A 72,089-nucleotide genomic window follows, 5' to 3' on the forward strand; every position below is an offset into this window, starting at 1 on the left:
TCAACTGATAAAATAGTTTTTAAAATGTTGAAGATTTAATTTTTCCGAGTCATAAACAAAATTTATTTTGTATCATAGTTGTTTTTTTTTTTTTCCCCCTCTAGCTCTGAGCATAATCCTCAAATGGTTATGGTAGAGGTTCCAAGTGCCAGTATAGGAAGTGGCTCTTCATGACATTATTAGATGTGCTATTCAGTTAAAATAAAATTACTGCTAACATGCAAAATGTAGCTTAAGAAGTAACCAAAGTACAACCAAAGATGTGGGACCTTAAAAGCAAATATACATGTGCTCCATCAATAAGTCCTGTCCAACTCTTTTCGATGCTGTGGACTGCAGCAAGACAGGCTCCTCTGTCCATGGAAATTCCCAAGCAAGAATACTGGAGAGGGTTGCAGTTTCCTTCTGCAAGGGATATTCCTGACCCAGGGATCGAACCTACCTCTCCTTCATTGGCAGGTGGATTCTTTACAACTGAACTACCTCGGAAGCACAAGAAGAATTTATACAGGGAGTCAAAAGAGGCAGGGAAAGGCTTTTGGGTACACAGTAGCTAGACCATTAACAGAACAGGTTGAGGTTTTGTCAAGATAACTTGCCTGCTCTTCCCACTTCATACTTTATCCAGGCCATCACAGCAGTATTCTCTGTTAATTCCAGCATGCTGCATGCTAATTGCAAACTACACAGCCCTAAGTTCTCTAATTCTTGTCGTGATGATAGGACAAGCCTACACCATGTATTCAGATCAGTTCAGTTTGGTCTCTCAGTCTTGTCCGACTCTATGTGACCCCATGAATCACAGCATGCCAGGCCTCCTTGTCCATCACAAACTCCCGGAGTTTACTCAAACTCATGCCCATCGAGTTGGTGATGCTATCCAGCCATCTCATCCTCTGTCGTCCCCTTCTCCTCCTGCCCCCAATCCCTCCCAGCATCAGGGTCTTTTCCAATGAGTCAACTCTTCACATGAGGCAGCCAAAGTATTAGAGTTTCAGCTTCAGCATCAGTCCTTCCAATGAACACCCAGGACTGATCTCCTTTAGGATGGAATGGTTGTATCTCCTTGCAATCCAAGGGACTCTCAAGAGGCTTCTCCAACACCATAGTTCAAAAGCGTCAATTTTTTGGTGCTCAGCTTTCTTCACAGTTCAACTCATAACATGTATTCAGTTCAGTTCAGTTCAGTCCCTCACTCGTGTCCGACTCTTTGCGACCCCATGAATCGCAGCACGCCAGGCCTCCCTGTCCATCACCAACTCCTGGAGTTTACTCAAACTCATGCCCATTGAGTCGGTGATGCCATCCAGCCATCTCATTCTCTGTCGTCCCCTTCTCCCCCTGCCCCCAATCCCTCCCAGCATCAGGGTCTTTTCCAATGGGTCAACTCTTCCCATGAGGTTGACAAAGTATTGGAGTTTCAGCTTCAACATCAACACCATGTACTACCCCTCCCAAAAAAGTAAACTTAGAATTGATAAGCAGTCACTGGAAGAGATTCCTTTCTTATTAAAAAAAAAAAAAAAAGAAATCAACATTAATTCAGTAAGTCAGTTCAATTGCTCAGTCGTGTCCGACTCTGCAACACCATGAATCGCAGCACACCAGGCCTCCCTGTCCATCACCAACTCCCGGAGTTTACTCAAACTCATGCCCATCGAGTTGGTGATGCCATCCAGCCATCTCATCCTCTGTCGTCCCCTTTTCCTCCTGCCCCCAATCCCTCCCAGCATCAGGGTCTTTTCCAATGAGTCAACTCTTCACATGAGGTGGCCAAAGTATTGGAGTTTCAGCTTCAGCATCAGTCCTTCCAATGAACACCCAGGACTGATCTCCTTTAGGATGGACTGGTTGAATCTCCTTGCAGTCCAAGGGACTCTCAAGAGTCTTCTCCAACACCATAGTTCAAAAGCATCAATTTTTTGGCTCTCAGCTTTCTTCACAGTCCAACTCTCACACCCATACATGACCACTGGAAAAACCATAGCCTTGATTAGATGGACATTTGTTGACAAAGTAAAGTCTCTGCTTTTTAATATGCTATCTAGGTTAGTCATAATTTTTCTTCCAAGGAGTAAGTGTCTTTTAATTTCATGGCTGCAGTCACCATCTGCAGTGATTTGGGACCAGAAAAATAAAGTCGGCCACTGTTTACACTGTCTCCCCATCTATTTGTCATGAAGTGATGGGACCAGATCCCATGATCTTAGTTTTCTGAATGTTGAGCTTTAAGCCAACTTTTTCACTCTCTTTCACTTTCATCAAGAGGCTTTTTAGTTCCTCTTCACTTTCTGCCATAAAGGTGGTGTCATCTGAATATCTGAGGTTATTGATATTTCCCCTGGCATTATTGATTCCAGCTTGTGCTTCATCCAGCCCAGCGTTTCTCATGATGTACTCTGCATATAAGTTAAGTAAGTAGGGTGACAATATACAACCTTGATGTACTCCTTTTCCTATTTGGAACCAGTCTGCTGTTCCATGTCCAGTTCTAACTGTTGCTTCCTGAGCTGCATACAGGTTTCTCAAGAGGCAGATCAGGTGGTCTGGTATACCCATCTCTTTCAGAATTTTCCACAGTTTATTGTGATCCACACAGTCGAAGGCTTTGGCATAGTCAATAAAGCAGAACTATCACATCTTTAATTATCATTAATATCTGTGTAATAAACCACTGTAGGGCTGAAAAGCACTGATATTCTATCTGACAGTATTTTGAACCCTGCACTTTCATGTTGTTATTGGTGAACTTGGTAGTGTTAAGAAAGAGTCAACATGGTAATAGAAGAATTAGAAAATAGTAATTTAAAAACATCAGGGCATGAATGTACTATCACGTAATTTGCCTTTTTTGTTGCTTTTCGTTTATTCAACAAATATTTGTGAAGCAGCTATCATGTTCTTGGCCATATTTTAGAAGCTATTGAGAATGAGATAGACATAGCCATTGAATTTTTATTTGGTTAGGTACAGGCATGTGAACTTTAAACACAGACATAAATACCAACAAATAACAAATGATGATGAATACAATAAAAAAAAAAACCTTAAAATAATGAGATTCTTGAGAATAATTGAATGATCACATTAGATGGCCAGAGTAGATTTCTCTGGGAGCTATGTCAGTAATAGGTGACAGAGTAACAGCAGCGATAGCTAGTTACTGCCTTCTTCAGTGCTCAGTTGCAGGAAAGTGGTGATTTGAACTAGATTTAGATTAGTGCAAATGACAAAATAAAAATATTATTGCTATGTTTTGGAATAGTGCTGAGGGCATATATTTAACGAGGGAACTAAAGAAAGAGGGAAACCAGGTTACAATCCTAGATATTTGGCTTGAGCTTCTGAGTCTACAGTTTTAGATATAGAGCTGGGAAAGACTGTGAGAGAAGGATTTGAAGGAGGTAAATGAAAGTTTTCTTGAGGAAGGTGCATTAAAGCTTAAAAATCCTCTTATATATCTAGTGGAGAGGTCAGAGAGACAACTGGAGTGCAAAGGAAAGCTAAGAACTGGAGATGTAGATTTTAGAGTAGCCGGTATATCTTAATAGCTCTGCTTTCATTGACCCTCAAAACACTGTTCTACTCTTCCCCTCAGTTTTGGTTTTTACGGCCTGAAACTTCCTTGATTGTACATTTTTTTTTTTTTAACTTTGAATTCCAAAGACTTTCCTACCACTTACATCGGCTCTGTATCATTAACCTCAGGAAATTTACAGAACCTTTCCAATACTTAAGACTATAGTATAAAAAACGGTTTCATGCATGAATTAAACAAAAGAACATTTGTGCCTGAGTCATGGGGCTCTTTCCATTCTCTGGAAATTTGGTTCTTTATCTCTGAAGAATAAAATTTGGTAGTGTTTTCAATTAAAAAAAAAATCTTTGAAACTGGTTGAAAAAAAATTTCTCAAGTGGAAACTCAGGAAATAGAAGTAAAACAGATATGTTCTATTTAAAGGAAGCTAGAAAAAGTCAGACTTTTAAAAGTGAACTCTGTGCCACTCATTTGGTCCTCAGACCTGCTCACTTAGTGCTCTGCTTATGTGCCATGTGATCAGATCATTATCTAAGGCTCTCTGTGGGACTAACTTATGATTTTATTAAGTTATTGCCTTAGGATGGAAATATCTCCTACGGATTCAGCTGGGTCTGAATTAGTTTCTGCCTGTTGCCAATTCCAGAATCTGCAGGTGGTAACCTCCACATGTGGGAGCACCTGGATAGGCAGAGGTTAAAGACTGAGACAGAATCTGACATAAATGTTCTGTGTAGTACAGAGAAGTTTGTCTGTGATTTGAAACACATGGTGCATAATCCACAGAGTGCACAGACTGGAAAAACTTCACACTGATAATTGAGATTTCACAGTGTGACATTGTGCATCTCTTCTTTTACTTAGAATTACTGGCCAAGGTGCTAATCTACAGCAAGATTTTTTAAATAACTGAGAAATTAACCATTTATACTTCTTTTTTTAAACACTCAAACTTTTTTGAATTATACAAAATGGATAATAATGAATAAATGCATTATCTTCTCCAAGCTCATAAAGAGTACACATGGAATATGTTTTAACAGCATTTTCTTTATGAATCTCAAGTCATCACTATGAACAATAATATTTATGTTGTGCTCTGGATAGAGAAGATAAAGAGACTCTGTATATGTTAATGAGGTTTCAGAAGACTGACTAATTTGGCATATCATTGTTTCACCAACTGTATCAATTTCTGCTCACAGGTTTGAATTGTTGTTTATCTCCACTCTTGTTAACAGATGCCCTTAGGAATTATTCAGCTGTGTGTACGATTTTTCATCCCTGCCTTCAATACTTTTCTGAAGTAAAAAGACTATCCTTTCAAAGGCTATTGTAATCAAAGTGGTTATTGTTCTCCTCTCCCAATTCATTCCATAAAATTTATTGAGCTCCGACTCTATGCCAGGAACTGTTCTAGGCACTTGTCAGAGAAGAAAATAGAAATCATTGCCTTATATTCTAGCAGTGAAGAGAGACAAAAACAAACAAAAATAAAAAAGAACCCAAACAAAAAAACCCCAACCAGGTAAAATTACCTGCTTTTTTTTTTCTTTTTCTTTTTTAAATAGCACAGGTTCTTAAATCTTCAGTATTTACTTGTGTTATTTTTAAAAATGAAAAAAAATAATGAAGGATAATAGAGATTTGGAATACTGGATGTGAGAAATGCTGGAACAAAAGTGCAGACTGCAATACAAGATGGGCCTTATTAGCAAGGTGACTTCCAGCAATTATTTAAAGGAAGTGAGGGAATTAGTCATGCAGACATCTGGGAGAAGAGCCTTCTAGGCAGCAGGGAAATTAGCCAGCACCCTGTTTGGGGAGCATTCCTGGAACAGAACAGAGGCCACTGTGACTAGAATGAAGAGTGCTGAGGGAATAACAGGAGATGAGGTCAGAGAGAGGACAGAGAGCAGATAATACAAAACTACATGAGCCATTCTAAGAATTTAGGTTTAAGTTGTGATTGATTTTCCTATGGAGCATGCCATAAACTCCAAGCAGTATCTTTTTCCATCAGATATACCACTACTGCCAGAATTCCTGCCAAGTCATAGGACCCAAGTGGCAGGATTTCTTATACCAGGTCTAGACCTGCAGCAGAATTCATTCTTAGTGTGGAACTGTTGGCCTGAAGCAAATAGACTGCAGATATTTCCCCATCCAGTTTATTTGGAATTATCGGAGACTTGCAATTCAGAGTCTGTGACCATGTGAGCCATGTTCAAGTCCCTGCATAGCAAAAGAAGGAGAAGGTCTTCTTAGAGAGGAAAAGGAAGTTAGAAGGGTCATAATAAACAGGGTCCATGGCTTCTCATTGATTGAGTCCTTGAGTCCTAGGAAAGAAGAGGACTCTTTCTTCATCTGTTGGGCTCTTCTATTATCACATGGTGTGAGATTGTCCCCTTTTAGTCTCCCAGCTCTGTTTCATTGAGGTTTCTCTTTATTCACTTTTATGGAACAGCTTTTCCTGTCACTCAGCAAATGGCTAGGGAATTACCATCAAGCACGGATAGGTTGCTTTCAGACACCAAAGAAGCCTGTCAGGTATTGTGCTTCCTCCTTAAGTACTAGCCTCGTGAGATGCAATGATATAACCTTTAAGTTGGAGGTGATGTTACAGCATCCAGACGATTACTACATTTCCTCGTACTCCACTGATGCACCAGTCCCTAAACTTCACTGTGTTTATATCTCTTCCTCAGAAGTACATGCGTTTTACCAAGGCTTCTATTTATTTGCCATTTCCTTGTTTATTAGATCCAGTCAACATTCTACTATTGATAAAATGGATGTTGTAGCAATGTGATATTCTATAGAAAGTCCAGATGGCTTAGATCTCTTTGGAATATATTATGATAATTGGCAGAAGGGTTAAACTTAGCCTGGAGAAATTTGTAAATGTGTACTATATGTCATCCCATTTGATTGTGAATGCTTATGATTCTCCTTTAGAGGTAAAAATAAAAAGTATTTGCAAGATCAGTGACCCCATACTGTGTACCTGAGTCTTTATTCACTTTTTCTAGAAAATTCCAATATTCCATTCCATTTCATATCGCCATAGCAGCTCCAGTTGAGGTTGTTGTTGTTGTTTATTCACTTAAGTCGTGTCTGAATGTTTTGCGACATCATGGACTATAGCCTGCCAGGGCTCCTCAGTCCATGGGATTTCACAGGCAAGAATACTGGAGTGGGTTGCCGTTTCCTTCTCCAGGGCATCTTTCTGACCCAGGGATCGAGCCCAGGTCTCCTGCACTGGCAGGCGGATTGTCTACCACTGAGCCACCTGGGAAGCCTTCCATTCAGGTTACTGTATGGTAAAGCTTGTTCATTGGTGTCTGCCACTGTTTGCCTTCTTTTTATAGTTCAGGAATGAAATGGGGTACAATAGTTTGACTTTTTATTAGGTCAGATTTCTTTAAAATCTTAATTATTTACCCTTGACTTCTTTTTGTTATATTACTGTTTGATATATTGTTGTCTACCCATCTGTCTTGATCTATCCTCTCTTAATTGTCTCCACAGTTCTCTGAAGTTAAGATTTTGGGCTGCCTTCAAACATTTCCACTCTTTATTGTCGTTGTTCCTGTTTTACTTTGAAAGCTGTTACCACTTGATCTCTATCAGTGCAAGATTATATCATGGCATTGCTATCAGTGAGCCCAGTTCAATAGCATCTCCTTTAGAGATGCTACATCGTTTAAGGTGGGACATCTCTTTCAGCAAACTTCCAGTTTCCAAGCTCCAGTTTAGTGGCAACATATTAACTTCCATTTTCCCGAGGCCCCTGACAGAGAGTTAAAAACCGCATTGTGATAGAGTGCTCTTAAATTGATAAACTCTAGTTTTTAACTTTCTGTCCCTTTCCCCTAGATTCATCATTTTCAGAATTCATTTCATAAAATACTCAGCAAGCTGCTGCTTTTCTGAACATGCTGGCTGGATCCTCCACTCCTGTGCTCCTGGATATAACACTTTCACTACAGGAATCTCAGAACTCCTGGGGAAGTGCTGTGACTCAACCATGTGCTTATTTACTCAGTCATATCCAACTCTTTGCGACCCATGGACTGTAGCCCACTAGGCTCCTCTGTCCATGGGGATTCTCCAGCTAGAAGACTGAAGTGGGTTGCCATGCCTTCCTCCTGGGGATCTTCCCAACCCAAGGATCAAGCCCAGGTCTCCCACATTGCAGGAAGATTCTTTACCATCTGAGCTACCAGGGAAGCCCATGTATACTGGAGTGGGTAGCCTATCCCTTCTTCAGGAGATCTTCCTGACCCAGGAATCAAACTGGGGTCTCTTGCATTGCAGGCAGATTCTTTACCAGCTAAGCTACCAGGGAAGCTCAACCATAGTTCCTTGTCTAATGGCCAAGAAGGAAGGGAGGGGCATATGCTCAGGAGTGCATGTATTGTCTTGCAAAGAAGAGACAGCTGGATTGTTGTTAAGCAAGAGTTGGAAATTGGTTCACATCTGTAGATTTTCAAGTGCATTTCAAGAGCCAGATGTATTTATCCCAAGTCTCAGATTACCTTTGTTCCCAATTAGTGCTTTAATTGAGAATTAAAGCTTCCCTGAAACTCTGCCTCACCCACAATGACATTCTGTGCCTTGGCCTCAACTTCATCTGTCCCTCAGCTCCAAGGGAAGAGGATCTTTTATATACTGACAAGAAAATCCTCTAGGTTTTACACTTCACTTTAAATTGCTGATTATCCTAAGCTCTTCATTGTTTTCCTCCAGTGCATTCATTGTCCTGTATAATTAGTATTTTCTCTCACCTGTCAAATACCTGATCTATTGTATACACAACTGTGTTCTCTTTCACTAAGGTTGTTCTGTGTCTGTGAAATATGTTGATAAAACAATGGCTCCTCTGGAATTTGCCTGGAGCGGTCAGTCCTCCACCCCCAGGGACAGCTTACTCATGCCAGTTAGTCAGTTGGTGATTCAGCTCCAAAATCCTATTTTACAGCCTGCTTCTAAGACCACACTTAGGACCCGCTCTCTTCTGCCAAAAATCTCTCATTTTTCAACAGAATCAGAAATGGAGCTCTCACCCAGTTGCTTTATTGCGGAAGATGACGGACTGTAAGGAGTAAGGGAAGCAGGGCAGAGCAGAGGCGGAAGTTGGGATATTGTTACAAAGAGGCATTAGCTGATGCTACTAGTAATTCTGGAGCTAAGGTGGACACTCTGAGTTGTCCAAATTTTGACAACAGTGTTGGGCCATGGTGTCCCTGTGTTGAATATTCACTGATGTAAACTACTGTTGGAAATGGGGCATAGCCTTGCCACCTGAGCTTCCACCCATTTGCAGCAGGAAATGCCAGGAGAAGAACTCAGCTGTGTTCTCTAAGCAGCCAACATTCCTAGCACCTGAGGGAGTGAATGCCTTGGTGCTGATGAGGGATTTTGGCAGTGAATGTAGCATCCAGTATATCAGCAGAGAGAAAACAAAGTGATGAGTAAGGCAGATTTTTGGAGAATACAGAATTTAGTTTTCGATATATCCAGTAAGGGAGATCTACTTTATGTCCAAACAAATTTGATTAGGCAGTTTGGTATGAGTGTAGACTTAGGTAGAGAAGTTGAACTTTAAAAAAATGATATTTATATGCATGTGCTTCTCAGATTTGCAGAGCTGATGTTAATGCATTTTTAAATTCTCAAACTATTGTGCGCCTGTAGTTGTTTCGTGTCAGTCTCTCACATTAGAATATAAATTCTATGTGTTTTTTTGGTTCACTATCCTATTCCTAGTATCTAGCCCATAGAAGAAGCACAATATAATTTTGCTGAATTCCTGTCAGGTCAGGGTGTACCTATGTTCAGAAATTTAATTAATTAAATATATATATATAAGAATGCAACCTTTTGGTTGCTTTTAAAATAGTTTCACTGCACTTAAAGGGGCAGTTTCTGAAACAAATTTAGAAAATAATGAATACAAAATACTTTAGAAAATAGAGAAAAATGGAGGTTTTAGCTTAGAGTTAACCAGGAATTTTATATCACAATATATTTATTAAATCATTCTTGATATTTTCTACACTTTAATATTTTAAAATGATAGCACATGCATATAGTCACAGTAATCATATTGAAAAAAAGTTGCAATAATCCCTCTATTATTGTGTCTATTGATGTGTTTTAAATGATTCTGGAAAAAATATGAAACATTCATTATTTTTAACAATCATTTATTAGCAAAAAAAAAATCAGGCATTTTTCGTCTATAATTTATCAGTTTTTTGAAGAAGAGTTTCTCTCAAATTCCATGATTTGACACATTTATGTCTACTATAAACAGAACTGGGCTCCCCAGCTAGCACTAGTGATAAAGCACCTGCCTTCAAATGCAGGAGACATAGGAGATTCAGGTCCTATTCGTGGGTAGGAAGATGACCTAGAAAGGAGAATGGCCCCCTACTCCAGTATTCTTGTCTGGAAAATTCCATGGGCAGTGGAGACTGGTGGGCTATAGCCCATGGGTCCACAAAGAGTTGGATATGACTGAGTGACTGAGTGCATATAGCACTATTAAGATGTCTTACTGTTCTTACTAAAAATTAAATGTCTTAATTGTGATTGTTAAATGTAAAGAAATTGGTTTATTCTCCAAGATGCATACTAAAAGGAAGTCAGGAATGCTTTTCATTGGTTTCTTCATGTTATTGATTTTCCATTTATGAAGAGCCCTTGTGAATTATTACTCAGATAATAAATATACCATCCTCTGAAATCAATGACTTGACAAGAGAAGAAACTATTAAAAAATAAAAAATCTGTGTGTATTTTCAAAGTACAAATTACTAGGTAAAAATTAAGGAGTTAAAAATTAGTAGAGTATGATTAGAGAATCAGATGGTTGGATGTCATCACCTACTCAATGGATATGAGTTTCAGCAAACTCCAGGAGTTGGTGATGGACAGGAAAGCCTGAAGTGCTGCAATCCATGGGGTCACAAAGAGTCAGACACAACTGACTACTGAACTGAACTGATGATGGTTTACTAGGTTGAAATAATATTGCAGATGTGATGGTAGTTAAAACCAAAAACTATTTATTGAATCATTTAAAAAGTTATACTAGCATGAAAAATACAATATAATATTTTTTAAAATAAAGAGCAAGATTATACATCATATAAAATAGACTAGCTTAAGATGCGTGAAAAGTGAAGTGTTTCTGTGTGAAAATCATCCTAACAGCTAAATATGTTGTGATTTCAAAAAAGTATTATTCACTCTGATTTGTGAGCACTTTGTCTTACTTCCTGTGGACTGCAACTTGAAGGGATGATATATTTAGACTTAGGTGGGTGTATGTCTTTATTGAGTTAGAGATGACCAAATTTATTGTGAAGACTTCTGCTATCATTTTTCAGAAGCACTTCTTTGTGATCAGTTATTTAAGCACTATCACTGGGACAACGATGCAATAATCTCTGTCCTGATAAGTGTCTTTAGAAAGGGTTATGCTGAAAACAACATGCTGAAATATTTGCGTGCTGAAATACAAATAAGGGAAAAAGACAAAATCTTCTTTTTATCATAAGCTAGAATCACTATGTAAATAAATGTGTATTAGATTTAAAAAATTCATTTTATTTCAACAGGTTTCTTTTGTGTGTCACCATTTTGACTTTTTACTAGTTTTTAGACTAACGGAACCAGCATGATTTCTGAAGACACACAGATAGGAGGAGGAGACCAATTCTAAATAACTAATCATTGAAACATAAGTTCAAGTAGGCTGTAAGAAAACCTGTAACACAAGAACAGAATGTTATGTGGATTTATTAAAAATTTGTCCTATTTGTGGATATCATTAATGGCTTCTTGAGGAGAATAGTGATTTGAGCTAGTTTCAAAGAATAGAAAAAATAGCTGATATAGAAGGGAATTCTAGATAGAAGGGATTTTATAAAGGTGGAAATTGTGAAATAATCATGAGCATAATTATAAATCATATAATCTGTCATTCTCTGGTGGCACAGCCCATCTTGTCCTCCCACTGAATGAAAATATGTTAAAACTATTCAGTGATTTCCAAGTTTCCACTGAACCTGCTTGTCACATATTTCTAGACCATTGCTTATTAAGGTGAGCAAAGAGATGGACTATTGTCTCCCTATAACTAAAACATCTCCAGAAAAATTAAAATTTTCATATCTTTACAATAAGATAATAACAGATATCATTTACTCCAGTATGACCTCTGTCTTGATAATCCCAGACCTAAAACTTTGGTCTACCGTGTAATAAGGGCTACTTTTCTAGATGAACACTGAAGATAGTCCCACTTTTTGTGACTTTGTTGTTGTCCAGTCCCTAAGTTGTGTCTGACCCTTTGTTGCCCCATGGATTACAACATGCCAGGCTCCCCTATCCTTCAGTATCTTCTCATGTTTGCTGGGGTTCATGCCCATTGAGTCAATGATTCTATGTAACCATCTCATCCTCTGTTGTCCCCTTCTTCTTTTGCCTTTGACTTTCCTAGCATCAGGGTCTTTTCCAATGAGTCAGTTCTTCGCTTCAGCTGGCCAAAATATTGGAGCTTCAGCTTCAGAATCAGCCCTTCTAATGAATATTCAGGGTTGATTTCCTTTAGAATTGAATGGTTTGATTTCCTTGCAGTCCAGGAACTCTCAAGAGTCCTTTCCAGCACATCAACTTGAAAGCATCAGTTCTTTTTTATGATCCAACCCTTTGTTGTATCCCAAGATATGTTATTTAATCTTGTAGATCGGACCATGCAAATGTATGTCATTATTTCTGAAGGGTAAAGCAGATTATTTGCCAACCACCAGATAGAAGTGAGACACCAGATCTGCTTCAGCCATACAGAGGGTCTAAAGATCTTTGTGAAGATGTAGAATGTGGAGATTCTTTGAATTAAATTTTGGCTTCAGTGAAGACACAGTCAAAGCTCATTCAGTTCAGTTCAATTCAGTTCAGTTCAGTTCAGTTGCTCAGTCGCGTCCAACTCTTTGCGACCCCATGAATCACAGCACGCCAGGCCTCCCTGTCCATCACAAACGCCCGGAGTTTACTCAAACTTATGTCCATCGAGTCAGTGATGCCATCCAGTCATCTCATCCTCTGTCGTCCCCTTCTCCACCTGCCCCCAATCCCTCCCAGCATCACAGTCTTTTCCAATGAGTCAACTCTTCACATGAGGTGGTCAAAATATTGGAGATTCAGCTTCAGCATCAGTCCTTCCAATGAATACTCAGGACTGATCTCCTTTAGGACAGACTGACTGAATCTCCTTGTAGTCCAAGGGACTCTTAAGAGTCTTCTCCAACACCACAGTTCAAAAGTATCAATTTTTTGGTGCTCAGCTCTCTTTACAGTTCAACTCTCTCATCCATACATGACCACTGGAGAAACCACAGCCTTGACTAGATGAACCTTTGTTGGCAAAGTAATGTCTCTGCTTTTCAATATGCTATCTAGGTTGGTCAAAACTTTCCTTCCAAGGAAAGAGTGTCTTCCAAGGAGAGAGTGTCTTTTAATTTTATGGCTGCAATCGCCATCTGCAGTGATTTTGGAGCCCAGAAAAATTAAGTCTGACACTGTTTCCACTGTTTCCCCATCTATTTCCCATGAAGTGATGGGACCAGATGCCTTGATCTTAGTTTGCTGAATGTTGCGCTTTAAGCCAACTTTTTCACTCTCCTCTTTCACTTTCGTCAAGAGGCTTTTTAGTTCCTCTTCTCTTTCTGCCATAAGGGTGGTGTCATCTGCCTGTCTGAGGTTATTGATATATCTCCCGGCAATCTTGATTCCAGCTTGTGCTTCATCCAGCCCAGCGTTTCTCATGATGTACTCTGCATATAAGTTAAATAAGCAGGGTGACAGTATACAGCCTTGACGTACTCCTTTTCTTATTTGGAACTAGTCTGCTGTTCCATGTCCAGTTCTAACTGTTGCTTCCTGACCTGCATACAGGTTTCTCAAGAGGAAGGTCAGGTAGCCTGGTATTCCCATCTCTTCAGAATTTTCCACAGTTTATTGTGATCCACACAGTTGAAGACTTTGGCATAGTGAATAAAGCAGAAATAGATGTTTTTCTAGAACTCTCTTGTTTTTTTGATGATCCAGCGGATGTTGGCAATTTGATCTCTGCTTCCCCTGCCTTTGCAAAAACCATCTTGAACATCTGAAAGTTCACAGTTCACATATTGCTGAAGCCTGGCTTCAATAATTTTGAGGATTACTTTAGTAGTGTGTGAGATGAGGGCATATGTGCGGTAGTTTGGGCATTCTTTGGCATTGCCTTACTTTGGGATTGGAATGAAAACTGACCTTTTCTAGGCCTGTGGCCACTGCTGAGTTTTCCAAATTTGCTGGCATAATGAGTGCAGCACTTTCACGGCATCATCTTTCAGGATTTGAAATCTCTCAACTGGAATTCCATCACCTCCACTAGCTTTGTTCATAGTAATGCTTTCTAAGGCTCCCTTGACTTCACGTTCCAGGATGTCTGACTGTAGGTAAGTAATCACACCATCGTTATTATCTCAGTCATGAAGATCTTTTTTGTACAGTTCTTTTGTGTATTCTTGCCACCTCTTTTTAATAACTTCTGCTTCTGTTAGGTCCATACCATTTCTGTCCTTTATTGAGCCCATCTTTGCATGAAATGTTCCCCTGGTATCTCTAAGTTTCTTGAAGAGATCTCTAGTCTTTCCAATTCTGTTGTTTTCCTCTATTTCTTTGCATTGATCGCTGAGGAAGGCTTTCTTATCTCTCCTTGCTATTCTTTGGAACTCTGCACTCAAATGGGATTCAAATTCAAATTCCCAAAGGTCATTACTTCTGCTTAATTACCAGTCCAGTTTATTCAGTGTCCACTACTCAGGAAGAGTAAGTTTGTGGAAGAAAACAATGAATTCAGTTTTTATATGGTGGAATTTAGATACTCCTCAAATGTCCATTGTAATTGCTACTACTACTAATAGCTACCATTAGTCAAATGCTAGTTTTATACTAGGGCTAAAACTATATTCTTTACATGAATTGATTTATGATTTGTGTAATGAATACTTTGTACATATAGGTGAAGAAATTAGAGCTTAGAGAAAGAACCCAAAGGAGAGTTATACATATCCTACATTCTCGAAAGCTGTCCAAAGAGGTGATAGTTAAATTTGTGAAGTGAATATAATTGCTAAGGGAGAGTGTATATGGTGACAAAAGAGGACTTAATGTTAAGCCTAACTAAACACTTTGGCTCATGTTGAGATGAGATGGCAAAAGCTAGAACCATCAGTGGTATTCCAAGTGGCTGGGCAAGGGATAAAGTGTCTTTTTTTTTTTAAGTACAGAGGTATTTTCATGTGACCAAAAGAAAAAATAATATACAGATGCATGATTCAGAAATAGTAGAGTCATGCAAACATAAAAACAGTGGAATAAATGTAAATGAAGATCAAGATGGGAACAGAGGGCATTTTCTACCATTGACTCATTTCTTTTACTACTTATGTCAAGGTGCTCTGATCTGGAGATATGGTAAAGGTAAGTGAGAATTTGCTGGTCATTCAGGGGTAGACAAAGAAAAAAAAAACCATAACAGATTACTGAAAATATAACTTTTGGATGTATCTGTCAGTGCCCTGAGAGGAAAGAAATGGCATGGTTTAACTGGTAATTTTAGAGAAGTTTAACAAAGTGTTTATGGAAACTAGAAGAGATACTAATCCCAGGATTGGAAATAGCTGGAATCTACTCATGCCCCTACCTCTAAAGAAGAGTAAATTGCTACCAGAATTCAGAGTAAAGCAATGAGTAAAGAGGACCACCAGATAAAAACTATGGCCTTCCCAGGGATGCTGCCAAGCTTGGGAATCCCCCCTGGAGGAAAGACAGTAGAGTGCATAATAGAACTTTACCTTCCTCCACTCTTTGACCTTCTGTAAGTGATACTCAATGGTCAAACCTAACCATACGTTGTAGGATAAGAGAGTTCATTCATGTAAATCAAATAGGTCAGCCTCTGCACACACACAGCGGAGTAGAGAAAGATTTGTAAGAATGCACACAGAAGTCTGGGGTTAGCACCAATCTGTCTTCTTAAGGTTCTTCCCAAGAAGAACACAAATTTGTCACACAAAATATACACACTTCCCATATTTAATGCACAAAATATATACACTCTTGAGGGTAAAAAAATTAAGATATAAGAGTTCTGAGGATAAAAATTAACAAGTGGAAGATTTTCTTGTTATTTGTCCACATAGGATGCCATACTGTTCATTTCTACATCTACCCCTGCCATTTACATAGCCCTTGGGGATTAGTGATGCGTATAGAGAAAATAAATCACATTATCAGTTGTATCATCAACCTCAATATAGTTATGCACAGTCAAACCCCAAATAAGGATATTTTATTTGTGAGTACTTGGTCATTAGTGTGAAAGAGAGTTTATAATGGACAAGTTGAATAGAAGCAATATTACAGAAGAACTGAGGTGTGAATGTTCCCCACAGAGTCAGAAGACACGGTTATAAGTTATTCTTTTAGGAAATGTGATGGTAAATAAATAATATCTTGAGAGAAAATCATTAGACAGAATAAGAGTCTTACTTTATATGCAAAAGATTAAAATACATTCCTAAACTGAGGTAAACAATGATGAAATAAGAAGACTTTCACCAAGTAAGGAAGGATTGGGGAAGAGTGATGTAGATGATTCCCAGAGAAGGTACTTTGAAGATTAGGCACAAGTTTAGAAATACAGATGACAACAGAGTTGTCTCCTCAGTAGTAAAATGGAATATTTTTTCTTTAATATCTAATGATTTGTTATAACTCAAGAAAAATTGAAAAGAAAAAAGAAATCACAGAATATCATAGATAACAATCAAGATGTCAGTAATTTAGAGAGAGTATCCATCTATGTAAGTGTGAGCTCCATGCAAAAGTATTTTAATGAAGTGCTTTCTGTCAGAAGGGACAGAGATTCACACACATTATTTTAAGTAATAAGAACAATTTTAGAGCTACACAGAGGATAAGTTCATGCCTCATACAAAACGCAAAAAGACCATCAGCCCTTGGGAAGAGCAAAAAGATAGTATGTCTGGAACTTTTTAGGAATGAAAACAGGTTATGCAGAATTCAAAGCTGCAGCCTGTGGACTTGGATTTTCTTTTTTCTTTTTTTTTTTTTTTCTTTTTTTTTTGGACTTGCATTTTCATGCTGTGCCATCAGCAAATCAATAATTCTCTTTGCATCTGTCTTCTTTCCCCAGTATAAACTGGACACTTGTTTTTATGCTATTCAGTTGAAAATATTCTTACCGGCTTTTTGGAAACCATTGTCCAGAATTGTCAAGTACGTTTTATTAATCTGATAGAAACACAACCTGCCTGTCCAGTGCTCCAGGGCTCATCTGTGGCTTAATCAGAGTCTGGAGTCAGAGTCACAGCCATGTTTGCCCATAGCTGCTTTTTTCAGCAGGATATGTGAGCATACCTTATTCTATAGAAGTGGGAGGTAGGCACCTGTGCTGATATTTCTAGCATGAAGTGTGGGATACTACTATTGCAGGTGATGAAAATTGTCAAAGAACACCAAAGCTAGTGCCAGTCACACAAAGACTTCTCTAAATTGCCCAAATTTGTAGGCCCAAGGATGAGGGTGATCCTCGAGCAGCTTTCATCCATGCAGTTACCATCTATCTTCTGAGACATAGGCTATGTATATCTGGATCAAATAGGTATCCTTCCTGTGGAAAAGAATAATACTGGCTACTATAAGCTAGTTTACTGAAAAATTTTATGTATTACATAGATGTGTGTACGTGGTGCATGCTAAGTGGCTTCAGTCATGTTTCTTTAGGACTCTATGGACAGTAGCCTGCCAGGCTCCTCTGTTCATGAGGATTCTCCAGGCAAGAGTACTGGAGTCAGTTGACATGCCCTCCTCCAGGGAATCTTCCCAACCTAGGGATTGAACCTACATCTCTGAGGTCACTTGCATTGGTAGGCAGGTTCTTTACCACTAGCATTACCTGGGAAGCCCATATTAAGTACATAACTGACCTCAAAGATCTGTGTTTGGTATTATCTCATCATCTGTTAATTTGTATCTTGTAGTGCTCTGTGAGAAATAAGGGCAGGGATAGGCAATTCTTCAGAATCAGTTTTTTTTTTTTTTTTTTTTTTTAATGCTTTATTCTGCTCATATTTATTGAGAGACTTCTCCTGGGTTCTGTGTTTTAGGTGCTGGTGATGCTGTTATAAACTAAAAGGTATATCTTCTTTGGTACTCTTATATTTAGCCAGGCACAAAAAAGAGAATCACTGCATAATCTCTCTTTCTATGTTGAATCAAAAACAGTTAAACTGTAGAAGGATTGCATAGAATGGTGGTTGCTGGGGGTTAGAGGGTATGAGAAGTGGGAGCATAGCAGAGGATATTAAAAGATATTAAAGGGTAAAAAATGTCAGTTATGCAAGATTAATAGCTTTGGTGATTTATTGTACAGCAGTGTGTCTTTAGAAAAGCTATGACAAAACTAGACAGCATATTAAAAAGCAGAGACACCATTTTGCCTACAAAGTTCCATGTACTGAAAGTTACATTTTTTCCATGAGTTATATACAAATGTGAGAGCTGGACTGTAAAGAAGGCTGAGGGCTGAAAATTAATGCTTTCAAACTGTGGTACTGGAGAAGACTGAGAGACTTCATCAAACCAGACAATTCTAAAGGAAATCCGCCTTGAATGTTCAGTGGAAGGACTAATGCAGAAGCTCCAATACTTTGGCCACCTGATGCAAAGATCTGACCCATTGGAAAAGACACTGATGCTGGGAAAGTTTGAAGGAGAAAGGAGAAGGGGGCGACAGAGGATGAGATGGTTAAATAGCATCACCGACTCAACAGAGGTGAATTTGAGCAAACTCTAGGATATAGTGGAGGACAGTGAAGCCTGGCATGCTGCAGTTCATGGGGTCCCAAAGAGTGGACACAACTTTTCAACTGAACAACAACAATAACAATGTAATGCCACTTAACAATACAGTAGTGTATATTTGTAATTTGCTAAAAAGATAGATTTTAAGTGCTCTCATCACACACACAAATGATGGCTACGTGAGGAGTTGGTGGATATGTTAACTAGCTTGATTGTAGTGATCATTTCATGGTACAATATGTATGTCAGAATTTCAAAATTGTATACCTTAAGTGTATATAATGTATATATGTCATCTATATTCCAATAAAGCTGAAAAAAAATAGGCAAGAGAAGGTAGAGCATAGAGTCAGAGTTCAAGAAACCTGGAGATTCCATTGTCTTCTCCCTATGCAATCATGGATGATTTACTTCCCTATTATGATGTATGATAAAATATAAAAGAGTATTATCACACAGAGAAGCTCATCCAAGCTGTGGCTCCAGAGTTATTATGGGGCTTGATCACATTCTGCCCATCTTTAGCCCTTCTAGAGATATGACTGGTACATGTATTCTTGAGTCCTCCTGTAAAAAAGAACTGATAGTGTGTGATTCAAAGCTCTCATTATAAATCATGTTGACAGATTGTCTGGTAGCCAAAGCCTTCAAGCAAACAGAGATATTCCTGCCCTGTGTGACATCCTAAGGACCTAGACATCATCTCTCAGAAATAAAAGATAAAATACCAAGGCTTAATTTTTCATTACAAACACAAAGGAATAAAATACCTGTGCTGTTACAGCCATGTTGTATCTCAGAACATTTTTATTGAGTTAGGAAAAACAGAGAGAAAAGAGTAGATACTATATAATATTGTTTATGTGAAGCACAAAAACTGCAAAATTAGTCTATCATGATAGAACTCAGAATATTAATTGATGGGGCTTGATTTTGAATGAAAGGCACAAGAAAATTTTCACTGTGATGTAAATCATCTACATCTTCATAGGGAGAGTTGTTACACAGCTATATAGTTTATATGTATATTTATCAAAATTTGAATTGCACACTCATGGTTCATATGGAAAAATTTCCTCATTTAAAAAAAAGTTGGATATGAAGATTATTGCTAAGTCTATATGATATGACTATATTGAATATGGAAGAACATATTTAAATGGTCTGATAACCTAGAAACAATGTTATTGAAATTTGTAAAATTGATCTGATCCTTTTGCATCATATTAAGATGTATAAAAATGAAAAATAGTCAAGGACTTGATCTGATTCATTTTAGCTACTTTAATATAGACATGATCTCTTTATTTTCTTGGAAGTTTAGTGAGGCAAACATAATAGTCCCATTTTTCAAACATTTTACTCCTAAGCATTATTAAATTGGTTTATTAACATAACATATGCATGCCAATTTCAAAAAGTTCCTACTAGGGAAAACTGTTTTTTGTGTAACAAAATTCCAACTCTTTTATTAATATGTTTTGAGAATAATTTTGAGACTGTGATAATTGTAAATAAGAATACCAAAAATATTATTACCTTCAGAATAGTTTTCATATAATACAAAGTTCATACACTGGTCATTTATTTTATTTTACATATTTAAAATGACAGTATGGTAGTCTGCATATATTTTGCTTAAAATTGTCTAGTATTTAGACAGGCTTTAAATTTCTTAATGATAATCGTTTTATACTGCTCAGTTTATCAGAGAATTGCAACATTTATTTATATCACTTGCATAATTCCCTTTGAGTCAGTAGGAATGAACATTGGAAGTTCTGGAATAATCAAAATGTGATAATTATAACTATATTTTTTAGTGCTTTTTGTAAAAGTGATCATCTTCTTGCTCACCTGTTATGTATATATTTATAAGAATTATAAATAATTAGTTTCTGAATTAGTTTCTTTGTATATTAAATAGATATTTCTTTTGATAAATAAAAAAACTCTTGATTTTGGTAAACATATTAAATGTAAATCAGAAGTTTATGAAAAAGTAGAAAATTGGAAGATATAAAGAATTAAGAATGATTATAAAGATTATGGAGGTTTTGCTAAGTATTGACAGGGTGTATAAAACAATATTTTCCTATTTATGACAACTTCCAAGCAAAAAGACCAGTATGACAGAATAGTGAATGAAAGGAGTAGTGTCTATTACATGAAGCTATTTCATATTAATACTGGATAAAGCATAGAAAATAGCAAAATAAAAGGGGCTGTTTAAAATAGAGAAAATACATTGAGTATTTCATGAGAAAATGCGTGAGTCCTGAGAAAAGTCCCTACTTCAATTTTAGATAATCAGGTGAACTTTTCCATGAGCTTTTATTTTCATACCTCAAATATATCTCAGCTATGGGTAACTGCCAGTTTATGAATATTTATAGCATATTTCCTAGTTTCTCATGCAAGATAAACTGTGAAGAATTTCATGGACAGAGAGTTTGACTTTGCATGAGTCCCAATTGCATATTTCCTATAAGTGAAGAGATGTTAAATTGAAATGACAAGAACATAGCTCAAGTCTAAAAATGGTATAATATGCTATCCAAAAGAGGATTGATTGAGGTGTAGAAGTGTACTCTTAATATTATTATATTTCTATGAGATAACTAAAAATTTTTCTCTGTGAATTTTAAAATGTATACTTCCCATCTGATGATATTTGATTAGTGAATATTTCAGGGGATGGAAGGTAGGTTTACAATCCTAAACCAGTCATGAGTGGTTGGAGTACAGTTTATTTTTTGCTTTTTCTTATATGTATGTAGAAGCAATCTGGAATTCCATGTTAGGGTTCTGTGTAGGTAGACAAACATGGTTAGAATTTTATTATTATTTTTCCTAAGATAGGTCCAGAAACTGAGATTCTGTATTTGTATTAGGCTTTACTTCTGTTAACAGAATAATAATATTATTAATAGTATTAATAATATTAATAATATTGTTATTATTATTTTCCTTAATTCAGAAGTAAAGTGAGTTTTTAAAGTGATTATTCTAACTTACTGAAAAATAGTAAAAGGATGCTATAAAAATAACTTCTGTTATCTGCTACCTTAGACAGTTACTTCAGATAGAAAGACTAAATAAACTTAGGTTGATAATATGACAAAAACCGGGTATGCCCCCTATTTTGTCAATGCAAAATTGTGTAATAGACACATAGATCGACAGTAAAAATAAATGTGATTAGTTCTCCACAGAAAGGCTGAGCATGTGGGTATATATGGAAGTGGGAGTCTACAGAAATTCAACTTTTTTCTTTTTTCTCAAGAAAGAGGATGTAGCTTATAAGCTGAGCACTTGTATTCTAGGTTTCAGGGGAGGGGTGAGAGAGATGATTGCTGGACCCCACTAAGGATCCACTTGAACTGCATTAGTTGCTCTAACTTTAAAGAGGGACTAGTCAAATTTAGACCAGTCAAATCTGTTGTGGTTGGCTCCAGCCAGTGCGGACATACCAAAGGTCAATGCAACCAGAGTCTAATATCAATAGAATAACTGGAAGGAGAGGAAAAAAAAGAGGAAAAAGTAACATGCAAAGCACTCACTGTAAGAGTTGACTATGGAATATAAATTAGTTAAGAAGAAGATAAAGAAAAGAAAGTGATGACAGACAATAGATTTGAAGTTATAAATTAAATTTTTGTCAAGGTATCAGAGAGACCTTTTTCCCTCAGCTTTTTTTTTTTCAATTTGTTTTATTATTTTTGGATGTACTAGGTCTTCCTTGCTGCAAGTGGACTTTCTCTAGTTGCAGAAAGTGGCTGCTGCTCTTCGTTTGGTGCACGGGCTTCTCCTTTGTGGTGGCTTTGTTGCTGAGCACAGGCTCTAGGTGCGTGACCTTCGGTAGTTGCCTCTCCTGGCCTCTAGATCTCAGGCTCAGTAGTTGTGGTGCATAGGCTTAGTTACTCTGCTCGAGGCACGTGGAATCTTGTCAAACCAGGAACGGACCTGTATCCCCTGTCTTGGCAGGTGAATTCCTATCCACTGTTCCACCAGGGAAGTACTGCTTATCTCTAAAAAATAATAATAATAATAATAATGACTTTATCTTTTAGAGTTATTTAGCTTCCAGGCAAAATGAGAGAGTACAGAAGGCTGCCGCATACCCCTGTCACCACACACACACATGTACCTCCCACTATCAACATTCCACACCAGATTAACACATTTGTTGTAATCTATGCGGTTCACCTGTGATGTTGTATATTCTACAGATTTGGACAGAAGTATAGGGAAAGACCCTGATGCTGGGAGGGATTGGGGGCAGGAGAAGAAGGGGACGAAGAGGATGAGATGGCTGGATGGCATCACTGACTCGATGGACATGGGTTTGGTGGACTCTGGGAGTTGGTGATGGACAGGGAGGCCTGGCGTGCTGCGATTCATGGGGTTGCAAAGAGTCGGACACGACTGAGCGACTGAACTGAACTGAACTGATAATGTATAATACGTCTACCACTATAGAATCAAACAGAATAGCTGCACTAACCTAGCCATCCAAGCCATTCTCTGTGCTCCATCTATTCATTCCTTTCCCCACCCCCTGATCTTTTTTTTTGGGGGGGGGGGCTACTACAGCATGTGGGATCTTAGTTCCCCAACCAGGGATCGAACCTGCAGCCCTGAAGTCTAATCACTGATCTTTTTATTGTCTTCATAGTTTTGCCTTTCCCAGAATGTCAAATAGTTTAAATCTACAGTATGAGGCATTTCATACTTTCCAGTATTTAGCCTTTTCTGATTGGCTTTTTTTTTTTCACTTAATAATATGCATTTAGACTTCCTCCATGTCTTTTCATGTTTTTTTAGTATTGAGTAAATATTCCATTGTCTAATACATCAGTTTTTCCTGTCAACTACTGAAGGACATCTTCATTGCTTTCAAGTTTTGGCAATTATGAATAAAGCTGCTGTAAATATTTGTGTGCAGGTTTTTGTCTGGACATAGGCTTTTCTATTTTGTTTATCTGAAAAAAGCAGCTCTTAAAGTTATTGATCTTTTCTATTGTCTTTTTAGTATCTATTTCATTTATTTACACTCTGATCTTTGTAATCTCCTTCCTTCTAAATTTGGGATTATTTAGTTCTTCATTTTCAAGTTCCTTGAGGGTTAAAATTAGTTCATTGAGGGTTAAAATGTTTATTCAAGAACGTTCCTTTTTTCTTAATAAGGTGTGTTATCTCTATGAACTTACCTCTTAGAATTGCTGTTGCTGCATCCCATACATCTTGGTATGTTGCGTTTCTTTTTTTTATAAAAAATACTTATTTTTAATTGGAGGATGATTGTTTTACCTTATTGAATGGTTTCTGCCATGTATCAACATAAATCAGTCATGGCTATACATATGTCCCCTCACTTTTGAACCTCCCTCCCACCTCCCATCCCATCTCACTCTTCCAGGTTGTCACAGAGCCCCAGATTTGAGCTCTTTGCATCATGCAGCACATTTCCACTGGCTATCTAATTTTATGGTAATTTTATTTTAGGGAAATATATATGTTTCATTGCTACTCTCTCAATTGTGGATGTACAATTGGCAAGCAAATTGTATGTATTTAAGGTATATATCATGATTTGATACATGTATATGTTGTGACATCATTACCACAGTCAAGTTAATTAGCACATGCATCACCTCACGTAGTTAATATCTTGTGTATGTGTGTGGTGTGAACAATTAAAATCTGACTAGTCTGTCAGCAAATTCAAAATGTACAATGTAGATTTATTAATTATGGACAGGATGTCATATTTTATATTCCCAAAACTATGCTCATCTTATATCTGTAAGTTTGTTTTCCCCTTTGTCCAACATCTCCCCATTTTTCTCACCTTACTACCCCTAATAACCCCCATTCTACTGTCTGTTTCTCTGTGTATGACTTTTTGAATTTCATGGGTATGTAATACCATACGGTACTTATCTTTCTCTGCCAAGTATGGAGTTTGATGCCCAACAAATTAACTAAGTGAAAGACAAAGCTTTTGGACATCATCTGTTGTCTAACATATATCAATGTGAATGATTACTTGTTTTGTTTTCAAATAACAGTTTGTGGACTTCAGTACTAATTGATATACTTAGAAAAATAGTTCATAATCCTTGTGATCAAACATCATTAAATAACTTTTGTCTAGGTGCTCAGTGAAGAGTTAAGACTTTTTCTCATAGATGTAGACAACCTGCCAGTCTTTATGCTATTTTAATATTTTCATCCTTACCTCACTGTTCTATATTTAGTGCACACATGCATAATAATACTAATTATTATTATTATATCTAATAATACAGAGAATTGACATTCCCCAAATCCTTTGACATATATTGAATGTTTCTGGCTAGTTAGGTGTTAGGAGACATAGTGGAGATGATGTGGTATGTGCCCCCATCTCCTTGCCTTATTCGTCATCTCTGGAAAAGATTTAACTTACTCTATGGCTCCAGGATATACAGAATGTGCTCATTACATCCAGAAGCTGTTCTTGACACTAGGCTCTCAACTTATGTAACCTTATTTCCTCCTTTTATTCCTGTAGTCTAAGAGTTAACAGCCTCCTCTCTTTGATATCTCTAAGTTTCTTTACTTTTCTTGGTTATCTTCTCAGATTTTCTGTCAACTGTGTAACCAGTTCATTGTAATAATGTCCCTCTATGTAATTTTTTTCTGTTGTACATTGAGGTATAGTTGATGTACTGTATTATATAAATTTCAGGTGTATAGCATGATTATTCACAATATTTAAAGGTTGTATTCCATTCATAGTTATTATAACACCATGGCTATGTTCTCTGTGTTGTACTATATGTCCTTGTAGCTTATTTATTTCAAAGAAAGTAGTTTGTATTTCTTACTTCCCTGTTACTCCCTTGCCCCTCCTCTACCCTCATCAGTAACCAGTAGTTCCTTCACTATATCTGTGAGTCCATTTCTTGTTATATTCACTAGTTTATTTTTAGATTTCATATATAAGTGAATCATACAGTATTTGTCTTTCTCTGTATTTCCTTAGTACAGTACAGTCCAAGTCAATCTCTGTTGCAAATTTCATTCATTTTTATGGAAGGGTAATATTTCCAGGCACAGGAGGGCCGAGAGGAGCTACTCCACTTTCAAGGTCAGGAGCGGCGGCCATGGGGAGATACCCCTCGACCAAGGTAAGGAGCAGCGGCTGCACTTTGCTGGAGCAGCTGTGAAGAGATACCCCACGTCCAGGGTAAGAGAAGCTCAAGTAAAATGGTAGGTGTTGGCGAGAGGGCATAAGAGGGCAGACACATTGAAACCATAATCACAGGAAACTAGCCAATCTGATCACATGGACCACAGTCTTGTCTAACTCAATGAAACTAAGCCATGCCATGAGGGGCCACCCAAGATGGATGGGTCATGGTGGAGAGGTCTGACAGAATGTAGTCCACTGGAGAAGGGAATGGAAAACCACTTCAGTATTCTTGCCTTGAAAATCCCATGAACAGTATGTAAAGGCAAAATGAAAGGATACTGAAAGAGGAACTCCCCAGGTTGGTAGGTGCCCAATATGCTACTGGAGATCAGTGGAGAAAAAACTCCAGAAAGAATGAAGGGATGGAACCAAAGCAAAAACAGTACCCAGTTGTGGATGTGACTGGTGATATAAACAAGATCTGTTGCTGTAAAGAGCAATATTGCATAGGAACCTAGAATGTTAGGTCCATGAATCAAGGCAAATTGGAAGAGGCCAAACAGGAGATGGCAAGAGTGAACACTGACATTCTAGGAATCAGTGAACTAAAATGGACAGGAATGGTTGAATTTAACTCAGATGACCATTATATCTACTACTGTGGGCAGTAATCCTTTAGAAGAAATGGAGTAGCCATCATGGTCAACAAAAGAGCCCGAAATGCAGTACGTGGATGCAATCTCAAAAACGACAGAATGATCTCTGTCCATTTCGAAGGCAAACCATTAAATATCATGGTAATCCAAGCCTATGCCCCAACCAATAATGATGAAAAATCTGAAGTTGAATGGTTCTATGAAGACCTACAAGACCCTTTAGAACTAACACCCCAAAAAAGATGTCCTTTTCACTGTAGGGGACTGGAATGCAAATGTAGGAGGTCAAGAAACCTCTGGAGTAACAGGCAAATTTGGCCTTGGAGTATGGAACGAAGCAAGGCAAAGGCTAATAGAGTTTTGCCAAGAGAATGTACTCGTGATGGCAAACACCCTCTTCCAACAACAAGAGAAGACTCTACACATGGACATCACCAGGTGGCCAACACCAAAATCAGATTGATTATATTCTTTGCAGTCAAAGATGGAGAAGCTCTATACAGTCAACATAAACAAGACCAGGAACTGACTGTGGCTCAGATCATGAACTCATTATTGCCAAATTCAGACTTAAATTGAAGAAAGTAGGGAAAACTACTAGACCATTCAAGTATGACCTAAATCAAATCCCTTATGATTATACAGTGGAAGTGAGAAATAGATTTAAGGGACTAGATCTGATAGACAAAATGCCTGATGAACTATGGACGGAGGTTTGTGACATTGTACAGGAAACAGGAATCAAGACCATCCCCATGGAAAAGAATTGCAAAAAAAAACAAAATGGCTATCAGAGGAAGCCTTACAAATAGTTGTGAAAAGAAGAGAAGCTAAAAGCAAAGGAAAGATATTCCCATTTGAATGCAGAGTTCCAAAGGATAGCAAGGAGAGATAAGAAAGCCTTCCTCAGCTATCAATGCAGAGAAATAGAGGAAAACAGCAGAATGGGAAATACTAGAGATCTCTTCAAGAAAATTAGAGATATCAAGGGAAAATTTAAAGGAAAGATGGGCTTGATAAAGGACAGAAATGGTATGGACCTAACAGAAGCAGAAGATATCAAGAAGAGGTGGCAAGAATACAGAGAAGAACTAAGATCTTCATGACCGAGATAATCACAATGATGTGATCACTCACCTAGAGCCAGACAACCTGGAATGTGAAGTCAAATGGGCCTTGGAAAGAATCATTATGAACAAAGCTAGTGGAGGTGATGGAATTCCAGTTGAGAGATATCAAATCCTGAAAGATGATGCTGTGAAAGTGCTACACTCAATATGCCAGTAAATTTGGAAAACTCAGCAGTGGCCACAGGACTGGAAAAAGTCAGTTTTCATTCCAATCCCAAAGAAAGGCAATCCCAAAGAATGCTCAAACTACTGCACAATTGCACTCATCTCACACGCAAGTAAAGTAATGCTCATAATTCTCCAAGACAGGCTTCATCAATACATGAACTGTGAACTTCCAGATGTTCAAGCTGCTTTTAGAAAAGGCAGAGGGACCAGAGATCAATTGCCAACATCTTCTGAATCATCAAAAAAGCAAGAGAGTTCCAGAAAAACATTTATTTTTCTTTATTGACTATGCCAATGCCTTCAACTGTGTGAATCACAATATACTGTGGAAAATTCTTCAAGAGATGGCAATACCAGACCACCTGACCTGCCTTTTGAGAAATGTGTATGCAAGTCAGGAAGCAACAGTTAGAACTGGACATAAAGCAACAGACTGGTTCCAAATAGGAAAAGGAGTAAGTCAAGGCTGTATATTGTCACCCTGCTTATTTAACTGATATGCAGAGTACATCATGAGAAACGCTGGGCTGGATGAAGCACAAGCTGGATTCAAGATTGCCAGGAGAAATATCAGTAACCTCAAATACGCAGATGACACCACCCTTATTACAGAAAGTGAAGAAGAACTAAAAAGCCTCTTGATGAAAGTGAAAGAGAAGAGTGAAAAAGTTGACTTAAAGCTCAACATTCAGAAAACTAAGATCATGGCATCTGGTCCCATCACTTCATGGGAAATAGATGGGGAAACAGTGGAAACAGTGTCAGACTTTATTTTTTTGTGCTCCAAAGTCACTGCAGATGGTGATTGCAGCCATGAAATTAAAAGACGCTTACTCCTTGGAAGGAAAGTTATGACCAACCTAGACAGCATATTCAAAAGCAGAGACTTTATATTGTCAACAAAGGTCCATCTAATCAAGGCTATGGTTTTTCCAGTGGTCATGTATGGATGTGAGAGTTGGACTGTGAAGTAAGCTGAAAGCCAAAATATTGATGCTTTTGAACTATGGTGTTGGAGACGACTCTTGAGAGTCCCTTGGGCTTCAAGGAGATCCAACCAGCCCATACTAAAGGAGATCAGTCCTGGGTGTTCATTGGAAGGACTGATGCTGAAGCTGAAACTCCAATACTTTGGCCACCTCATGCGAAGAGCTGACTCATTGGAAAAGACCCTGATGGTGAGTGGGAATGGGGGCAGGAGGAGAAGGAGATGACAGAGAATGAGATGGCTGGATAGCGTCACCGACTCGATGGACATAGGTTTGGGTAAACTCCGGAAGTTTGTGATGGACAGGGAGGCCTGGCGTGCTGAGATTCATGGGGTCGCAATGAGTCAGACATGGCTGAGCGACTAAACTGAACTTCACTGAATATTTCATTGTATATATACATATATAGCACAACTCCTTTATTTGTTTATCTGTTGATGGACACTGAGGTTGCATCCTTACTTTGGAATGTGTAAATACTAGAGCTATGAACATTGATGTGCAAGTACCTTTTCAAATTAGTCTTGTTGTTTGATAAGTAACTGGGAATGGAATTGCTAGAACATATGACAGTTCTATTTTTAGTTTTTTTGAAAGATCTCCATACTGTTTTCCATGCTTGCTGTACCAATTTACCTCCCCGCCAGCAGTGTACGAAGGTTCCCTTTTATCTGCATCCTCACCAACATTTGTCATTTTATGAAACTCATTCTGAATGCCCATCTATTTTTAATACTCGTTTCTATTTCCCTTGCTTGCCTCTGAATGATAGAAACATTGTGTAAGTTTACTGATTGTTGTATACCAAGATATGTCTACATATATTCATTTATTCATCCAACAAACATTTATTAAGGACTTCTTGGTCATTAGGTATAAAACAGGGTTTCAAGTATGTATCAGTTAACAAAATTAAGTGTAGTTTGTCCTTTTGAACCTCCATCTAATAGTTCGACAGATATATAAGAGATAATAGAGAAATTCTTAGGTTGAACTGGCTGTGAATTAGATTGGGAGTAGGGAGGAGATAGATTTTGTGTAAATGGATAGATATTTGACAACTGTTCACATTCTAATGTTGCAAGTGGACCAGGTTTTGTGGAGGAAGATACTGAGATGTATTTTGTTTTGTTTTGAAATGTTGAATTTTAGATGTCTTTTATATATCAAAACATCCAAAGGGAGTTGCAAAGTAGGCAACTGGAGAAGTGAAGGCTCAAGATAAACACTTGGTTGTTATTTATAGATGACTGAAATGAAAAGTGTTAGGAATGCATTAGCTTGCCTCACCTCAAGGAAGGATGTAAAAGGAGAAGTTAAGATGGATTTCAGACTTACAAATGGGCTACCCAGGTGGCTCAGTGGTAAAGAATCTGTCTGTCAAGCAGGGGACATGGGTCAGGAAGATTTCCTGGAGAAGAAAATGGCAACTCACTCCAGATTCTTGTCTAGGAAACCCCATGGACAGAAGAGATTGGCAGGCTGCAGTCCTTATGGTTGCAAAGATTTGGGATGCAACTTAGTGGCTAAACAGCAGCAGCAGACTTACAAATAGTCCAAATCACAAAATGAGTGATCCTCATCTATCCTGTGCATGCTAGGTCACTTCAGTTGTGTCTGCCTCTTTGTGACCTCATGGACTGCAGCCCGTGAGGCTCCTCTGTCTGTGGGGTGGGATTTTCCAGGCAAGAATACCGGAGTGGGTTGCCATTTCCTTCTCCAGGGCTTTATGCTAAAGCCACCTTTAAATTTTACATAATTATATTTCAATCAATATAGAATGGATTTTCCATTTTTAATGTATTTATTGTTTATAAAAGGATTGTTCCTCAAATCTAGGAACAAAACAACTTTAAAATTTTATCACATGAAATATTTTTAATTATACAGTGTAGTTTTATGTGTACTTATGTATGACACAGATGTTTTAGTGCTACTTAATGCCTAAAGTTTAAAGATAACTTTGCACCTAATGCTAACTGTAGACCAAAACATGTGGAGAGTTATGAGGAAATTTTTTTTTTAACATTTAACCACTTTTTAAAACTCAGCCACAAATATGTATTTATTTTCTTCCAAACACCAGAACAGGTGGTGCTAGTGGTCAAGAACCTGCCTGCCAATGCAGGAAACATAAGAGATATGTATTTGATCCCTGTGTCAGTAGGTGATGGCAACCCACTCCAATATTCTTGCCTGAAGAATCCCATAGATAGAGGAGCCTGGTGGGCTACAGTCCATAGAGTTGCAAAGAGCTGGGCACGGCTGAAGCGACTTGATATGCACATTGATATACATTATATTTACACACAGAGCCATACTTTTACTGACAAATTTTTTTTTTTTGATTTCTCATAGAAAGCCTTCATGATGTAAATAATAAAAATAAATGCAATAAGAATAATAAGAGTTAATGTATTATTGAGGACTTAAGCTGCCTACTATTTTAAGCACTTTCTATGTATTAACTGATCCTTAAAACTAATCCCATGGCTGCTTTAGGATATTTAGTTTATAAGTTTAATTCAGTTCTGTAAACATTAGAGATACCATGTGCAAGGCCTACCATAATTACTAAGCACTGTGGTTATCAGAACGAAAGCAAATACTATCTCAGGAAGTATATATATTAGCAATGTACTTATGTGAAGAACACTAAGTTCTATTAGAAATGCAAAAATCAAAAATAAGTTGAGAGGCAGAGCAGAGCAAATTGCCCCTCTGTACCAGATGTTAGATTAGCATATTGGCAGCTCAGAAAATAAGCACAAATATTCCTACCTATTCAAGCCACTTTAAATACTCTCCCTAATAAGTTCCACTTGTGTAGAATGGAAGTTCTGATTATCAAAATGCTGCCCCTAAGCACAAACTAGGTTCCTGAAGTATCTTTGAATTGACTCATTGACTACACAAAATGTGCTGCTCAGAACTGATAGAGAAACGGCTAGGAAAGGAGTTGGCTGAAAACATTTTAAAAAAGTTTCAGAAGTGTTTATTGAGTTCCAACCTGTTTAAGAGTCTCTTTCTTAATTGTCTTCATCTAAATGCAAGTCTCACTAAAATGTGTGTGAATATTCAGCATTTTTAAAGCAATGATTTTCTTGTCCTTTGATTTTTTTTTAATAGCATTTACATTCAGAATGAGTTTGGCTCTTGTCAGTTTAAATGGGATTGAATATATTTGGAGTAATATTTGTGATCAATTCAATGATTTCCTTCTTCCAGGGATCCACAGACCTGAAGAATTTATTGATTGCTTTTAAGAAGGGAGAAGATGAGAAAGAAAAAAAAGTGTGTTGAAGTAATGGAGGTAGAAATTTGTGTTATACCTTTAAAATATTCTTCTAAAGTCATTACATTCAAAAACATTTATTGAGTACCTACTGTTTGCCAGAAATGTTAGAAAAAAAAATACAAGTAAATCAATGTGTCTATGATTTTTTTAACCACTAGCCCCATTCTTTTCAAAATGCATGTGCAAATGAAGTGTTAATAATTGTAATGCTATAAATGAAAATATTGGTAATACGGTTTATATGTCCCAGATAATGTAACACAAGATTTATTTTATACAAATATAGGTTTTGAAGTTATAAGCAAAACTATCTTTACAATGAACCATTTAAATTCCCAAAAGAAAATTGATTTTTATTTTGCAAAGTGTTTTTAAATTATTAATGAATATATTTTTAAAACATCATGAAGATTATTTTAAAATGCATCACACACTTTTAAACAAGCATCCATATATTTTACAATAAAAATATAAAAGGGAGATAAATCAAGAGAGCTATTGAATTTAATTATCACAAATATAATAAGACATCAAAGTTTTCATTTCAGCTAGATATATCAGCCATGGCTTACATTCTATGTGTCAGGGACAATGCATAGATTTTTAAGGAAATGATTTGCTGCTCATTTATGGCTCCAGGATTCTGGTGCACACCCTTCCCATTCTTCCCATTTTGATAGTATAAAAAGAATGAGACAGATGAATAAAGTATCTTTTTGAGAAAAACGGGTCTCTAAGCCCCTTTTCCATTTCACTTCACTGAGGGTAGCATCTACCTTTTAAAGAAAGTGAGAGTGGGACTTCTGTTGAGCTACTCGGAACACTTAATGTGAGTCTCATATAGACTGAAGATGCACCGCCTTAAGATCTCACTCCTGCTAAAGAAATTTAAGATGACTAGAGACATCCAATCCCATTGCTTCATGGCAAATAGATGGGGAAACAGTGAAAATAGTGGCAGACTTTATTTTTGGGGGGTTCCAAAATCACAGCAGATGGTGACCGCAGCCATGAAATTAAAAGGTGCTTATCCCTGGAAGAAAAGTTATGATCAACCTAAACAGCATATTAAAAAGCAGAGACATTACTTTGCCAACGAAGGTCCATCTAGTCAAAGCTATGGTTTTTCCAGTAGTCATGTATGGATCTGAGAGTTGGACTATAAAGAAAGCTGAGCACTGAAGAATTGATGCTTTTGAACTGTGGTTTTGGAGAAGACTCTTGAGAGTCCCTTGCACTGTAAGAAGATCCAACCAGTCCATCCTAAAGGAAATCAGTCCTGAATATTCATTGGAACGACTGATGTTGAAGCTGAAACTCCAATATGTTGGTCACCTGATGCGAAGAGCTGACTCATTTGAAAAGACCCTGATGCTGGGAAAGATTGAAGGCAGGAGGAGAAGGGGATGACAGAGGATGAGATTGTTGGATGGCATCACCGACTCAATGGATATGAGTTTGAGTAAGCTCCTGGGGTTGGTGGTGGACAGGGAGGCCTGGCAGCCTGCAGTCCATGGGGTTGCAGAGTTGGACACCACTGAACGACTCAACTCAACTGAGCTGAGAGATAGTCTGGAGAATTACTTTGAATTGGGAGCCTTTAGAGTGCTACTTTGCTGGGATCAATTGAGCTGAACTCCTAGAATTTGTAGCATACAGGTATGCGTGACTATTTCTCATGGAAGATATACCAGTCCCACGTGACTCTGTGGGTTGGTTTTTGATCCTTCATACGGCCTGGAAAGGTGAAGGCACTCTACCAGCAGACACTTATATGTGAACTTCAGTAGCCAGAGGAAGAACCAAAAATGAGAACCAGAAGAAAATAAAAACATTCCAGTGTTAAAAGACTTCCAGGATGAGGGTTCTAGTGGGGACATTCTGAGAACTGGTTGAAAATATTCTGTAACAAATTTATGTTGAAATACTTAGTCGCTCCACAGAATACAAACCCAGGTTAAGATTCTACCAAACTAAATAAGGCCATTCCTTGTCTTTTTAGGACATTTGAGGATTCCAGCCACATATATCTTTTTCCTATGGTGAATTTGCAGCCAAAATCTGGTCCAAGTTACACAAGTAGAGAATATTTACCTTTAAAGAAAACTCAGAATTTTGAATGATATTTTAGGTAGAACTTTCTTATTGCCAATTGAATAAATAGGAGTATACTGAACAAAAAGTAGAAATTAGGTATGGATGATGGTAAATTCAGGAGTCAGATGGTTGAGTAAATTTCTCAATTTTTCCTAGAAGATAAGCAAGAGTGGTGGACTCAATTACAGTCTTACTAAACTTTCCCCCCATAAGTGCTGTATCTATTGGGTAGGCCGTGATTTGTGTAAGCTTATAATAGTAATCTTCCCACACCCCAGCCCCACAGGGATAAGGGACAGAAAATTTGGGACATCAGTACAGGACATTTCTCAACCAAACAAGCATGAGGGAGGCAGGAGGAATCTACCTTCAATTCTTGAGAGTTACCTTGGGGTCATGAGAATAGTAATTACCTGGGGAAAACCAAATATCCATAAAGCTCTCATGAGAGAGAGTCACAAAAGTTTAGAGACAGGAAGTCGACTGAACAGACCTGAAATCTGATCTTTAGTGAAATCAGTTAAACTACTTTCTTATTTGGCCTGTTTAAGTTGGGTTTCCTCTTATTTGTATCTAAAATACAGTCATAGAGATATGTTTACAGATTATAAACTAATGTTAAACATGACTTCAGACATGATTATGATTTCATATTAAAGGTATGTAAAAAGAGGATTTCACACAGATAACTGCTTCACTATGAGGTTAGGATAGCCATGCATTTGGTAGTGTGGGCAATAGCATCATGTTCCTGAATTTTAACACTCTATTTGCATCCGTTACTTTTGAGCCATATCTTCATGTATCCAAATTTCAAATGGAAATACCAGTGGAAAAATATGAGAAATAATTCCCAGATTTGTCTCTAGTGTGCAACAATTAAAATTTTGATTGGCCTGATTTCAACAAGGGAACTGATCTTGAAAGAACTGTCCTTCGTTGAGGGGACTCTAAACTGCCAGTTGTCCTTGAATGGCTTCAGAAAGAAAGGGAAACCACAAAAATAAGAATCATAGAGAAAAATAAGGTATAAGTTAATTAAATTTAGTTGTATAACTTTTTCTGCTTTTCCCTTTCCCCTATGCAAGGTTAAGAGGACAGATACTCCTATTGCTGTCATGCCATAATTTATCAAAAATAAAATGGCTTAAAACAGCACCTATTTATTATCTCACATTTCTGTAGGTGAGAAATCCAAAGAAGCTTGACTGGACTCTCTGCTTGGGGTCTTACCAGGCTGAAATCAATGTGCCAGCCAAGGTTATAGTTTTCATTCAAGTCTTGTAATCTACCTTCAAAGTCACTGGTTGTTGGCAGAATTCATGCCTTCTCATATTTTCCATGTTGTCCTCTTTACTTTCAAATAAACAACAGAAGATAAGTCTTTCCAATACTTTTAATCAAGGCATCTCAGGTGGCCCTAGTGGTAGGAAATTCACCTGCCATTGCAGGAGATGCAGGAAATGCAGGTTAGATTCCTGGGTTTGGACGATCCCCTGGAGGAAGAAATGGCAAGGCCGTCCTGTATTCTGGACTATAAAATCCCATGGACAGAGGAGCCTGGTGAACTACAGTCCATGGGATCACAAAGAGTTGGACACAATTTAGTGACAGAGCACCATGCTTCTATTCTCTCATTTACCTTCTACTACCAGCCAGAGGAAGATGTGTATTTTTAAGGGCCCATATGACTAGATTAGGTCTACTTGATATATCATAGTTTCCCTATTTTATGATCCACTGATTAGTAATTTACATTTCTAAAATACTTTTTGCTGTGCAACATAAAATATTCATGGAATTTAGACCACAGTTTCTGTTTGTTTTGTTTTTTTTTTTACAGGAAGCATGAATATTCTAGCATAAAAAGCACTGATTTATATTCTAATCTTGGCTTAATTGCATAACAATCCATTTATACATTTATACGAGACAAATAAGCACTTCAGGTATCGTTTCCTTGACACTTTTGAAAAAAAGGTGTTTGAAAAACAAACAAAAATTTGACTTTACTTATTAATATTAAAATTAAATTCATACAAAATTTGATATTATTATTTCACATTCTTCCTAATGTCTATTGCAGAATTTTGCAAACATTTCTCACTAAATAAATTATTAGATGACATTTGCTTGGAACTTTTTATCATTATTGTAATTAAAAATTCATATGAGATTGATTTCTTTCCAGTAACTGCCTTTTGCAAACTCTAAGGACATTTCTTGAGGCATTAAGTATTTTTTAATTGTTTGTAGCAGTCTTTGCAAAACATTCTATTGAATTAGAGTTCTTGACAATGATAACTCAATAAACAATAGTCCAGTTGGAAGACAAAGTGTTAACAGGTTTACAATCCACTCACATGTTATTCACTTTACTTAGGTCAGCTCATTTATGGTATAAGAACTGTGATCAGAAAAATAACAGAGGAGTTAAGACAAAATCCCAAAGCTTTTAAAAATTAAAAAAAAAAAAAAAAAATAGGATTTACCTGTAGTTTATAGTACAGAGAAGGCTATGGCAGCATAAACTATGTTTTTTTTTTTTTTAATTTATTTTTATTAGTTGGAAGCTAATTACTTTACAATATTGTAGTGGTTTTTGCCATGCATTGACATGAATCAGCCATGGATTTACATGTGTTCCCCGTCCCGATCCCACCTCCTGCCTCCCTCCCCATCCCATCCCTCTGGATCTTCCCAGTGCACCAGTGTTTTTAAAGAAAAAAAATTATACTAAAATCAACAGTTTCTTTTTTAAAAATAAGTTCTAGCTTTATTATAATTCTATGCACATCTTTCACAGTTATAATCACAATATACATAAAATTGTATATATACTCCTCCCACCTTATAATACAAGGTAAACACTATTCCATTTTTCTACATGACCCCACTTTTATAGTTGGTTAAGTCTATTAATTTCATGAAACATAAAGATCTTAGCTATTCTGATGTTGAGCACTTAGATGACAGTATATTTTTAATAATATAAATAAGGCTGAATATTTTGCCATTATTTTATTTCTTAATGATAATAGTTAATTTCCAGAAATTACATATTCTGAACAGTTGTTGAATATTAGAAAGAAATTAGACAAATATACTGAGCAGAATCTGTGAAATAGTTTTTTCAGAGGACTTATTGGAGACATATCTTTTGTGAGTATATATGGATTGTTTTAGCTGAAAAGATAAGGCCACCCACAGCACAGATTTGTTTTCACACTCCATCTGTTTGGAATATACTGTGTAGATGAGGAAAAAGTTCTGACCCCAGTTAGACAGAATGTTTAGTAATATTTCTCTCATATTCTTCAATTTCTCTGTGAGTCACTCTCTCCAGATGCCTAACAAGATTGTGAGCTTTGCAAAAATCTTCCAAAAATGGAATCTGCTTCTCAAAAAATGAATATAGTTTAATGAACACATTGCATTCATTACGAAACCTGCCACTTAAATACCAAATGATATATATAACAACTACATAGAAGTACAAGGTATGTGGGCTAGGGTTATGGCTTAACTCTTTGTGATAAAAGCATACACCCCTAAATGGGGATGTTTGTTTGTGTGTGTGTGAAATACTGTTTAAAATACTGTTTCACAAAATTTTTATATGCCCAAAACTCTATGTTTTCTTGATATAAGTTGCATTAACTGATTTAATGATAAATTATTTATCTTCAGTTCCATTTTATTAGTTGATTTAATTTTCCATTTTAAGTTTTATTCATAATTTAGCAATAAACAGTAATGAATTTGAAATGTAGAATTTGATATTTCATTCAACTCAAAATGACCCAAACCTAGTATACTAAAATATTTTTTATTGTGTTTTCCTTTCCTAAACTAACAGCACTGATTCTCCACATTATTATCATATGAGTTAATCATGTGTCACTTTAGAATAGCTAGCATATTGCTATTTTTAGTATTATTAATATTTTAAACTCATATTTTATTTTTAAATGTTCTTAATGAAAATTAAGATAAGACCAACTCATATAAAATTAAGCCCAAATCTGCTAGTAGTTAAGAATCTATTCAGTATTTTGAGACTCCTGAAAATAATTTTAATAGATGGTCACTAAACTTCCTTCTAATTTTAAATCCTTGACATTTATAAGTGTCTTTGATTTATTTTTCAACATGGCTATAAATTTCTTGGTGGAAGGGACTGTGAATATAATGCCACTGTAAGCCACACGATGCCCAGCAAAGTGTCTTTTATACAGTAAGTACCCAATAAAGAACAGTTGATACAGTCAGGTAATTAAATTGTCAGAGCAGGATTTTTATGTTGGAGTTTTCAACTTTGTCACTTTTTGTTCTGCTTTTGTTTCAAACCACTGTCTCTTCTATTGACAAATGGTTTTTAGACCAGTTTTCTGATTTCCTGTCAATAGTTTAGTCAGGTTTAGGGAAGAAAGTCAATGAGATTTTCACCCACTCTACCTCATTTTAAATGTCAAGTTTTCATGTAAATATACAAATATGAATATTAGATGTTTATTCAAAAGCATTTGCTTCAGGTGGTATAGAAATTCACTATGTTCCTGAGATAAATTGGTATCAGAGTTATTACATATTACTATTTTTCTATTACACATTGGTACCTTCTCTGTAATATGCATTGGTATTTTTACCACTCCATAAACATGTTTCATTGTATTGGCTTTTATATTATTTTCTACTTTTATAAGATTGGAAAATGGGCACAGTTTATAACGTCTCAGTATTTATAAAAGCTCTCCGTTCTTAAATTGTGTTTCTTAATGTGAATAATTTTTCAGGTCTAATCGTTAGATTGGATGCTACAGGGCTTCCCCGATGTCTCAAATGGTAAAGAAGCTGCCTGCAATACAGGAGACCCGGCTTTGATTCTTGCGCAAGAAAGATCCCCTGGAGAAGGAAATGGCAACCCACTCCAGTATTCTTGCCTGGAGAATTCCATGGACAAGGGAGCCTGGCAGACTACAGTCCACGGGGTTGCCAAAAGTCAGACATGACTGAGTGACTAAGACACACGCAATCATATAGAAATATGAGTATAGAAAAGTGCCTATATATATAATATACATATAAAAGTGCCATTATATGTAAGAGTGCTATATATATATATGTATATATATATACACACACACACATACGTACACATGTTCTTTAATGGAGAAAATTTTGAAGTGAATTTAAGTCCTATGTTAACAACTTGGTATTATGTTAATATTTCACTGACAAGGTACTGAACTATTTCTCCTGTCATTTAAATGCTTCTTTTTCTCTTTGTCAGATCTTTCTGTTCGTCTTGATCCCAGTCATGGGAAAGTTGTAAGATCAAAAGCATCATCTTTTGCTCTTTTCCTGTTCTTCTTTCTACGAGAAATGTTCTGTCACATTTTCAGACTGTGAATTTTTATTTTGCATGCGCTACTACTACTAATTAATCTTCAGTTATTTGATATTAATAATGAAAACCTTATTTTCATTTCTGACATTAGAAACTTTAATACAGGATCTTTGTCATCTCAGATTCATAATATCAGAAACATCCCTCTATCTCTCACAAAAGGATTTCTTCTTATCTAATTTTTGTAAATGCTATAGATGTTATGCTAGGATTCCATATCAAATATGCTGAAATTCATAGTTAATATGTCCTTTGCTTTCAATCCCCAATGAACTGCTGGTTATCATTTATAATACATACAAAGTGTGCTCCTTTTCCAGCCTCACTTTCATCATTCTCATATAGATCTTAATGAGATTAGGCCTGAATTGCTGGAAAAGCAAATAATCTTTTTATACTTTACACTTTCCTTTCACTTAAATATATTTCATTCTCTGATGCCTAGTAAATAACTAGGGAGTATGCTTTTTAATAGTATCTCTTAAAATGTGATTTAGCAGTGAAAAAAGTTCAAGGTTATCACGTATATAAGAAATCCCTAATATTTAAAAAATGATTAGAGAGGGGTCTAAGATGGAGTGTAGGAAATATTCTGAGTTCATCTCCTCCAATGGACACATTGAATCTACACCTGCGTATAGAATAATTTCTCTTGAAAAAGACTTGAGAGCTTGTTGAACAGCTATTGCATGTAGAAGGACACATAGAAACAGGTAGAAAAGATGGAGACATGGTATCCATGGAAACCCCACTCCAATGCAGTTACCTGCAGTAGGGAGATATATAACTGAGGAGCTACAGTGAAGATTACTTGCCCCGGGACACAGAAAAAATAAATTCCCAAATAAACCCCTCGGCAGTTTAAAGACAACCTAGACTATACAAGAAGGAAATACATTTAAGAACCCCAGAGCTTCTGCCAGTTGGACAGAGAACTGTTGGAGCCCTCTATAGGATCATTGGAGACAGTCAAACAAAATGAGGAGACAGAGAAAATACTTTTCAAACAAAAGAATAAAATAAAACCCTAGGAAAAAGCCCTAATGAAAGGGAAATAATCTACCTGATGAAGTGTTCAAATAAATGGTCATAAGGATGTTTATTAAATTCCAGAGAAAAATGGAGGAACTCAGTGAGAACTTCAACAAAGACTCAGAAAGTAACAGAAAAAACCATTCATAACTGAAGAATAAAATAACTTTAAAATACATTAAAGGGCATCAATAGCAAATTAGATGATATAGAAGAATGCATCGGTAACCTGAGAGATTAGTGAAAATCTATCAGAACTGTAAGAAGAAGAAATAATTTTTAAAAATGAGGTGAGCTTAAGGGACTTCTGGGACAACATCAAACATAACAGCATGTGCATTTTTGGAGTCCCAGAAGGTGAAGAGAACGAGGTAGAGAAAGCAAATCCCATATGGTGTTTTTTATATATGGACCGTAAAAAATAAACCAAAGAAAATAAAAGTGAAACAAATTCAAATACAGAAAAAGCAATGTTGTTTTTCAGCTTGGAGGTGGATGCGGTTTTGGTCAAAATAGATGAACGGGATTAAGAGGTACACATTTCCAGTTATAGGATAAATAGATCTCAGTGATATAAGGTACACATAGGGAATAAGATCAATAATATTGTAACAGCTTTGTACAATGGCATAGTGACTGATCATATTGTGATAACCATTTTTTTCTTTTAATTTTTAATCTCACCCTTTAAAAAAATGTAAGTGTAGTTGATTTATGATATTGTGTTAGTTTCAAGTGTACAGAATAATGATTCAGATTGTTTCATTATTGGTTATTACGAGACAATGGGTATAGCTCCCTGGTTTACAGAGTCAATCTTTGTTCTTATGGATTTTATATATAGTAGTCTGCATCTGTTAATAAAAGCAAACAGCAATTTGTTGCTCTCCCTCTCCCCCTTCTTAATCACAAGTTTGTTATTCGTGTCTGAATCTGTTTCTGCTTTGTGTACTCATTTGTTTCTATCATTTTTAGATTCCACATGTAAGTGATATCATATAGTCTTTGTCTTTTTCTGTCTGATTTATTTCACTATGTATGATATTCTCTAGGCCCATCCCTCTTGCTGCAGGTGACAATATTTCATTATTTCTTATGACTGAGTAATATTCCATTGTATATGTATACATTTTGCATAAATATTTATGATCTATAAAAGCATCAAATCACAGCTTTGCACACCTGAGAATAAGATAATTATGTGTATTAATTATAAGTCAATTAAAATTTTATAAGTTAAAAAGATTATAACTAGGCTTAATTTCCTCACTCAGGTAACTCTTCCCTTTATTGCATGTTTCCAACTCTTTCACAAGATACAGTTTACAGCAACTTGGTTTGAAATGTATGGGTACACTTAGAGGCAGATCTTTTAAAATAAACACATACTACAGTCGTTACACAGTCTGCACCTGGTTGAATCATTGCTGCAGAGCCATGGAGATAGAAAGCTGTAGCTGTATGTGGGTGCTTTACTGTGTTTGTGGTTGGCAGTGCTCACATCCAAGTTGTTCAAGGGTCAACTATATTCTTTGTCTTCATCCTACATCAATGCCTATACAGACACATAGACACACAGACAGTGACATGCCACTAAGTAAATATATTTATAGATTATATATTTTTAATTAATTAATTAATTTTAATTGGAGGCTAATTACTTGCCCCTTGGAGGAAAAGTTATGACCAACATTGACAGCATATTTTAAAGCAGAGATATTACTTTGCCAACAAAGGTCCGTCTAGTCAGGGCTATGGTTTTTCCAGTAGTCATGTATGGATCTGAGAGTTGGACTATAAAGAAAGCTGAGCACTGAAGATTTGATGCTTTTGAACTGTGTTTTGGAGAAGACTCTTGAGAGTCCCTTGGACTGCAAGGAGATCCAACCAGTCCATCCTAAAGGAAATCAGTCCTGAATATTCATTGGAAAGACTGATGTTGAAGCTGAAACTCTAATACATTTGCCACCTGATGAAAAGAATGGACTCATTTGAAAAGACCCTGATGCTGGGAAACTGTTAGAGCAGCAAGAGGGCAGGGGGAGAAGGGGACGACAGAGGATGAAATAGTTGGATGGCATCACCGACTCAATGGACATGAGTTTGAGTAAGTTCCAGGAGTTGATGATGGACAGGGAGGCCTGGTGTGCTAAGATTCATGGAGTCTCATGGAGCAGGACACTACTGGAGCAACTTAACTGAACTGAATGGAAAATCTGTTTGAAATTAACTGATAAGTTTAATCAAAAAATTGTTTCATAGAGTGGTATATGCTTGCAGAAGGCTTTAAAAGATTAATAGTTATTCTGGTCGGAAAATAGGTATTATTTGGGGGGAAAATAGTGGGGTCCCAAAAGCAAATATGCCTGAAATTAACATGGAGTTTGGGAAAATTTTAAGTTTGTCGTAGATAAAGCAAAGGTTAAATGTAGAAACTTGTCTAGGGGAAGATTCTGAAGTAATAAACCAGGCCAAACAATGAGGACGATTGCCATAAGCTTGGATTTTTATTCTTTCTAGTGATTAAGAGATCAGAGGCAGTCAATGAATTTAGTGGGAGAATTTCAGGATATAGTTGGCATTTTGACTTTTTTTTCTTTTTTAAAAAATTGATTTATTTATTTTAATTGGAAGCTAATTACTTTACAATATTGTAGTGGTTTTTGCCATACATTGACATGAATCAGCCATGGATGTACCTGTGTTCCCATCCTGAACCCCCCTCCCATCACCCTCTGCATCCCATCCCTCAGGGCAATCCCAGTGCACCAGCCCTGAGCACCCTGTTTCATGCATCAAACCTGGACTGGTGATCTGTTTCACATATGGTAATATACATGTTTCAGTGCTAGTCTCTCAAATCACCCCACCGTTGCCTTCTGCCACAGAGTCCAAAAGTTTGTTCTTTATATTTGACTCTTTTGCTGTCTCACATATAGGGTCATCATTACCATCTTTCTAAATTCCATATATATGCGTTAATATACTGTATTGGTGCTTTTCTTTCTGAATTACTTCACTCTATATAATAGGCTCCAGTTTAATCCATTTCATTAAAACTAATTCAAATGCATTATTTTTAATAGGTAAGTAATATTCCATAGTGTATGTGTACCATAATTTTCTTATCCATTCATCTGTTAATGGACATCTAGGTTGCTACCATGTCCTAGCTATTGTAAACACTGCTGCGATGAACATTGGCATACATGTCTCTCTTTCAATTCTGGTTTCCATGGTGTGTATGCCCAGCAGTGGGATTGTTGGGTCGTATAGCTGTTCTATTTTGAGTTTTTTAAAGTAATCTCCACACTGTTCCTCATAGTGGCTGTACTAGTTTGCATTCCCCCCACAGTATAAGAGGGTTCCCTTTTCTCTGCACCCTCTCCAGCATTTATTGTTTGTGGACTTTTAATAGCATCCCTTCTGACTGGTGTGAAATGGTACCTCATTGTGCTTTTGATTTGCATTTCTCTGATAAATAGTGATGTTGAGCATCTTTTCATGTGTTTGTTAGCCATTTGTATGACTTCTTTGGAGAAATGTCTGTTTAGTTCTTTGGTCTGTTTTTTGATTGTATTATTTATTTTTCTGTTATTGAGCTACTAGAGCTGCTTGTATATTTTTGAGATTAATTCTTTGTCAGTTGCTTCATTTGCTATTATTTTCTCTCATTCTTAAGGCTGTCTCTTCACCTTGCTTATAGTTTCCTTCATTGTGCAAAAGATTTTAAGTTTAATTACATCCCATTTGTTTATTTTACTTTTATTTCAATTACTCTGGGAGGTAGGTCATAGAGGATCCTGCTGTGATTTATATCAGAGAGTGTTTTGCCTATATTTTCCTCTAAGAGTTTTATAGTTTCTGGTCTTACATTTAGATCTTAAATCCATTTTGAGTTTATTTTTGTGTATGGTGTTAGAAAGCGTTCTAGTTTCATTCTTTTACAAATGGTTGACCCGTATCCCCAGCACCAATTGTTAAAGACATTGTCTTTTCTCTATTGTATATTCTTGCCTCATTTGTCAAAAATAAGTTGTCCATAAATCCATGGATTTATCTCTGGGCTTTCTATTTTGTTCCATTGATATTTACTTCTGTCTTTGTGCCAGTACCATGCTGTCTTGATGACTGTGGCTTTGTAGTATAGTCTGAAGTCAGGCAGGTTGATTCCTCCAGTTCCATTCTTCTGTCTCAAGATTGCTTTGGCTATTTGAGGTTTTTTGTATTTTCATAAAAATTGTGAAATTATTTGTTCCAGTTCTCTGAAAAATACCTTTGATAACTTGATAGGGATTTCATTGACTATATAGATTGCTTTGGGTAATACACTCATTTTCACTATATAGATTATTCCGATCCATGATTATGGTACATTTCTCCATCTATTTGTGTCATTTTTAAATTTCTTTCATCAGTGTTTTATAGTTTTTTATATATAGATCTTTTGTTTCTTTCAGTTCAGTTCAGTTCAGTCGCACAGTCATGTCTGACTCTTTGCAACCCCATGGGCTGCAGCACGCCAGGCCTCCCTGTCGATCACCAACTTCCAGAGTTTACTCAAACTCATGTCCATTGAGTCCGTGATGCCATCCAACAATATCACCCTCTGTAGTACCCTTCTCCTCCTGCCTTCAATCTTTCCCAGCATAAGGGTCTTTTCAAATGAGTCAGTTATTCGCATCAGGTGGCCAAAGTATTGGAGTTTCAGCTTCAGCATCAATCCTTCCAATTAACATTCAGGACTGATATCCTTTAGGATAGACTGGTTGGATCTCCTTATGGTCCAAGGGACTCTCAAGAGTCTTTGCCAGCACCACAGTTCAAAAGCATCAATTTTGGGGCCTCAGCTTTCTTTGTAGTCCAACCCTCACATCCATACATGACTATTGGAAAAAGCATACTCTTGAATAGATGCAACTTTGTTCACAAAGTAATGTCTGCTTTTTAATATGTTGTCTAGGTTGGTTGTAACTTTTCTTCCAAGGAGCAAGGGTCTTTTAATTTCATGGTTGCAATCACCATCTGCAGTGATTTTGGAGCCCCCCAAAATAAAGTCAGGCATTGTTTCCACTGTTTCTTCATCTATTTGCCATGAAGTATGGGACCGGATACGATGATCTTTGTTTTCTGAATGTTGAGCTTTAAGCCAAATTTTTTACTCTCCTCTTCACTTTCATCAAGAAGATCTTTAATTCTTCTTCAATTTCTGCCATAAGGATGGTGTCATCTGCATATCTGAGGTTATTGATATTTCTCCCAGCAATCTTGATTCCAGCTTGTGCTTCATCTAGCCCAGCATTTTTCATGATGTACCCTGTATATAAGTTAAATAAGCAGGGTGACAATACACAGCTTTGACATACTCCTTTTCCTATTTGGAACCAGTCTGTTGTTCCATGACCAGCTCTAACTGTTGCTTCCTGACCTGCATACAGGTTTCTCAAGAGGCAGGCAGGTGGTCTGATATTCCCATCTCTTTCAGAATTTTCCAGTTTATTGTGATCCACACAGTCAAAGGCTTTGGCATAGTGAATAAAGCAGAAATAGATGTTTTTCTGGAACTTACTTTCTTTTTTGATGATCCAGCAGATGCTGGCAATTTGATCTCTGGTTCCTCTGTCTTTTCTAAATCTGGCTTTAACATCTGGAAATTCGTCATTCATTGTATTGTTGAAGCTTGGCTTGGAGATTTTTGAGCATTACTTTGCTAGCGTGTGAGATGAGTGCAATTGTGCAGTAGTTTGAACATTCTTTGGCATTGGCTTTCTCAGGGACTGGAAGGAAAACTGGCCTTTTCCAGTCCTGTGGCCATGGTTGAGTTTTCCAAATTTGTGGCATATTGAGTACGGCACCTTCACAGCATCATCTTTTAGGATTTGAAATAGCTCAACTGGAATTCCATCACCTCCATGAGCTTTGTTCATAGTGATGCTTCCTAAGGCCCACCTGACATCACATTCTAGGATGTCTGGCTCTAGGTGAGTGATTAGAGTATCATGATTATCTGGGTCATGAAGATCTTTCTTGTACAGTTCTTCTGTGTATTCTTGCCACCTCTTCTGAACATCTTCTGCTTCCTTTAGATCCATACCATTTCTGTCCTTTATTGAGCCTGTCTTTGCATGAAATGTTCCCTTGGTTTCTCCTATTTTCTTGAAGAGATCGTTAGCCTTTCCCGTTCTATTGTTTTCCTCTATTTCTTTGCACTGATCACTGAGGAAGACTTTCTTATCACTCCTTGCTGTTCTTTGAAACTATGCATTCAAATGGGAATATCTTTCCTTTTGTCCTCTGCTTTTCACCTCACTTCATTTCACAGCTATTTGTAAGGCCTCCTCAGATAGCCATTTTGCTTTTTTGCATTTGTTTTTCTTGGGGATGGTCTTGATCCCTGTCTCCTCTACAATGTCACAAACCTCTGTTCATACTTCATCAGGCACTCTTTTTATCAGATCTAGTCCCTTAAATCTATTTTTCACTTCCACTGTATAATTGTAAGGCATTTGAATTAGGTCATACCAGAATAATCTAGTGGTTTTCCCTACTTTCTTCAATGTAATTCTGAATTTGGCAATAAGGAGTTCATGTTCTGAGTCACAGTCAGCTCTTGGTCTTGTTTTTGCTGATTTTATAGAGTTTTTTCATCTTAGGCTAAAAAGAATATAATCAATTTAATTTCGGTTTTGACCATCTGGTGATGTCCATGTGTAGAGTCCTCTCTTGTGTTGTTGGAAGAGGATATTTGCTATGACCAGTACATTCTCTTGGCAGAACTCTACTAGCTTTTGTCCTGCTTCATTCTGTACTCCAAGACGAAATTTGCCTGTTATTCCAGGTGTTTCTTGACTTCCTACTTTTGCATTCCAGTCCCCTATAATGAAAAGGACATCTTTTTTGGGTGTTAGTTCTAAAAGGTCTTGTAGGTCTTCATAGAACCGTTCAACTTCAGCTTCTTCAGCATTATTGGTTGGGGCATAGGCTTGGATTACCGTGATATTGAATGGTTTGCTTTGGAGATGAGCAGAGATCATTCTGTCATTTTTGAGATTACATCCAAGTACTGCATTTCAGACTCTATTGTTGACCATGATGGCTACTTCATTTCTTCTAAGGGATTCCTGCCCACAGTAATAGATATAGTGGTCATCTGAATTAAATTCATATGTTCAAGTCCTTTTTAGTTTGCTGATTCCTAGAATGTCAACATTCTCTCTTGCCATCTCCTGTTTGACCACTTCGAATTTGCCTTGATTCATAGACCTAACATTCCAGGTTCCTATGCAATATTGCTCTTTACAGCATCAGATCTTGTTTTTATCACCAGTCACATCCACAACTGGGTTTTGTTTTTGCTTTGGCTCCATCCCTTCGTTCTTTTTGTAGTATTATTTCTCCACTGATCTCCAGTAGCATATTGGGCACCTACTGACCTGGGGAGTTCCTCTTTCAGTATTCTATCATTTTGCCTTTTCATACTGTTCATGGGATTCTCAAGGCAAGATACTGACGTGGTTTGCCATTTCCTTCTCCAGTGGACCACATTCTGTCAGGCCTCTCCACCATGACCTGTCTGTCTTGGATGGCCCCACACAGCATGGCTTAGTTTCATTGAGTTAGACAAGGCTGTGGTCCTGTGATCAGATTGGCTAATTTTCTGTGATTATGGTTTCAGTGTGCATGCCCTTTGATGCCCTCTCACAACACCTACCATCTTACTGGTGTTTCTCTTATCTTGGGCGTGGGGTATCTCTTCACCGCTGCTCCAGAAACGTGCAGCTGCTGCTCCTTCCCTTGGACTAGGAGTATCTCCTCACGTCTACCCCTCCTGACCTTGAACGCGGAGTAGCTCCTCTCGGCCCCCCTGCTGCTCGTTGGACGTGTGGTAGCTCCTCTCGGCCACTGAGCCTGACCACTGGCATGGGGTAGCTCCTCTCGGCCGCTCCTGTGCTGTGGCAGCCTGGCACTCTCTGTCACCGCCCCTGACCTTGGGCGAGGGGTAGCTCCTTCGGGCTACTCTTCTGTGAGGTCTGTCGCAGCTGGCGCCCTTCTGAGGGGGAGTCAAAAGGAGAGAGACCAATCTGGCCAGCAATCAGTTCGCTAAGTGTTCTCCACAGCCAAGAACACACACAGAAGTTCACAGAGTTAAATCGAGAAGAGAAGGGGGACAGAGGAAATGGAGGTGACCTGCGGGAGAGAAAAGGAGAGTTAAAAGGGGAGAGAGCAATCAAGCCAGTAATCACACCCCTAAGTAAATATGGGTACTGAAAATTAGATTCTTAAAGGTACAAAATTTATAACAAATACCAAAAAGCAAAGATTAAAATCTAGAGTAGAGGTTAGACTTTCAAAAATACAATAGTAAAAATACAAAACAAAATCACAAAAATCATTATCTATCTATCTATATCTATATCTATATATGAAAATTGCTTTAAAAATAGAGTCCTTTCTTTGCAAGATTATAAAAATGAAAATTAAAGGAGTAATGAACTTAAAAATAAAAAAAAATTTAAATGATGATAGTAAAATATATCTAGGAATTTCTCTGGAGCAGTTGAGGTCAGGGTGGGGTCAGTTCAGTTTCAGATAGTTCCTAGTTCTTCACAATGTCTATAGACCCCTTCCAATGCTTAGTCAATGCTAACTACAGGGTTTTAATCTGTTGCACCTGTCACTTCAGAGTGGTTCCCTCTGTTTATTTTGGCTTCCTCTGTTTACAAGTCTCTTCAGTGTCTAATTTCTGCCCTGACACAAGAGGGCTAAGGTGGTCACTCATTTAGGCTTACTTGTTCAGTTGTTCTGTGGGGAGGGCGCAACACTCCGAATAAATATCACCAGCATCTGTGGGGAGTTCTCGCGGTGTGTGGCCCACACTGGGTTTGCCCCAGCTCACGGCGCATGTGCATTCCCAGTCTAGACTGGTCAGGCTCCAGGTTGCTCTGCAGGGGATCTGTCCAAAGCAGGCCCTGGGTTTGGTGCCCTTCCCAGGTCTAAGCTGCTCAGGTTCAGGCTCTCAGGCGCAGAGTCGGTAGGGCGTGAGTTTCGTGCCCTTCCCAGGTCTGAGCAGCTCAGGCGGCCAGGAGCTGGGCCAGCACCCTGTCCCAGGTGATCTGTGCATTTTGTCACCTCCGCGGTCCCAGCCGCTTGGTGTCCTGGCTGCACCATGAGAGCGCTGTCTCAGGTGCGCTGTGTCTCTCCTCTGGGGCCTGATCTCTGGCTGCGACCCTCCTGGCAGATGTCAACCATTTAGGATCCCAGGAAGACTTAGTTAGCAACTGGGAGCCTGCTCACAATTTGGTAGAGGATGCCATCTCTGGGGCAGAGATTGCCCTTGCCGTCCAGCTCTGGCTTTCAACCCCATCAGGGGGATGGTCCTCCGGTGGGGGGATGGGCCTGACTGCAACCAGTTGGCTCTCCTCTGGTATTCGTTCTTTTGTGGGAAAGTTCTCTCTCTCTCTCTCTCTCTTTTTTCTCTCTGTGGCTATCCTACAGTTTGGGTTGCTATCTCAAGTTAGCTCCCTCAGATTGTCCTCAGAACATTCAGGCCCGGTCCTCAACCGAAGCATGCAACCATTGCCTCCTTGTTCAGCCCCGCTCGCTGGTGGCAGACGCGAGCATCCAGGCTGCTTCTCTGCTGGGAGTTGCAGTTAGGCACATAATCTGTGGGGTTTTTAAAATTTTTTCCCCCTCTGTTATGTTGCCCTCTGAGATTCCAAAACTCCCCACAGTCCTACCAGTGACAGGGTTTCCTGGTATTTGGAAACTTCTCCTCTTTCACGACTCCCTCCCTGGGATGGGTCTCTGACCCTAACTCCTTTTTTCTCTCTTTTTTCTTTTATATTTTGTCCTACCTCCTTTTGAAGAGAATGGGCTGCCTTTCTGGGTGCCTGGTATTCTCCATCAGTGTTCAGAAATTGTTTTGTGGAAGTTGCTCAGCATTCAAATGATCTTTTAATGAATTTGTGGGTGGAGAAAGTGGTCTCCCATCCTATTCCTCCACCATCTTAGGACCGCCTCCTCTTGACTTTTTTTTCAATAGATTGGAGAAAATACTGTAGAGGTAGGTTTGAGAGGGAGGTGAGAAGTTCCGATATAAACATTTTTAAGCGTCCAAGGGAGAAGAAGAGTGAAAAGAAATGTAGATGCTGGCTAGGGGACAGAAAAGAAAGAGAATGCAAAGACACAACTGAACTGAAAATACAGTCCACTTGCGTCAACATGACTTAACTGTTTATTACAGAAAATTCTTTACCAGGAAAGTAGTTCTGTATACCAATAGTTACTTTCACTTTTTGCCAGTTTCTATCAAGAAGTTCTTGAAAACAAATTTATTTGAACATTTTGCTCATCTGGACAAACAAATCTCTGTTTATGATAACATCTTGCTCACCTGAACAAGCATCCTGCTTCTCAGATGCTGTCAAAGACTCCTCAAAATTCTTTCCATATTGAGTCCACCAATCGTAAACTATTATAACATGAGTTTGACTCACTCCCAACAAATTCCCCATCTTGAAGAATCCCCCACTTGAACCTAGACTCTAACACTCTTAATGCCTTCCCTAACTCAATTCTTCTGAGACAATTGAGACTCAATGTGGCATTCTCGCTTCCTGAAATATTATTAAGTTTAATAAACTTAAATTTATTTGATGGAATTATTTTTCTGGAAATCTTTGTGGGAGAGTTTACAACCAAAGGAACTTACTTATTTCTTGGATATTATGGATGAAGAAGAAGGAAGGAGGCAATGGGGGTGTATGTATAAAGGGAAGAGGAGAAGAAGAGGATCAATATTTTAGCTTCACAAATGAATGAATATTATGAAAAAACATTTTTGGGTTGACCTGTTGTGATAATTTATTTTCTGTGTTAATTTGAGTATATCATAGTACCCAGGTATTTTATTTGTATACTTCTGTAAGTATATTTTTTAAGACATGGTTAAAATTTAAACCAGTAGACTTTGTGTAAAGTTAATAGTACTCCATTATATGGGGGTGCCTTATCCAATCAGTTGCAGGGCTTGATAGAAAACATAGTAAGTTTTCTAAGGAAGAGGGAATACTGCTCAGTGATTGTCTTTTGACTTGAGCTATAACATCAACTCATCCCTGAATCTCCAATTTGATGGCCTACCTTGAACATTTGGGACTAGCCCAGACAATTGAATGAGCTAATTTCTTAAAATCACTCTCTTTTTCCTTTTCTCCCAACTCTTTCACACACACATACATACACACACACATTTTATTGATTTTGTTTCTCTGGAAAACTCTAATGTACCTATCAATTAGTTCACTATAAAATTGATTATGTGTTGACTGACAGTTCAGTTTTGCTTCTTACACTGAGTGAAGTTATATATACTCTACCTAGAAAATGATATACTAGCAACATGTCAACTTTGCTACTATTATTGAGACAGTTTATGTGATTCTTACAATTTAATTTATTTGTCATTATTTTTAGGCCATTTAAAATTTCCTTCAGATCAATGTAAAGATGTATTTGCTAAAAAAAATAAAAAAAATAAAGAAAACATTCTTGGTGAGTTTATTTTCATTTACATAATTTTACCTGCTGTATTACTTGTTGTATGTATAAATTATTTTATGAAACATGCTAAGAACATTACATATACTTTTTAAGTTAATCACCAAAAATGAATAGTGAGATGAATTCCATGGTCATGCCCATTTTTCAAGTGAGAGAACTAGGAAAATGTAGGTTAATTAATTAAGAACACGTAGCTAAATTTTAATAAACTGAAATGGCTGAACTCATCTGTATATTTCAGAGTCCATGTACTTGACATGCATGCCATAGTTCAAAATGATAACAGAAATAACCTATGTGTATATTTCTATACATTTCGAGGCAAACACTTAATAAAGCATGACATAGGTGAAAGACATGACAGTTACAGTCAAGACGGAGTTCTAATCTTGTTTCTGTTATTTTTTGTAAACTTGTATTTTCTGCTCTTCTGCTCTTAATTGAAGTAACTGCAATTGGACTAAATAGTCACTATTTTTTGAAAAATTAGTCACTCAGCTGTATCCGACTGTTTGTGACCCCATGGACTGTAGCCAACCAGGCTCCTCTGTCCATGGGATTCTCCAGGCAAGAATACTGGAGTAGGTCCCATTTCCTTCTCCAATTAAACTCAGGAATAGTTTTATGAATATGTAGTCATCTAAAGTATAGTAATTCTCATACATTGCATTGTTTCTTTTTATATCTGGGAATTGTTATCATTATCTTAATTGTTAAACATAATATTCCTTCATTAAACATAGATGAATAGACCATAATAATTTACTCAAGACACTGTAGGTTGGTAAGAAGAACTTAATTGTTGTGTCATTTTCTGATTTATCTTATTAGTATTTTCTACTTTTACTTTTATATTTTAAGAAATGACTTTTAAGTATTCATAATCCTTTAATTCTGGGGGCAGAGAGTTCAGAAATCCTTTCAAAGGTTGAACATATGCATACACAAGCTTTAATTTTGATTCTAAGGAACTTTTAGAATGGTTTAAACATTATATTTGAAATGATCTAAGAGTTCACAATAAGTTAGTATTTTATCTGGTATAACAACCCCATTTAAACTGATTAATCCACATCTCAAAACATATCATTGACTCTTGGTTGACATTTACTTTGCAAAACTGAATAGTAACACATGTGGTTCTATACATTCTATTATTTTAGTTAATTTACAGTCAGTCATTTCATATTAAATATAAAAAGGAATACAAATGATTTACAAGTTACATTCATAAAATAGTATTAAAAAATATTTCCCATTTTGATAAAAAAGATCACCTTATAAAATATAGATTAAATAATTTTAGATTATATCTTTTGAATAAGAGAAGGTATATTTTAAGCATGGTTTCCTCAGTGAACATATTCTGTGGAAAAATGAATTAAAACGTAAAAACCATATAGCTACTGTGAACATATTGTCTTTATGAGTAAACCCACAAATTAGGGCGTTTGTAACAGGAACCCAGCTACCTAGTATTTTGTGGGAGGAGAGGAGTAGCTAGGCTTTGGGGGATTCCTTTATTCATTTTGACTTTCCTAGCTTTCTATTCTCTGTTTCAGTATTGTCCATTTTTTTTTTTTCCTATTAACTACTGATTCACAGCTTACTTGCTTTTATATATGTTCAAACTACATACAATAAAAACATGAGACACAGTAATACTATAGAAATACAGAAATCCCAGGCTAATCAAAGCTTCTGAAATTGAGTACAGGTAATGGAAAGGCAAAAAAGTTTGGAAACAGATGGTTTATATAGTAAAAGCAGTCAAAATAAGGAAGTGTGGCATCCTGTCAAAACATGGGCTTTAAATTTAAATCTTAGCTCTCACCCTGAGAAATATTTAGCTTATTTTTATGTACGAGTATTAAAAATGAGCTAGTTACAAATATGTCAAAATCCCCAGTTACAATTAGTGTAAGTGAAATGTACTGTGAGGCCCTTATTTCAAAATTCAGGCTTAAATTGAAAAGGTAGGGGAAAACCACTAGGACATTCAGATATGACCTAAATGAAATCCCTTATGATTATCTAGTGGATGCAACAAATAGTTTCAAGGGATTAGGTCTGGTAGGTAGAATGCCTGAAGAACTATGGATGGAGGTTTGTTACATTGTACAGGAAGTGCTGGCCAAAACTATTTCTCAAAGAAAAAGAAATGCAGGAAGTTAAAGTGGTTGTCTGAGGAGGCCTTACAAATTGCTGAGAAAAGATAAGAAGAGAAAGACAAGGGAGAAAGGGAAAGATATACCCAACTGAATACAGGGTTCCAGAGAATGGCAAAGAGAGATAAGAAGGCCTTAATTGGAAAATGCAAAGAAATAGAGGAAAACAATAGAATGGGAAAGACTGGAGATCTCTTCAGGAAAATCAAATCAAATTAACATTTAATGCAAGGATAAGCATGATAAAGGACAGAAACAGTGAGGACCAAACAGACAGAAGAGGTTAATAAAAGGTGGCAAGAATACACAGAACTCTACAAAAAAAAAAAAAGTATTAATGACCTGATTAACCACAATGGTGTGATCACTCACCTAGAGCCAGATACCCTGGAGAGTGAAGTCAAACGAGACTTAGGAAGCATTTCTAGGAACAAAGCTAGTGATGGAATTCTAGCTGACCTATTTCAAATCCTAAAAGAAAATGCTGTGAAAGTGCTGCATTCAGTGGGCCAGCAAATTTGGGAAACTCAGCAGTGGCTCAGGACTGGGAAAGTCACTTTTCATTGCAATCCCAAAGAAGAACACCACAAAGGGATGTCCAGACTACCGTACATTTGTACCCATTTCACATTCTTGCAAAGTAGTAGACTACAAAAGCAGATGAAATTATATTTGCTTTCTATATGACTGTGATGACTGGGTGAAATTAAGGAAATGAGAAACCTATATGCAGGTCAGGAAGCAACAGTTAGAACTGGACATGGAACTACAGACTGATTCCAAACAGGAAAAGGAGTACATCAAGGCTGTATATTGTCACCCTGCTTATTTAACCTATATGCAGAATACATCATGAGAAATGCTGGGCTAGATGAAGCACAAGCTAGAATCAGGATTGCCGGGAGAAATATCAATAACCTCAGATATGCAGATGACACCACCCTTATGGCAGAAAGTGAAGAAGAACTAAAAAGCCTCTTGATGAAAGTGAAAGAGGAGAGTGAAAAAGTTGGCTTAAAGCTCAACATTCAGAAAACTAAGATCATGGCATCCAGTCCCATCACTTCAGGGCAAATAGATGGGAAAACAGTGGAAACAGTGGTTGACTTTATTTTTCTGGGCTCCCAAATCACTGCAGATGGTGACTGCAGCCATGAAATTAAAAGACACTTACTCCTTGGAAGGAAAGTTATGACAACCTAGACAGCATATTCAAAAGCAGAGACTTTACTTTGCCAACAAAGGTCCACCTAGTCAAGGCTATGGTTTTTTCAGTTTTCATGTATAGATGTGAGAGTTGGAGTATAAAGAAAGCTGAGCACTGAAGAACTGATGCTTTTGAACTGTGGTGTTGGAGAAGACTCTGGAGAGTCCCTTGGACTTCAAGGAGATCCAACCAGTCCATCCTAAAGGAGATCAGTCCAGGGTGTTCATTGGAAGGACTGATGCTGAAGCTGAAACTCCAATACTTTGGCCACCTGATGTGAAGAGCTGACTCATTGGAAAAGACCCTGATGCTGGGAGGGATTGGGGGCAGGAGGAGAAGGGGACGACAGAGAATGAGATGGTTGGATGGCATCACCAACTCAATGTACATGGGTTTGCATGGACCCCGGGAGTTGGTGATGGACAGGGAGGCCTGGTGTGCCGCGGTTCATGGGGGTCACAAAGAGTCAGATATGACTGAGCAACTGAAATGAACTGAACTTAAAAATATTAACTCAATTGGAGTCCATTAGTGGTGTATCCAGGTGCCTAGGAAATGGCAGACACTAGTTAAAGATGAAGAAATAGAGAAGGGAACAAAGAAAAAGCATTCAATATTGCTGGCAAAAAGGAGAGAGCTTACACAGAAGCCTGAAATTAAAAAAACTTCTATAGAGTAAGAAATGTTAGATTAGAAGTTAGAGGAATCATGGGTCACTGACTTGTGCTTCCTTTTTTTATGAGAGTCACTGTGATGAGTTAAATCATTGGAACAAATGTTTGAAGGATAAGGAAAATGGCATGGATTAAATAATCAAAATAAGAAAAAAATATAGCAGTGATTATATTTCCAGGAATCTTTGTGTAGAAATTCCATCGACCCTGCACATGTTAACTACCTGATGTTAGGTAGTTAACTAGGTGCTAGGCTATGTTATTGCAGGTAGCCTCTAAGTTTTAGGAAACTCTCAATTTGTCCATTTAGTATGAAAAGAAACCTGAAAAAAAAGTTATGTCATTACTTCACACCTTATGTTAGCAAGATAAATTTCAGATAGCTTAAAATGTTAAATGTAGCTATTAATAAAAGAATAAGAGAATAAAATTTAGATCACAAATGCATGATTGTAGATTGAGATATACTTTTTCAGTTAAAAATTACTGAATGTTACTATGAGTGAAAATATTAATAGAATCCTGAAGTACAATATCATACATATCTATATCTATACACTTTAACTTTATATGTACAAAAATTTCAAAAATATCCTAAAAATTAGTAACAACATATTTTGTAACCAAAGTGTAAATATCTCTATTGTATAAAGAATTTCTATAGATGAAAATATAGAATTAAACATTGCAACAACAACAGAAGAGTCATACTGGGATTCAATGAGTTTTTAACTTGAAAATAAATCCTTCTCTCTCCTTCACACGCACACTAGTAATCAAATTATTGTACACGCTGAAAGGGAAATTATGATTAACTGAGCACTTGCAAAGCCGAGAGTATTTCCTGTATGTTTCAGGTCACTGTCACTCTTTGACTCCAGGAGTTGGTGATGGACAGGGAAGCCTGGCATGCTTCTGTCCATGGGGTCACAAAGTGTTGGACATGACTACAACTGAACTGAATTGAGCATCCTTTGCTGACTAGCAATGTCACTGTTAGAATAAACTAATTAATATTAAATACCTTAGATTGTTCTTGTTCTATATTCTTGCTCCATTAATATTTCAATTTAGGTGTCTCCAACATGCTTTTTAACACTTACTTAAGTACGTAGACTATTTTGGGCTTCTAGGTGGTGCTAGCAGTAAAGAACCCACCTACCAATGCAGGAGACATAAGAGACACAGATTCAATCCCTGGGAGAGGGTTTGGCAACACTGGAGGTCTACAATGTATGGGGCTGCAGAGAGTTGGACATGACTTAGTGACTAAATAGCATCGGCTGCAAATAGGCTCACCTGTACCATTTTTCTGGGTGTTAAGTCACTTCAGTCATACCCGATTCTTTGTGACTCTATGTACGGTAGCCCTCCAGTCTCTCTATCCATGGGATTCTCCAGCCTAGAATAATGGGGTGGGTTGTCATGCTATCTTTACCATTAGTGCCACTCTAGATGCCATATATATTAATATACCTTTATTTATTTATTTACTTACTTCACTCTGTATGGGGCTTCCCTTGTGGCTCAGCTGGTAAAGAATCTGCCTGCAATGTGGGAGACCTGGGTTTGATCCCTGGGTTGGGAAGATCCCCTGGAGAAAAGAAAGGCTACCCATTCCAGGATTCTGGCCTGGAGAATTCCATGGACTGTGTAGTCAATGGGTTCTCAAAGAGTCAGACATGACTGAGCAACTTTCACTTCCACTCTGTATGACAAACTCTTGGCCAATCCATATCTCTCCAAATGACCCAATTTTGTTCCTTTTTAATGGTGAGCAGTATCCCATTGTATGTACGTCCTAACTCTCCCATCTTTTGAATCTCTTTTTCTTATTCCCCTCACTTTTCTCTCTAAAATTGTACAACGGCTCTCAACAATATTATCCTTGAGGTTTTCACCCTAGGTTCTGTGTTCTAAATGAACTGAACTAAGAAAACAGAAGAGGAAATTTTGAGTGTTTTTCCTCCTCCCCCACAGTGTGTGTTATGAAAATATGATTATAAAATGTCACCTTGTGTCTGCATCTGAGACTTGAGAAACTTCCATGTATTGATTACCTTTATTTTTGTTATGTCTGTGTGAATAGCAAATTGTGGGGCTACATGTCGTTATTGTTTGGCTACTTCTTGTTCAGCAGAGCTATTTGATAGAAAATGCACAAATCAGGAACTTTGAATAGGAAAAACACTTTCCTTTGTTGTGAAGTTAGCAAGGGTTCAGAGAAATCTGGGCAGCTTGGGACACGGATTGCTCTCTTTTTATTTATCCGGCTAGAAAGTGTAACATCTTAGTTCAGGAGTCCCGATTCTGTATGTTGTGCCTGGATTTCCCTTTAAAAACCGGCCCCGCTTACCCAATATATTGTCATAGGTCTTATTCAGATAATATTTTATACCATTTCTGGTTTTCTTTTCATTTTGTCATCTCTTTGTCTTATGACCTCTCATATCTTTTGCTTAAAATCATGAACTTAAGCTTGAACGCCAGAGAATAGCATTCTTATTGAATTTGAATATAATGATGCTTCCTGGAATATTCTAAAACTGGGGCCATGAATATAAAACTAGGCATTAGAATGAGTTATTTCTGTAAAAAAGAGAAAACTGACTCATATTACTTTTGAAAGCACAGACATAATTTTACCTCTATGATCACCTTTAAGACACACAGCCCAATGTTAATATAACCTGTCACATAATAACTTTGTCATTTTTATCAAAATGTACAATCAATAAAGAATTGAATTTCATTTTCTGAGCCATACCTTGGACTCATTCTGCCTTAAAAGAATCTTGAGTTTTGGGGAGCATGACTGTATCACAGCTCTAGAAAGTTTTATATTAGAGTTTATGACACAGTGTAATGAGAAAAACATAAAGACTATTTCAGGTATATTAAAACCATTCCAGCGTGGTTGATGATGCCATTCCAATCTGTTTGATTTATTTGACGCTTTTAGTTTAACCTTTTTCAGGACGATATACCACTACAGTGTTCATATATAGAATGTTAGCATTTAGTAGCAGTGAAGTAGATTTATAGCACAGAAAATGCACAACTGATAGCAAATAATAGAAAAAGGAGTTTAGACAAAGATGTTTAAATTTTATGAAGTTTTTCATTTGGTAACTTGGATTAATTCTAGAAAATAATGAAAAAAAGATTACTAAGGGCTCTCTATAACTTTCAGGCTTTGGTTTAAAAATAAAGCCATTTTTGTTTGTTTTTAAATGAAATCTACTAGGAGCAGCTTAATTTTATTAATATTTGGCTCCCTAAAATTCAAATAAAATCTGTTTTACCTTTTGTAAATATTTATTCAATCACTTTAGCTCAGTATAAATTAAATAATTTAATTTTAAAAAAATTCCCATTCTTTTAATGCCATAAAAAAGTTTGAATGTAATCAACTTGATAGGTAAGGAGCATAATGTAACAAGGGAGGTCAGCAGTAGGAAACTGTAAAAGTATAATTAACTCAGCACAACTCCCTTCCTTATTTTATATGGACTTTAATGATAAATAGTATTTTCATTACATTTCCCTAAAAATATATTTTGAGATAATTGTAGGTTCACATGCAGTTGCAATAAATAATACAAAAAGATCCCATATGCTCTGCACTGTTTCCCCAACAGTGATATACAACAATATCAAAACCAGGAAATTTGACATTGATAAAATCTACCAAACTTTTTTAGGGCTTCCCTTGTAGCTCAGTTGGTAAAGAATGCCTACAAATGTGAAAGAGCTGGATTCAATCCTTGGGTTGGAAAGATCCCCTGGAGAAGGGAAAGGCTACCCACTCCAGTATTCTGGTCTAGGTAATTCCAAGGACTGTATAATCCATGGGTCACAAAGAGTTGGACATTACTGAGTGAATTTCACTTTCACCAAACTTTTTCAGATTTGACAACTTTTATATACACTCATTTATGAGTATATAATCTAGTTATACAGATTGCTCCCTGCTATCTGAAAGTAGAACATTCCTATGAAACTTATGTGAGTTGAAATGGTATAAACTGAAGAAGCAATTAGCTTATTACACATTTTGCTTAGTAGTAGTAGTGTTAGTCACTCAGTTGTATCCAACACTCTGCGACCCCATGTCCTGTAACCTGCCAGCCTCCTCTGTCCATGGGACTCTCCAGGCAAGAATACTGGAGTCGATGGGCCATTCCCTTCTCCAGGGGACCTTCTCGACCCAGAGATTGAGCTGGGTCTCCCACATTATAGACAGGTTCTATACTGTATTAGTCATCAGGGAAGCTCACATCTTGCTTAACTGATACATAGAATAAATTGAGATAAAGTTCAATGCTATGATGGTTTGATACTGAGATGCTGAGTGTTGTTCCCTGGGAAGGATCTTGGCGGTGACTTTTTCAGCTGTTGAGGCTCCCCACTGCCTCCATAATGGCAAGACAGAAAAGGAGCTATATTATAAGTTTTTGCTTTTTTTTCCATAAAAGCAAAAATCCTCTTTGGATTTATTTGGTTAGTAAAAATGGGTACTTATCTCCATTTTTGGTCTTTTGAAAAAACAAAGTAGCAAAAAGAAAACTTGAAAAGTGGGGGCATATGTATAAATTTTATTCCATGTACTATTTCTTTTATTCCTTCCTACAGTCAAGATACAGGACAGTTCTGTCACAGGGATCCTTCATTCTACCATTTTATAGACCTAGACACCTAGCGGAGGGCGTTCCCCACCCTTCACTCCTTGGCAACCACTAATATTTTCTCCATTTCTCTGATTTTATCATTTCTAGAATGCTATATATGTGAAATTATACAGTATATAACCTTTTGAGATTGTTCATTTTTCACTCATAACACACTTGTGATCCATCTAAGTTTTTGTATTACTAGTTTGCTTCTTTATAATGATGAGTAGAATTGTACTGATGCACCACAATTTAATTATTCACCTGATGAAGAACATTTCTGTGGATTCCAGTTTAGGTAGGGCTGTTATGAATAAAGCTGCTGTGAACACTTATGTACAGATCACTTTCTGGGACAAATGCCAATACAAACATTGTGCAATTTTTGGATCTCTTGTTAAGCATGTATTTACTTTTATAAGAAACTATCTTTTTATTTTCCAGAATAGCTGTACAAATTTTCTTTCCTATCAGCAAAGGATGTATGATCCAATGTCTCCACATTAACAGTATTTGATGCTATCACCATTAAAGCTTTTCACCATTTGGCAGAAGTGTAGTGATAGGTTACTTTGGTTGTTAAGTTTCTCAGATGGGTAATGGTCTTAAACATCTTTCCATGCGCTTAACTTGTCATCCATATATGTATCCTCCTTAGTGAAATGGCACTTCATGTCTTAGGCTCATTTTCTAATTGGACTGCCTGATTTTTAATTGTTGAGTTTGAGAGTTTATATACATGATATGCTATTTCATTGTCTGATCAAAAGGATGAAGTGTCTGTTGCCCAGGTGGGTCTATGGTGGTGTTGAAGAAGACTCTGGAGAGTCCCTTGGACTGCAAGGAGATCCAACCAGTCCATTCTAAAGGAGATCAGTCCTGGGTGTTCATTGGAAGGACTGATGTTGAAGCTGAAACTCCAATACTTTGGCCACCTGATGGGAGAACTGACTCATTTGAATAGACCCTGATGCTGGGAAAGATTGAGGGCAGGAGGAGAAGGGGACGACAGAGGATGATTTGATTGGATGGCATCCCTGACACAATGGACATGGGTTTGGGTGGACTCCGGGAGTTGGTGATGGACAGGGAGGCCTGACCCGTTGCGGTTCATGGGGTTGCAGAGTCGGACATGACTGAGCAACTGAACTGAACTGAACTGAATGTCTGTTGATATGGGCTAGGCTAATTACAGGCAACACAGCTTTTACATCTCTGCTCCAGCTCTCATCTTCTTCGTTGAGTTATGGGTTAGCCAGTCATGGTTCAGAGACAGAGTTTAAGCACTGTTAGAGGAAAGAGTAAACTCCCTTCTCTTGAATTATACAGAAGTGTTTTTTTTGTGGCTAGAATTCAACATATTAGTTTGTTATAGTTTAAATTTAAAATTTTGAGTTTCAATTTAACATTGGGTTGACTTTTTTTTTTTTAGAGCAATTTGGATTGACATTTAATTATGAATAAAAGGCATATTTATATACCAAAATCTCAAACTCTTGAAAATATTGAAAAATAAATTTAAAAAATACACATAGTTAAATCACTTTGCTTCTTTTTAAATGAACCAAACATTTCATATAAGTTAAAATGTCTCATTAATCAAAGAAAGTTCAGCACAGGGAGATTCACTTGTTTATCAGGAGACTAGGGGCTTAAAACTTCTAAAGAAGGAAACATAAAAATTAAGTTTCATTGTTCTCAAGTATGGGCTTAAGCTTCAACCAACTTATGGGGCAGGTGGAAGGTATTAAAATGAAATTAGAAACAAAGGATTATAAAGTAAAGGCGACATACTTGTTTTATTGTTTCTGATCCCTCATTTACAGAAGATTACATTTCATAAAAGACTGAACTGCCTTTTATGGTGGGAATGTTTTAGCACATTTATTTGTAAGGCTTGTAAGGATTTATAAACATTATGCTTTAATTGTTGTTGTAAGACTGGCGTATTATGACTGCTACTTTCCTCTGTTTTAGTTCAATAAATCTCCACATTCATATCCCCCAGACTGGCCATTTTGAATGATAGGCAAGAATTTTCTTCCTGACCTTGTAGAGGAAGGAGGAACAAAGGCATGGGACATATTCAATAATTAATGTTTGCTGGTATTCAATATATATATATTGCTGTTGCTGTTTAGTTGCTAAGTCATGCCCAACTCTTTGTGACCTCTTTGTAGCCCGCCAGGCTCTTCTGTCCATGGTATTTCCCAGGCAAGAATCCTGGAGAGGGTTGTCATTTTCTTCTCCAGCGCATCTTTCCCACCCAAGGGTTGAACCCACCTCTACTGCATTGGCAGGGGTATCCTTTACCACTGAGCCACCTGGGAAGCCCAAATATATATTGTAGGTAGTAAAAAAAAATATTTAAATTGTGAACATTGATCAACTGTGGAAAGTGAGAATCTACCATTTTAAGCTTTTATTCTTAGGGATTTGTAACTTTTTTAGGATTCTTTTCATATTTAATAGTGATTTTTTGCATTATTATCTCATATATACTAACTTATTCATTAATACACTGACAACAAATGTAAAAATTTTTATTGCATTAAAATGTTAACATATTACTATGTAAAACAAAAAGAATTTGTAATTTCTTGATAATTTTGTTAGGACATGGGATATAATCCACATGTTGACTGTATGCAATTTATTAATGAATAGTTCTATGACTCTCCCTCAAAACCATCTAAATTATCCTACTATTTTGGTGAAAGATATTTAACCCAGCTCAATAGAAGCAAATAGGAAGCAGTTTGAGTATAGTACTTAGAGTGTAATACTACGTTAAAAATGATTTAGAAAGATAGTTTAAATGATAAAAATGAAAATACATTGTGAAATGGACAGTCTCATTGTTTCCTTTAGGAGAACTGCAAAACAATGTGGGAAGTAGCAAGATCTTATAAGAGTAAAGAACAGGGTAGAGAAAAAATAGAAAATATTTAATTGGCTATTGCAATATAGTCAACTTTGTTTGGGGAAAGAAAACCCTGAGTTGGCCTGGTGTTTGGGAATTCATTAACTGGATATACTGTGTTTCTTTGTTGACAAAGTAATGTCTCTGCTTTTTAATATGCTGTCTAGATTGGTCATAGCTTTCCTTCCAAGGAGCAAGCGGCTTTTAATTTCATGACTGCAATCACCACCTGCAGTGATTTGGGAGCCCAGAAAAATAAAGTCAGCCACTGTTTCCACTGTTTCTCCATCTATTTGCCATGAAGTGATGGCACCGGATGTCATGATCTTAGTTTTCTGAATATTGAGCTTTAAGCCAACTTTTTCACTCTCTTTCACTTTCACCAAGAGGTTCTTTAGTTCTTCTTCACTTTCTGCCGTAAGGGTGGTGTCATCTGCATATCTGAGGTTATTGATATTTCTCCAGGCAATCTTGATTCCATCTTGTGCTTCCTCCAGTCCAGTGTTTCCCGTGATGTACTCTGCATATAAATTAAATAAGCAGGGTGACAATATATAGCCTTAACATACTCCTTTTCCTATTTGGAATCAGTCTGTAGTTCCATGTCCAGTTCTAACTGTTGCTTCCTGGCCTGCATACAGGTTTCTCAAGAAGCAGGTCAGGTGAAATTAAAAGACGCTTACTCCTTGGATGGAAAGTTGTGACCAACCTAGACAGCATATTCAAAAGCAGAGACTTTACTTTGTCAACAAAGGTCTGTCTAGTCAAGGCTATGGTTTTTCCCGTGGTTATGTATGGATGTGAGAGTTGAACTATAAATGAAGCTAAGCTCAGAAGAATTGATGCTTTTGAACTGTGGTGTTGGAGAAGACTCTTGAGAGCCCCTAGGACAGCAAGGAGATCCAACCAGTCCATCCAAAGGGAAATCAGTCCTGGATGTTCATTGGAAAGACTGATGTTGAAGTTGAAATTCCAATACTTTGGCCAGCTGATGTGAAGAGCTGACTCATTGGAAAAGACCCTGATGGTGGGAAAGATTGAGGGCAGGAGGAGAAGGGGATGACAGAGGATAAGATGGTTGGATGGCATCACCGACACAATAGACATGGGTTTGGGTGGACTCCGGGAGTTGGTGATGGACAGGGAGGCCTGGCGTGCTGCAATTCATGGGGTCTCAAAGAGTCGGACACGACTGAGCGAATGAACTGAACTGAACTGTGTTTCTGGAGTGAAGTGAAATTTGCTCATTTGTGTCCAACTCCTTGTGACCTCATGGACTATACAGCCCATGGAATCCTCCAGGCCAGAATACTGAGGTTAGCAGCCTTTTCTTCTCCTGGGAATCTTCCCAACCCAGGGACCAAACCCAGGCCTCCCGCATTGCAGGCAGTTTCTTTAACAACTGAGCCACAAGGGAAGCCTACTGTGTTTCTGGTCAAGCAGAACATTTACAGGGACATAGAAATTATCTAAGTTTTGGTTTGCTGACCTAGGACCCAGACAACAATGGCTCCATCTTAGGCACACAAAATTTTTCCAGCTGCTATCATGAGGTGTATCATAAGTTGATAACAACTGACCATGCACTAGATTTTGTTCAATCTAAACATATTCATTAATCACCTGCTATATGCCTCATGCATAATGAAAAATGTACAATCATAAGGCAATACAGCATTTTGATACTAAAGAAAATAGCTAGCCATATAAAAGAAAAATTAAGCTAAAATTGAAAGCTGATGATTTAGCTGAAGAGAAAAGCTATTCTCTGGCTATGTACATGGAGACATAATCTCTTGGGTAGCACTGTGGGGCTTGGTCAGAAAGGCACCTTTACAAAGCTAGCATTGGTAACTATGGATAGACTATCTTGCTTCATAGAAATAATTTTTAAGCAAAGTACATCACAGTAGTAAAATGAATGATTTTACTACTTGAATTCATTAGAGATTACTGAGAGGGTGTGATTTTTACACTGGTGTCTATTGTATATGCTCTGTCCCTCAGTTGTTTCTGACTTTTTGTGACTCAATGGACTATAGCCCACTAGGCTCCTCTGTCCATGGAAGTGACACTGACGAATTCTGTAAAATAGGAGCCTTTGGAAATTGAGGATTTTGTCTAGATGATTCCTTGCCTCCCTTTAGCTTCAAAATAGCTTTTCTCATTCTAGAAAATGTGTTGTCTTTGCTTCTAAAAAGTTTTACTTATAATTTTTTGTAACTGTCTCCAAGAAGAAAAGAAAACTGACTTACATAGGAAGTTAATTTATTTCTACCATGAAAATAGCTTTGAAGTCATGTATTTTATTAAACTCTGTCCCCAAACAAAACATGTTGCTAAGAAAAGTTTTACACTTTCTCACAATTATTTTATTGTTTTGCCAGACTAGAGAAGATTAGATGTGTTCATGCCTACAGCTTTAGTTGGAATTTCCTTCATTTATTTGAATCTCTTGAAACCTCTTTTGTAAATGATAATCCAATTGCAGTTAACAAAACAATCTTAGATGATCTAAGATCATGTGGCTTAAAGTAGTGAGAAAAGAGTCTTCTAGCACATTACTGCACATGATATTCAGGTTTGAGCTACTACAAAGGCCTCGAAACAGAATGAAGCATAAATCAGCACAAGCTGTGGAAACAATAGCTTTCCAAATATTGTACTCCAGTGTCGACATAGCTCCACAACACGAAAACATAACGGAGTCTGAATCAGACCACACTCAGGATTTCAAAGGAAAATATACAGTGCTGCACTGCACAGATGCCACCTCCCTCCCCCTGGTGTACACACATCTGTTGCAGTTTGAAACAGGTCTGTTTGGCTCAGAGCGGAGGCAGGGATGGCACTTCCATTAACTGTTTTATTTCAGTGAAGCTGGAGCTAGAGATTTTAAGAGGATTTCTAGAGTACCATTTGCTAAGACTCCTTTCTTACCGAAGGCTTGCCATTCTCTTCTGATGTTTACATGGGGCCAGTGTAAAAGATATAGTAGCTTAGACTTTCTTTTCATAATCATCAGTTGCAACAACACCTACAATACACATACAAAATTTTTTTTCTTTTTTCTTTTACAAGACATTCTATAGTAATCAACGTATTTGTATTTGTAACTCAAGAAAACTGAAGAATGATCTGGATGCAGTAGATTCACTGCTGCCCCCTAAGCCCCACCAATAAAAAGACAAAGAGTCGAGCATGTCCCTATCCTCCTCCTCTTCCGGCAATGTGCTGATGGTGAGGAATAATTATTGTCTAGCATATAAGGGTTGCGGCTTCCCTGGTGGCCCAGTCGGTAAAGAATCTGCCTGCAATGCAGGAGACCCAACTTCCATCCCTGGGTTGGGAAGATCCCCTGGAGAAGGGAATGGCACCCCCTCCAGTATCCTTGCCTGGAGAATCCCACGGACGGAGGATCCTGGCAGGCTACAGTCCATGGGGTCACAACGAGTCAGACACGACCGAGTGACTCACACACACACACACGCACACAGAGGATATAAGGGTTAGGGTATTTTACAGATTTTCATCATGGCATTTTATTACAAGCTAACTGAAGCATTTTTTACCAAAAGTAATACTGAGACTTTCAAAGTTTACAGCATAATCAGATGATCTATTAAGGCCACAGTCTTTGAAGAAGCAGTGTAGTCATGGGGCAGGACGGGGGATGCGGGTGTGATCAATCTAAATTTTGGTGCTAAGAGAGCATCATGAACCTGTATATAGATTGTTAGCTTTCTTCAAGTGTTGATTTTAATTACATGTGTGTTTCAGGAATTTGATTTTAAATCTACCTCTTGTAATTCCTGCTTGTTTAACTGCCTTTGCATGCAAGGTACGGTGTGTCTGTCTATGTTGAGAGGAAAAACACCAAGAAAAATGTGGTTCAGACTCAGTGTCCCCCTAAAGATTACTCTAGTCATGAGTGGTCCAACAGAAGGAGGGATAGGAGTTCTAAAAGTTCTGAAATTTTTCTCAAGTGTGTGTGTGTGTGTGTGTGTCTGTGTGTGTGTGTCTGTGTGTACATATAAGACTATATAAACATATACATATATGTATATATATATTTAGAAATTAGTAATAACTCACACCTATAGTAGACTTATCATGTGCCAGGTACCATGCTAAGACTGATATACATATATCTCGATTAAGCTTTGAACAAGCTCTAGGAAATAGATACCACAAAAATCCCAGGTAACAGATGAATAAATCAAGGCACAGATAGTTGGTCCAAGATTACACATGCCTTGGAATTGTAATTAAGAATTAGACAATAATAAATTATCTTTAAAAAAATCATTGCTTTTTAAAACTACAGTCATGGTAAGCCATGCAGAAGCACTCATAATTTGCTTAAACTATTTTTAATTTTAATGTTGTTAAAAGATAATATCTTTTAATAACTTACACTTTCATAGTATCTAGTAATCTAGGCTGCAGGTGACAAAAGTCTCCGGGAAATATGTGAGGTTTTAATTTTATTAATTTTTTTTATTAATAGATTGATAAAGAGTATTCATTATATTAGTTATTCCTTATAATAATAAGTTTAATTAATAAATAGTATTATTGTATTATAGTGACCCAGAGTTTCATCTCATGAAGCTCAAGGTCACAGAAATAGACTTGGAGCAAGATCTGAAGCACAGAGCTTTGTATAGAGAGTGAAAGATAAAAATAATTCATAGCAGAGATTTGAAAAGAATATTTGCTGACAAATTATATTTTCTTACTACAAAGAGATGAGCTATGAATTCTTTCTCACCTTGAGTTTTAAAAATAATGACACAAGATAAGAGAATTTAGATGATGATGTACAGAGGGATTATATGTGAGAGATTTGTGAGTTAAGCAGCCAATTCTTCAAGGAAGACCTCAGAGAAGAGAAAATCTCCCAAGATTTATCCTGAAAAGAGAACAAGACTTTTACAGAAGTCCTGATGTAGCATGGACCTGGAAATTGGCACTGCAAAACTTTTTGTCCCCTAGAGGACACATATGATCAAATCCAGAACAACTGAAAGAGACAGAAGCCTAGTGGAGAGCAAGTGTTGTGGAAGAGGAAATAAAAAGGCAATGTCTGTGAATATAAGCAGCAGATGAAGTGGAAACAAAAGTCACATCAAATCATTTATTTCTTCCTTTTTCACTCATTTTTTTCAATGTGTTTACTGAGTACATACTATGTGCCAGACCCTATTCTAGGTGCTGGCAAACAGCAAAGAACAGATCTAAATTTTTCCGCCTTAATGGAACATATATTCTTGGGGTAGGGCTGACCGTCAACAGTTAAGTAAATAGATGAAACACTGGATATTGATAAGTGGTATGGAACAAAAGAAATTGTGATGTAATTCGTGTAACTCTATGGCTGATTCATATCAATGTATGACAAAACCCACTGTAAAATAAAAAAAAAAAAAAGAAAGAAATTGTGATGTAAGGATGCTGGGGGAGGAATCATTTGCTTTTGTATCCTATAACCTGTTCAAGGAAAGACTCACTAACAGCTGACCATTGAGGAGAAACCTACGGGCAGTGGGAGAGTATGTCACTTGTTACCTGGGTGAAGAAGCATGAAATCAGCAAATGTAAAGACCCTGGAAGGAGGAGTTGACTTGGAGGACACAAAAAAGACTGTGGAGGCCAATGTGGGTAAAGTTGAAAGAGGAGGGGATGAGTACAAAAAGGTGTGATCTAATAGGGTCAGTGAAAGCCAGTGAGAAAAAAGTAACATTACATATCCCCAAATCTTTGGCATTATTTAGGCCACCTCTAAGTCCAGATATCACCTGGGAAGAAGGTATAATTTATAGAAAGGCAGGAGAATACTGATTGAGCAGTTACTGACAAGGATTGAATTTCCAAAAAGAAGTATCTCTGAATAATCTTGAATTGCATATATTATGATTATCTAGTAAAAACTGAATCTACCATAAAATGACTAAACAAACATTGGAAACATTTGCAGCTATAATTTTTTTTCATTAATCTACCAGGTGGCACAGTGGTAAAGATTCCTCTGGCCAGTGCAGGAGATTCAAGAGATGCAAGTTTGATCCCTGGGTCAGGAAGTTCCCCCAGAGTAGGAAATGGCAACCCACTCCAGTATTCTTGCCTGATAAATTACATAAACAGAGGTGCCTGGCCCGGCCACAGTTCATGGGGTCACACAAAGTTGGAGGCAATTGAATGACCAAGCGTGCACACGCACACACATACAAGTTGTATATTGAGAAATCAATATAACCAAACAATGAAAAATAAATATTAATGGATAGCTTTATGAAAAATTCTTAAATAGCATTTGAGAATCTAACTTTTTGATTATTTTGGATTACCATGACTATAGATGAAAAGTTAAATATCTACATCAGTGTTTTTGGGTGAGTCAAGAAAAAAAAAAGACTTAAAATAAGACAAACTGCAAGACAATATAAACTATGTATTCATTCAGGTTATTATCTGAATATAAACTGTTCACGGAGGGAGGTAAGAAACATGTTTTTTTTAAAAATCACTAAAAAGCTTTGGCAGAAAATTTTGTGATGGAAATACCTTGTGACTTAAAAACATATTTTTAAAATAATATTTGCTTAAGGCAAAGATATTTAAATCACAGGATTTTATGAGAATATTCCAAACAAATAATTTTGCCTGATTAACCAGTTAAATTACTACCAGTGTCAATTTGCATCCTGTGAACAGTAAGAAGGTTCTTTTCAATTTCACAGTTATTTTAAATGGTTTTATTTTCTAGAAATGGCTAAGCCTGATTTTGTTAGATCTTTGCTGAGTGATAGAAGGCATAGTTTTAATGTATGCTAGTGGATGCCCAGTTCCTCACTGAACAAATAAAAGACAAGGCTATTAAATACAAGTTAATGATTTTTCAGCAACAAACCAGTAGAGTTTTTATTTGTCACTGTGGCTTGGAACTTAGAATGTTCATTTATGCATACTGGTTGTTTTGCTTATTTGTTTAGAGAATGCTATATAGGGTGAACTCCTTTCATTAATTTTCCATAAAATTTCCTTTCCCATGCCCAGTTTTTAAAATCACCTAATAATGTAGGTTCTATTTGGTTATGAGTAGGCAGGTCTTATCCATCTTTATAATAAAATAATAAGCTTATGTTTGGGTAGCAGAAGTATTTCACATATGGCTAATTGATGAGGTTAATAGTTTGTCTCTTATGTCCCCCACTCCAACATCACAAACTAAGACAGTATTGCCTACTAAAAGAGTAAGATTTACTAGGCCATTTGGGAATTAATTTGTTGATAGATAAAAGACCATGGAGATAGATGGATAAAGGATGGATGGGTAGATACATGGGTGGATGATATATGTATGGGTGAATGCATGAATGAGAAATGCCATCTACTCAAGAAAGTTTGGGATGTCCCTATCCCAAAAGGCTGTGTTTTCTCTGTTGTTGATACTTAACATTTTAAAAAAAGGAAACTCTGTATTAGGTAAGATACTGCACCTGGAGTCTGTGACACTGAAACACAGTAGGTCATGAGGGTCAAAAAAGAAGGAATTAGGTTGCAGATAGATTCTTGTAACTTTGGCTTTAATGCAAGCCTTCTTCTGGAATCAATCCACCATGGACTGCAGCATGCCAGGCTTCCCTATCCTTCACTATCTCCTGAAGTTTGCTCAAACTCATATCCTTTGAGTTGATGATGCCATCCAATCATCTCATCCTCTTCTTCTCATCTCATCCCCTTCTTCTCCTGTCCTCAATCTTTCCCAGAATCAGGGTCTTTTCCAGTGAGTCAGGTCTTCACATCAGGTGGCCAAAGTATTGGAGCTTCTGCTTCAGCATCAGTCCTTCCAATCAATATTCAGGGGACTGGTTTGATCTCCTTGATGTCCAAAGGATTCTCAAGAGTCTTCTCCAGCACCACAGTTTGGAAGCATCAATTCTTTGGTGCTCAGTCTTCTTTATGGTCCAACTCTTGCATACATACATGACTACTGGAAAATTCATAGCTTTGACTATACAGAACTTTATTGGTAAAGTGATGTCTCTGCTTTTTAATATGCTATCTAAGTTTGTCATAGCTTTTCTTCCAAGGGGTAAGCATCTTTTAATTATATGGCTGCAGTCCTGTCTACACTGATTTTGGAGCCCAAGAAAATAAAATTTGTCACTGTTTCCACTTCTTCATCTATTTGCCTTGAAGTAATGAAAACTTTGAATAATATATTGTACAAAAACTTTTCCTTTGGCACAGAGAAAAATTGGAATAGGAATGAAATTTATTTTATGTACATAGTCATGAGAGGTTTTGTTAGCATATATTTTAGTAGCTAGTATTTGATATAAAATAATTAACAAATTTAATATGCATACTATTGTATCCCAGGACTATATGATCATGAATTAATCATGATAAATGTGGTAATGCAC

Source organism: Muntiacus reevesi, chromosome 4 (assembly GCF_963930625.1).
Source record: "Muntiacus reevesi chromosome 4, mMunRee1.1, whole genome shotgun sequence".
NCBI lineage: Eukaryota > Metazoa > Chordata > Mammalia > Artiodactyla > Cervidae > Muntiacus > Muntiacus reevesi.